The 71,258-nt window shown below is 37.6% G+C and overlaps 6 protein-coding genes across 10 annotated transcripts in view; 2 read left to right on the top strand and 4 right to left on the bottom strand.

Annotated features, from left to right (window-relative positions):
- Nucleotides 1-11,722, top strand: part of gpr173 (G protein-coupled receptor 173) — a 19,777-nt gene extending 8,055 nt beyond the window's left edge. The window contains exon 2 of the mRNA XM_007231898.4: nt 4,543-11,722. Coding sequence (XP_007231960.2) covers nt 4,787-5,950 — 1,164 coding nt within the window. The 5' untranslated portion in view covers nt 4,543-4,786 and the 3' untranslated portion in view covers nt 5,951-11,722. The remainder of the gene's footprint in view (nt 1-4,542) is intronic.
- Nucleotides 11,723-24,597: 12,875 nt separating this feature from the next.
- On the bottom strand, nt 24,598-30,195 carry suv39h1a (SUV39H1 histone lysine methyltransferase a). The gene is made up of 6 exons (XM_007231897.4): nt 30,006-30,195; nt 28,251-28,396; nt 27,398-28,057; nt 26,394-26,540; nt 25,348-25,477; nt 24,598-25,200 (listed from the first exon to the last, which is right to left on the bottom strand). Exons 1-6 carry the CDS (start codon nt 30,022-30,024, stop codon nt 25,067-25,069), a joined length of 1,236 nt encoding a protein of 411 aa, XP_007231959.1. The 5' UTR covers nt 30,025-30,195; the 3' UTR covers nt 24,598-25,066.
- Nucleotides 30,196-31,362: 1,167 nt separating this feature from the next.
- Nucleotides 31,363-37,408, bottom strand: si:dkey-16n15.6 (organic solute transporter subunit alpha). The gene is made up of 7 exons (XM_015600900.3): nt 37,155-37,408; nt 35,177-35,328; nt 34,477-34,550; nt 34,218-34,373; nt 33,480-33,591; nt 32,959-33,211; nt 31,363-32,263 (listed from the first exon to the last, which is right to left on the bottom strand). The coding sequence occupies exons 1-7, from the start codon at nt 37,222-37,224 to the stop codon at nt 31,833-31,835; spliced, it is 1,248 nt and encodes a 415-aa protein (XP_015456386.3). The 5' UTR covers nt 37,225-37,408; the 3' UTR covers nt 31,363-31,832.
- A 2,591-nt stretch (nt 37,409-39,999) lies between these two features.
- On the top strand, nt 40,000-41,708 carry LOC103039418 (uncharacterized). Its single transcript, XM_007231894.4, has 2 exons — nt 40,000-40,363; nt 41,274-41,708. Exons 1-2 carry the CDS (start codon nt 40,227-40,229, stop codon nt 41,599-41,601), a joined length of 465 nt encoding a protein of 154 aa, XP_007231956.2. The 5' UTR covers nt 40,000-40,226; the 3' UTR covers nt 41,602-41,708.
- Nucleotides 41,709-42,244: 536 nt separating this feature from the next.
- On the bottom strand, nt 42,245-46,761 carry mapre1a (microtubule-associated protein, RP/EB family, member 1a). Of its 2 annotated transcripts, none has more exons than XM_007231895.4 (8): nt 46,586-46,761; nt 45,647-45,769; nt 45,212-45,357; nt 44,891-45,089; nt 44,308-44,346; nt 44,109-44,179; nt 42,618-42,767; nt 42,245-42,534 (listed from the first exon to the last, which is right to left on the bottom strand). In XM_007231895.4, the coding sequence occupies exons 2-8, from the start codon at nt 45,765-45,767 to the stop codon at nt 42,490-42,492; spliced, it is 771 nt and encodes a 256-aa protein (XP_007231957.2). In that variant the 5' UTR covers nt 45,768-45,769; nt 46,586-46,761; the 3' UTR covers nt 42,245-42,489. The 2 variants fall into 2 exon arrangements, with proteins under 2 accessions (XP_007231957.2, XP_007231958.2); XM_007231896.4 differs by having other exon boundaries at nt 46,652-46,756.
- Nucleotides 46,762-47,562: 801 nt separating this feature from the next.
- On the bottom strand, nt 47,563-69,215 carry dnmt3ba (DNA (cytosine-5-)-methyltransferase 3 beta, duplicate a). Of its 4 annotated transcripts, XM_015600936.3 has the most exons (26): nt 69,134-69,215; nt 67,497-67,614; nt 67,199-67,344; nt 66,803-67,007; nt 64,863-66,607; nt 64,121-64,280; nt 62,287-62,355; nt 61,579-61,649; nt 61,226-61,351; nt 60,713-60,784; nt 59,391-59,540; nt 59,194-59,301; nt 58,539-58,674; nt 57,990-58,118; nt 57,767-57,811; nt 57,581-57,660; nt 56,450-56,562; nt 55,501-55,684; nt 54,124-54,208; nt 53,853-53,998; nt 53,539-53,629; nt 52,051-52,199; nt 51,832-51,917; nt 51,531-51,600; nt 51,322-51,440; nt 47,563-50,207 (listed from the first exon to the last, which is right to left on the bottom strand). In XM_015600936.3, the coding sequence occupies exons 2-26, from the start codon at nt 67,609-67,611 to the stop codon at nt 50,063-50,065; spliced, it is 4,545 nt and encodes a 1,514-aa protein (XP_015456422.3). In that variant the 5' UTR covers nt 67,612-67,614; nt 69,134-69,215; the 3' UTR covers nt 47,563-50,062. The 4 variants fall into 4 exon arrangements, with proteins under 4 accessions (XP_015456422.3, XP_015456424.3, XP_015456423.3 ...); XM_015600938.3 differs by lacking the exon at nt 61,226-61,351; XM_015600937.3 differs by lacking the exon at nt 62,287-62,355.
- Between the last annotated feature and the right edge of the window lie 2,043 nt (nt 69,216-71,258).

Here is a 71,258-nt window from a genome sequence, read left to right as displayed (position 1 = left end):
GTATTAACTTTCTATCCTTGAAGGTAATTTAGGGATTTCTTTTGTTATCAATGTGTATTTAGTAAATGTTGACGCCTTTTTAAAATTCATCAGCTTCATGCAATTGTTTATTTTCTTTAGTCCAAGGTGTTTTTTTTATTTAAAAAAAAGACAGAACAGTTCTTAAAATTGTTTAGCTAAAAAATTTAATAAACAAGTTAGCTAACAGATTTAACATCAGACTGAACTAAGCATAACAAATTAAATTCAGAAGCCTATAGTTTATTACTTGCTATTACTTGTAGGAATGGGGAAGTGTAAATCTAATGAAAACGGGTTGGAAAAACCCAGTTTTAGCACTGTCCTTTATTTCAATTTACAAACACTCTTCTTTTTTGTGTGCAAAACTGGCAATTTATGTTGGTTTAAACTACTGATTTGTTAGAACATATAGAACTCATAGGCTTACTGTAGATTATATAACATAATACTATTTTTTGCGTTTTTTGACATTTTGTTATTGTGATTGTAAAAAGTCTTAAAACATCTTAAATTTCATTTCCCCATACTTGCTGATTAGTTAGATATATGGATATGTTTGTATTTTTTTAGACTGAGTCGCTTTTTAAAAATTTCTGCCTAATTAAAACACAGTATTTTAGATAAACCCTGTCACACAGTAGCTCCATCATTCACAAACTCTACAAAAAGACCCAAATCATTAATGCTGCCTGTGTTAATGTTTGGACACCTTACAGAGAACATAGTAGCACCCATTTTGGCGAATATCACAGCTTGCAGACACTTTTTGCAGCAGCTAAAATCTTTCAGCTATTCATTCATGTAGTAGAGTTTTTTTTTACCTCACAATCCTCCTGAGAAGGCTTCTATCTGTGATATTCTGTGTACATCTTAGAGCTATGTTTTCTGTCTCTCAGTATAGTGTCATTTAAATATACAGAGGCTAGTTCTCTGTAGAGGATGTGGAGGAGTTATTTTTACTTAAAAAAAAATCAGAATTTTGAATAAAACAGGTCTTCGTCTACTTCTGAGGTATTCTTGGGTCATCTTGTTTGAAGTCTGTCCACATATATGAGGTGGCCTATGATGTTCTGGTCAGGGAATGGTGAGGGTAATTGCCAAAGCTTTCGTTTGTGTCCTCTCTGATAGTCCAAGGTGAATTTGAAGGTGACTTTGAAGTTGTGTTTATGCTTGTAGAAGCCACCCTTCTTTAAATTGAAATTCATTTTGTGGACTCATTTTTTCCCACCATCTGTGCAGAAAAGGTGCTCTTTAATTAAACACAATGCTGCACAGTAGAATGGTGCACCACTAATAATGACCAAGCTAAATATTCTTGCACCATATGGGTGTTTTGATTTGTCATTTCACCAGCATATTAGCAGTTGGCTAGTGTGGCACAGCTACCACATCATGTGGGATACTGAGTTTCAATTCCCATTCTGGGTGACTATACTGGGCTACACCAATTAAAGGCCTTGGGCAAGGACTCTGTAATAGAAATAACCTTGTAAGTGACTCTGGATAAAAGTGTCAGCTGTAAATGTAAATTTCTTTTCATCTTAACCTCCACAGTTCCCTAAAACTGCAATTTACATACTGTAGAAACCGTAAGCTAAAAATCTCTTTTCTCTCTTTTACTTGTAGATGTTCTTCTATACAATTTCATACACAAACCCATGGTTGCTAATGATGCGTTTCTTTTACCATGGAAGTCAGATGTTGGAGTTAGAAATGACATCAAATTGAGAATGTCCCAGTTAAACATTCAGATAATTTTACACTATTTTCAAAATAGTAAATCCAACCAAAATTTGTTCCATTTTTATGTCCTAGAGATGATCATTCTCAGCCCTGTTTTTATTGCTGGTGAAACATTATGTAGTATTTTCTGCATCTAAGCATTACAGAAGGTGGACATTATTGTGTGTCCAACCGATTTAATGAGACACAAATAGATAGATAATATCTATGAAAAGTGTTAATAAACTGTATAATAACACTGAATTTACTACTGTAGATTTTCAGTGCAGCCATATTGGATTCCAAACTCATGGATGGTTGACTTTCCTGAGCTCAGAGTAGAAAATCCAGTGTTAAAGTTTAGTTTTTTTTTTTTTTCCCCAGCTTTTGTTGTTTTCCAGTACCTCCAAAAGGATGAAACAGGATCAATGAATGATCAAAGTAATGGTTGATGTTCAAGTTTAGAGCAGCTGACTTCTAAAGATTGTATGCATTTCCAATAGGGCTACACAGCACATTGTTTTAGCATCATCACTACAAATTGTTCATGTCCAGTGGTCACATTGGGGGGCATGTATAGCCATGTAAGGCACATTGAATAAAATGCTACAACCTTTAACAGCTTGATACAAAATAAAAATCATCAATCAGATACAAAGAAAGCATTATTAATATAAAGACATGTTGAAACTGACAAATCTTTAGACAGTTCTGGAGAAATCTGGAACTGTCCAGCTAAGCTGCATCTTCAGTAACGTCTCGGACTTCACTATGTGTACAAAGGACAATAAGTGGCAAACAAGGCGTTTTGTGAAGCAGAACTTTTAATAATATGCACACAACCGTGGTAATCACAGGTAATAAACATAACTTACTTTTCAGAAGCTTGTTTGCCACTTATTGTCCTTTGTACACAGCTGGTACAGTATCTTTTAAGGTCCCCCGGGAAAATTCCGTTGTGTTGTGACTCACTTCCGTTGTGTTGTGGTTGTATTTGCAGCGTTTTTTTATTTGCAGCGCGTTTTTCTATTTGCTGCGCCTGTGTTGTAATTTTGATGGATGTGTTTTGTGCTTTTGCAGCGCTTTTCAATTTGCACTGCGTTGGGCTTTCTCGGCCACCGTACAGTTCAGATAGAAGGTGGAGAAACCATGGAGAACAGTTGCAGTCTACCCAATGCATTTTAAAGGAGTTGTTGCTGTCTAGTCTGAGGTTTTGACCAAGTTCAGCTCAGGTTGATGACCTGAACAGGCTCATCTTGGCATTTACTTTATTCTGAACTCAGAAGCAAAAATTCTGTATTCTGCACAGGGCATCTGGTTCAGTTCCACCACCAAGTATGGCCAGTTCTTTAGAAAAAAAAAGTGTGTTCCTAGGAGTTGTCAATGGTCAGAATCCTAAAGTGGATAGTTTTAGGAATTTAATGCTGTTTGTAAGAAGGTTCAGAAGCAAGATTGGTCCAGTTAGTTTTGGATTTACTCTGCAGTTAAGTGAGCATATTTGAAGATTTGAAGTTTGCAACATTTTGTCTTCATCATCTGCTTAGGTTGCATCTCCATATACTTGACATCAGCTGCATTTCAAAGTGTAGGATGCATTTTTCGGCCGCTACGTCATAGAAGGCTATTCCAAAATGAAGGATCCTTCGTATACAGCCAAGAAATGCAGCAGAAATCAGTTACCCACAATGATAAAATGGTTTTCCTACCAAAATAATGGGAAACAAGAACTCAGAACTCATATTATTTATATGTTATTATTTCTGTGAAGAAATTAAAAAAGCAAATAAATAATGCATCATCATGTGGCTTTGTGCATGATATCAACACAAAACTTGCTTATACTGTTCCAAGTGTGTGTCCACTAGGCTTCTAGGGAGGTTTCTTCATAGTACAGTCCTGAACCAATACATAGGAATACAGCTCTTGATTGGTGTTTAGAAGAAGGATGTGCATCTATCATTGGCGAATTGTCAACCTGCTTTTCCAGGTGTTGAGCCAAATTCTGCCTCACTATCAGAATCTGACTCCATTCTAGTGTATACATGCCGTGCAGCAGAATAAACATAGATTCTCTTTTGATTCTTTGTTTTTTTTTCGTTTATAAGGGTTAATCTACAGTTACAGTAGATACAGATATCACCAGCTTAGTTCCTTTCAGAAGCCAAAACAATGTTAAGTTGATCAGGACCAAGACCACCTGTTTTGGTTGGACCAAATCATGGTACCTAGGTCTGCAGCATCTTTCATATCTGCCATTTTGGTTCAAACCAAGCAGAAAAGTCAAAGTCAAAGGTTTGGACTAAACTAATTAGGTGTGAAATGCTTAATATGCAGGCCACAAATAATTATGTGCCAACCAGAACTGTGAGTACAGTAGGCAATGGAATTTAGACGTGAGGGAAGTAAACATGTTCATTCTTTCCAAAGTGATTAGAAATAATGGATGTGGTGAAGCGTCAAACTATGTTTTGGAGGCCAAGGATATTCCCCTGACAGCTACTTCTGTTCCAACAATACTTTCACTGCATTTTTTTTACTGTAAAACATATCAGGATATCAACAAAACTCATCTCACTAATTTATAATACATTAACATCACAATTTTGTATGCTATTATATTTGGTTCAGGTTGTTTGGTTGCCAACATTTCACACCTTTTTTGTAGATAGGTTTGGGAAACGTTACTTTAACTACAAGGACATAATTCTTCAGAAAATCCATTACCTTTAACGTCAAATCTTTCTCGTGGCAACCCTTATGTAGTGAGAACAATAACGTCTATTTCGTTTTGTTTTTTAGGTGTGAGAGTAGGAGGGAAGAGGAGGCCGTTTTGAAAGGTAGCTCCAAAGAAAACTGTGCAAAATGGGGCAATGCAGAACCAGCCACTCCTGTTCCATGTGAGACAACAACAAGAGGCAACCACGAAGACGGAAGACAGCTCAGCCGGAGGAGGCGGAGGAGGTGGAGGGGGAGGAGGTGACAGAAAAGGAGGTGTTTGTTCCAAAGGAGAGGAAGAAGCTCCACAGTCGGAGCAGAAAGAGGGATGGCCAACGGAAACGAGAGCAGCGACGTGCCCAGTAACCCCCTGGCAGCAGTCGTGGCTAGCACAGGTGGCATGGTGGGCGGAGGGCCTTCGTCGGCCGTGTCCACCTACGTTAAACTCGTCCTTTTAGGGCTGATCATATGCATCAGCCTAGTGGGCAACCTAGTGGTCTCTCTTTTAGTGTTAAGGGACAGGACCCTACACAAGGCGCCGTACTATTTCCTGTTGGATCTCTGCCTGGCCGACACCATTCGATCGGCGGTCTGCTTCCCGTTCGTACTAGTGTCCATCAAGAACGGCTCGGCCTGGACCTACAGCGTGCTCAGCTGCAAGGTGGTGGCTTTCATGGCCGTGCTCTTCTGCTTCCACGCAGCCTTCATGCTGTTCTGCATTAGCGTCACACGGTACATGGCCATCGCACACCACCGGTTCTACTCGAAGCGCATGACCTTCTGGACCTGCGTCGCCGTGGTGTGCATGGTCTGGACACTGTCAGTCGCAATGGCTTTCCCACCCGTCTTTGATGTAGGTACCTACAAGTTCATCCGCGAAGAAGACCAGTGCATTTTCGAGCATCGCTACTTCAAGGCCAACGACACGCTGGGCTTCATGCTAATGCTGGCTGTGCTGATCCTGGCCACTCACGTGGTCTATATGAAGCTCTTGCTCTTCGAGTACAAACACCGCAAGATGAAGCCTGTCCAGATGGTTCCAGCCATCAGCCAAAACTGGACCTTTCACGGGCCCGGAGCCACCGGTCAGGCGGCCGCCAACTGGATCGCGGGATTCGGACGGGGCCCTATGCCACCTACCCTGTTGGGCATCAGGCAGAACTTGCACAACCAGAACCGACGGCTGCTGGGCATGGAGGAGTTCAAGGCCGAGAAGCAGCTTGGCAGGATGTTTTATGTGATCACCCTGTTTTTTCTGGTGCTGTGGTCACCGTACATTGTGGCCTGTTACTGGCGGGTCTTTGTGAAAGCGTGCACCATCCCACACCGGTACCTCTCCACTACGGTGTGGATGAGCTTTGCCCAGGCAGGGGTGAATCCCATTATCTGCTTTTTCCTTAACAAAGACCTGAAGAAGGGTCTGCTGGCCCACCTGCCTCCCTGTTGTAGAACTAAACCTCAACTACCCCGTGAGCCTTATTGTGTCATGTAAAGACAAACACTGATTCATTTTCTTTTTTCTTTACGATTCTTTGTCTTGGTGTGGGTGACAAACAGACAGTTAGAAGAGGTAAAAAAAAAAAAGGTATAATAGGATGGAGGCACGAGGGACATTTTCTGTTACTGTGGCCTTTGATTCAGTGCACGATGCTTTAATAGGGTGGGCATCATGGAAAAACAAACAAACAAACAAACAAACAAAAAAAACAAAGCATCTGCTAAAGCGTCACCTAAATGCTAAGTCTTTTCTTTTTTTGAGAGTTTTACAGGGATTTTAAAGGATTCGGGGCAAAAACGTGAGACACTAATTCATATATAAACAGTTTTGAGTACTATTAATCACAAGCATGAGGGTGCTATCGTTTAAAAAAAGAAGAAAAAAAAACAGCTGTTTTCACACCAAAACAAGACAAAAAAACATTAGGCGAGCAAATTGAGGCAAGGATTGAATCACAAAAGGCCAACTCTGATTGATTCTATTTTTAAAGAAAAGAAAAACACCACTCTTCTATTGACATCACCTGTTAACTGTTAAACCCTTTAAAAAAAAGCCTAGGATCGATTACTAGCAAATGTGAACTTTGTGCATGCATATGATCTAACGTTTAAAGATAAAACGTGTAACAAACAAACAGCCTACGCATAAAGCTAATTAATGAGAGATTAAAAATTGGTATGTTTATTCACCATTATCTTTGGAGTGGACAGTTAAACTAATTAATTAAATCCTAACAATAACTCTGATTATTTTAGTAATACAGATTATTAAAAAAACAGTACAAATTGTTTTATTTATTTGTTATTTGTTGTAAACTCCATGCACCAAAGACACCATTGATCTCAAGGAAGCTGTAGTCGAAGCTACGAGGTTCTGTCACTGCAGATTCACGGCGTAATTACATTCGCAGGCGCTCTCATGTTTAACAACTTTAATTGCGTTTTTGCTGAGGAAATAGCGCACTATTTATTTGGTTTATTTACTTGTCTCTACTGTATTTGTGTATAATTTCTACCGGAGAGTGTAAAACTATTTCTATTAACATTACAGTGCAGAAAATGACTAATGCCCTCCAAGTTTATTTGACTGAACTGAATCGTCAGGAACGTGAGCAGAGTCTTGATATAAAAAAAACAGAAGAGTAACTGATGAGGTAGCATGACACAAAAATCTTACGTCAATGTTGTATATGAGGAGTCTACAAAATTTGCATTACAGATGTAATTTTAATTGCTATTGACTGAAACTGATCTGGCCGGAGTGTTTAGAGGATGAATCAGTCCCTGTGCCATATCTTTTCAGGTGATCTTACTCTTTATGTCACAAAGAACACCTTAAAATACTTGAATTAATGTGAAATTATTGCACATTATTGCAATTAGAGTGCATAGTATTGCTGACCTGATATTACAAGATGCTACAGTATTTACAGTGTGATATGTAACTACCAGAGAAGGAGTATTGTTGCATTATTTGCGAGGTCATCAGAACTTTTTGAGAAAAGTGCAAAATTTGAAAAGTTGGCCTGGATAATAGAGTATTAAAATAATAATAAAAAAATATATATATAAAAAGATTGAATGGGAGGTTCAAGAATGATTTAAGAATGATTAATTTGATGAATTCAATATGCTTTAATATAATCATTTAAAAAAACAAACAGAAACATAAACAGAATGAAGTTGCAGAATAAAGAATAATGTGGTGGTTTAACATCAAATTACTTTATTATTATTACTACTATCATTTCAACAACATTACACAAATCCGTATTCTCATAGGTATTAGTTGAACTAAGTTGAGGATTTGGGGATGGGACAGGCAGGGACTGAAATGATTAATTTGCCTGATAGTATTTTGCACACAACTTCAGAAATTGCTGATAAGTGAAGTATATTCTTGAGATAATATGTGAACTCACTTGAACTGGAATGCTGAGCGATGTAGGCAGGGACACAGAGATTGTAATATCAAAACGAATGTTACAGAGAGCAGAAAATTGTGATCTTTCTCGCGAGGTACTCTTCAGATTGTTCGAGGTGATCTGCTCCATTTTTTGTTATTTATTTGGCAAAGAGAAAGAGAATAACAGGAAAATGAACCAACAGCTTCACCAACAATTAAAAAACAACAACAACCATCTACAAAAAGTAGATGAAGGAATAATTATTTCTGTTATCTGCATTTACTGCCTTACTCTATTATCAAGGTTTGATAATTGATACTGATGTAAGGAAGATTTGACAGCTGTATGCCTCTACAGACACTGAGAAAAATATATATAATAACGAATGCTGGGGAAAATTACACTGTGTCGCTGACTATTGGAGGACATTCTTCACTCCCCTTCACAACCATACAAACTGAGGTCGCATCAGAAGGGTGACACACATAGCTGGAAAAAAAATATTGCCAAATTGTGACACTGGAGTGTACAATTTTGCACAGTCCAATGGAAAGACTTGAATGCAAAAACTTGATATCCTGTGGAATTAAAAGGAACTTCCTTAATTCTTGTGGATTTCTTTAAGACATTTTTTTGGTTTTTGATTTGGTTTTCGTTTTTTCCTCTTCTTCTTCGTATCTTTTGGGGGTCAGGGGAACGGAAGTGGATGAAGGTGGGCAGTGTTGTGTATTCATACGTGGAAAAGGATTGGAAAAAAGAAGAACCAGCGCTCGATTCGGTGTTTGGGAGGGCGGGCTTCGCGGGTGGGTGAAAGGGGAGTGATTTTTGTAATGAGCAAAATGCCTGGTAGAACATTTTTAGTTGCTTCAGGCAACCTATCTTTTGTAAAATAACTGTGACCTCTGTACGATTTCCTGTGTATTATATGGACTATGGACTAACTACAAACGGGGGGAGGGGGAGGGACTCTTGGTCATCATCTTTTTACTGCGCATGTGTGAGTGAGTGTTTATGCGGAGTATGAATGTGGGAGAGAACCAGGGGGACTGTGGAGAAAGCCACGTATGAAACAGCTGGAGAAGAAGGACAGACTGATGAAAAACGTAACTCCTGCAGATGATCTTTTGCTTTCCCTTTTCTAAAAACTAAAGGAAATTCAAACATGTTTGTCCTGACATATTTGAATGCTGATTCACGTTCCACACGAAAACTGTGTAAAATCCGTGTAGCCTATCAAAAACCCTGATTTTAACCATTTCTTCATAATGAGTAAAACTCCTGCACCAAAATAGGCTAAAAAATTTCACTCAGGCTCACACTAATATTAACATAACTAGCTTTCTAATTCACCAGCTAATTCAACTGTCAGCCTATATGAGTATGTGCCAATACCATGATTATGTAGTATACCCAACCAATCAGACCAATTAGATCAACCCAAATAAAAATGTTGCATTTATTTTTGTAAATAAATTACATAATATCAGTCACATCTTAAGTTATGTTCATTAAAACACCTGAATTGTTTAAAAGGACTGAAAGAAATAACAATATCTTTGGTCAGTCCCCCTAGCTGTACCACTCTTCCCAATGGGGATTCTGTGGGCCACAGTTTGGAAACCACTAGCACTAGATTCAGGGACAAAACATTATTTATACATTAAATAGCCTACAAAACATCAAATATACTCAAATTTTAGACCAACAATGTAGTTACACAAATCTGTCTCTGTTAGGAATTCTAATCAAAATCTGAACTAGGTGTGAGTTCAAACATTGCAAAACGGTTTAAATGAAATCAGCATTAGAGTCAATTAAAGCAGGATCATGTCGTACTTGTTATTTTTACTCGAGGGTTCCCCCCTACAGTTGCTAAGGAGGGTAATTCACTTTTGCCTCTTACAGACAGCTAAAAAATCTTCTTTTGTTAATAGACTGACTGAGATGCAGAATTTTAAAGAAGTAAAAAAAGGCTGTGGACTGAGGTTTTAGAAGAATAGTACACACATATGATTCAGGAGCATTACACAGTACTGGTGAAGGGTCATATACAGGTTCACCAATGCTAAATTGTGCAGTCACAGTATTCCAGGCCGCGGGTAGCAATGGTAAAGAAGCCAATCTTTCTATTACAAGTCAATGGAGCATCAGAGTCATTCTGAATTTTGTTATTCCAAGGTAACAGTACTACAAAATGTTGCTTTAAATCCAAAATATTTCATCAACAACTTTCATTGAATGTAATACTACAAAAATAGCTGAGATGGGCAAAAAAATTGAAAGTAACTGCACTACCCCTAAACTAACAGAATATACCAGCTTATTGACATGTATCTTCTACTCTCCATGTGACATATCTGACGTAATTACAGCATTAAAACCAGTTACTGTCTCAGTGGGGATCTGGACTCTGCTTTAAAGCATCAAGTACATGATAATGGTAGCAGCTTCAAGGCTGCAAGCTGTGCTATTCTCATAACTGCTATCTCCTATTGTCTGCCAATTTCATTGTCACACTGATTACTGGAAATAAATTAAAGAATAATTGAAATGCAAATGAATAGAGAGAAATATAATTCACAAACCTTGATACGCAGGCTTTGCTTTAGCTTTGAAACAGGGTTAAGACTAATACAGCATTTAGGGTCAGATTTCTGAATATAGATTAAGCTTGCTCTTGGACTAAATTACCATAATGATGATTCACTAATGAGACTTTCTTTCATTCTGGCACCAGGATTAACCTGCGCCCAGAAGACGAGGAGGGTTTACTCATTCAGCTCAGAGTAATCTGGATTTTTATGTGGGAGTGGGATATTTTAGCACGATGTAGAGAACACTGAATGATAAAAATGATCAAACAATATTCCCTCACTGGCTAACATGCCAGGAAACTCAACACACAGATAGCATGCAGATTTGGGCCACTTCTGGCAAAAGATAAGGCACTGCTGGCCTACTGCGTATGAGCCAAAAGCAGCCCATATGCACCAAAGCATGTTTGGTTCAGATCTGGCCCAGATATTGCAGTTCTGCTACCAGAAATATGCATGTGAGCCAAAAGTGGCCCACATACTGAACACACACATTAGTCCCATATGTACCAAAGCATATCTGGTCTAATTCTAACACAGATATGACAGCCTCTGGAAAACTGCATGTGGGCCAAAACTGGCCCACATATTGGAAACACACATTTGGCCACATGTATCAGTGCATATCTGGTCTAATTCTAGCACAGATATGGCAGTGCTGCCTTCGGAAAACTGGATTTTAGCAAAAAGTGTGCCACAACAAAATTGCTATCTGGGCGAGATAAACCTCAATAACCTAATCCATAAATAATTTTTCCTTCAGGTGCAGCATTTTCATTTAAACATCTCCATATCTTTATCAATTAAGTGCCTGTTTTGGTCAGTTTATTTACAACATGCCTTTTAATAGTTCTTTTGACTTTTCTGACTCCTGATTTCTTATTAATAGTGCCTAATATATGTCTATTTTGAGTTGAATTCATTGGCATATATTCTAATTAAAAATCCAAAAAATGGGATGTTCATGAGTTGAGTCAGTTGATATACTGACTGAGTGAATAAAGTATCTATCTATCTATCCATCTATGTAAGGACAAACAAAATAAGTACATTCAAAGTACCATAGACAAAGAGCAATATACTCAATGGTCATATTTTATTGTATAAAATAAAATTATTTGATTCACTCTGGAGTTACCTTTTTAATCAGTCTGTTCTATGGAAAAAAAAAGATCAAAATGAGAATGTCAAGTTGGCTTTCAGATTGAAATATCTTGTTCTGTAAATTAAAGGGTTTTTTTCCCCCAACACAACAATAAAAGTTTACTTTTGTTGCGTTTTTGACTGTTAATGTGGTGTAACCTCTATTCCAAAGGGAAAAGTACTCTTGTCCAGCTCAAGAAGAGTGTAGTAGTATTTTTCATGACATAAAACAATGAAAGTTTCACATGTGAAACTAAGGATCGAACAATGTCAAATGACCGCACAACTTTGCAAAGTAATTTTCGCATCCATCTGGAACTCACCATCAAGCGTTATTTAAACTCTGATAATTCGCATCACCTTGCCATGAACAGGCTGTCCAGTGTTCAGCCTTTCTCACAAGATAACACCTCACAACATTCCTAGGTTGTCTCCTTTATCGGTCAGTTTACATAATGCTGTCCCATGACTTTTGGCATGTCACAGTAAACAGGGGATATGAACTTCCATTAAACCCCTATCCGGACAGGATTAGTCTCTCAGGGGGAGGTCTGTGAAAAATATTTCACACTTCTACTCAATGATAAAACTCTTAAAAAAAAACAGGAGGACCATTGAGTTTTTTTTTTTTTGCTTTCTCGGTCATGTGACATCACGTCCAGTAGCTCCTCTATTTCCACTCGCTGTTGTGTTTACATGGATCTCAGTGGAAACGCGCGCCCAAAGTGTAATTACGGTGCCGAGCAGTGGACAAATAGCTATTTTATTGAACTTGAGCTGATGAAACTCAGAGATGTGTGTCTGGACAGGACTAAAATTACCAGAGGACCACAAAAGTTCAGCGAAAAAACAGTAGATAATTCAGCCTGTAAATTTCTCAGAGAACGTCTGAGAAAAACACGTACATGTTCGTTCTGGACAGAAATAAAATCACATAGGACACCCCATTAAAGGGAAAATTACCGTATTTTTCGGACTATAAGGCGCACTTAAAAACTTTTAATTTTCACAAAAATTGACAGTGTGTCTTATAATACGGTGCGCCTTTTGTATGGATTTTACTCGTCAGGTTGTAAGGAGCAGTAAACACACACTCCGTGCAGCGTTATAGAGAGTTTCAGTGCTATACAGAGTCCAGAGCCGTGCAGCTCCGAGGCTGAGCAGCAATAGCATTAGCTAGATGCTAACCGCTAAGCTAGCTAGCTTATTCACTGAGATCATTATTATCTAAATTTTACTCGTCAGGTTGTAAGGAGCAGTAAACACACACTCCGTGCAGCGTTATACAGAGTTTCAGTGCTATACAGAGTCCAGAGCCGTGCAGCTCCCAGGCTGGAGCAGCAAATAGCATTAGCTAGCTTATTCACTGTTCAGAGATCAGTATTATCTAAATTTTACCCGTCAGGTGTAAGGAGCAGTAAACACACACTCCGTGCAGAGCCGTGCCGCTCCGAGGCTGGAGCAGCAATACCGCTTAGCTAGCTAGCTTTTTCACTGTTCAGAGATCAGTATTTTCTAAATTTAGTACTTTTAATACTGCTGGAGCAGTATTATTAGAGTTAGATGCTAATCGCTAAGCGTTCACCGTTCAGAGATGAGTTATCGGCCTGTAAGTCTGTGCTGCTTTGCCTGGCTAGCATTAGCTAGATGCTAAGCGCTAACTCTCTCAGAGGTGAGTTTTATCAGCCTGTAATCTGCTTGTTTACCGTGTTAAAACAAGCTACGGGGGACGAATCGCTAGCTAATATCTCACTGTCTTACCAGAACACGCAGGATTACTCAGTGTAACGCTGTCGTTTAAGTTTGGGTTAACTTTACTAGTTTAGGTGACTAGCTAGCGTGCTAGCGGATAGCTATGCTAACGCTGGTGCAGCAAGCCTTAGTGGACATCTGGAAATCTAAGCTTACTGTAAATAAACTGAAGCACGTTACTCACCCAAATAAACAGTTTTCAGGAGAGGAATCTGTGTAGATTAATATCCAGCACTCGTTTGACTTTGAAATAGCTAGATTTATATATACTGAGACGCTCCACCGGCAAGCGACCACCCCCGGTGGGGGAAGGGAAACATGGCGCCACCCCTGTTCACTTTGATATAGGCACCCTTTCTAGTGTCACTTAACGCGCCTTATAATGCGATGCGCCCTATGTATGGAAAAATAGCAGAAAATAGGCGTTCTTTGATAGTGCGTCTTATAATACGGTGCGCCTTATAGTCCGAAAAATACGGTACCCTAGGAACCCCTGAGAAAGTAATCCTGTCCAGATCGGGCTTAAGAGGCATTATTAAGTTGGCTTGGAAAAGCAACCACCTGGAAAACGTTAGCAACTGCCTAGCAACCACTTAGCAACACCTTAGCAACCACCTGGAAAATGTTAGCAACTGCCTAGCAACCACTTAGTAACCACCTGGAATACATTAGCAACTTCCTAGCAACCACTTAGCAACCACTTTAGAAATTATAGCAACTGCCTAGCAACCAGTTATCAACACATTAGCAACCACCTGGAAAACATTAGAAACTGCCTAGCAACAGCTTAGCAACCACTTTAGAAATGAAAGCAACTGCCTAGCAACTACTTAGCCACCACTTAGCAACCACCTGGAAAACGTTAGCAACGGCCTAGCAACCACTTAAGAAATGATAGCAACTGCCTAGCAACCACTTAGCAACACCTTAGCAACCACTAGGAAAATGTTAGCAACTGCCTAGCAACCACTTAGCAACCACTTTAGAAATGATAGCAACTGCCTAGCAACTGCTTAGCAACACCTTAGCAACCACTAGGAAAACGTTAGCAACTGCCTAGCAACCACTTTAGAAATTATAGCAACTGCCTAGCAACCACTTAACAACATCTTAGCAACCACCTGGAAAATGTTAGCAACTGCCTAGCAACCACTTAGCAACCATGTGGAATATATGTTAGCAACTGCCTAGCAACCGCTTAGAAACCACTGTAGAAAAGATAGCAACTGCCTAGCAACCAGTTAGCTACACTTTAGCCACCACTTGGAAAACATTAGCAACTGCTTAGCAACCACCTAGCAACCACTTAGCAACCATGAGGAATACGTTAGCAACTGCCTAGCAACCGCTTAGCAACACCTTAGCAACCACCTGGAAAACGTTAGCAACTGCCTAGCAAACGCTTAGCAACCACTTTAGAAATGATAGCAACTGCCTAGCAACCACTTAGCAACCACTTTAGTAATGATAGCAACTGCCTAGCAACCACTTAGCAACACCTTAGCAACCACTAGGAAAACGTTAGCAACTGCCTAGCAACCACTTAGCAACACCTTAGCAACAACTAGGAAAATGTTAGCAACTGCCTTGCAACCACTTAGCAACCACTTTAGTAATGATAGCAACTGCCTAGCAACCACTTAGCAACACCTTAGCAACCACTAGGGAAACGTTAGAAACTGCCTAGCAACCACTTTAGAAATTATAGCAACTGCCTAGCAACCACTTAACAACATCTTAGCAACCACCTGGAAAATGTTAGAAACTGCCTAGCAACCACTTAGCAACCGTGTGGTATAATTTAGCAACTGCCTAGCAACTGCTTAGCAACCACTTTAGAAACGATAGCAACGGCCTAGCAACCACTTAGCAACCACTTTAGAAATGATAGCAACTGCCTAGCAACCACTTAGCAACACCTTAGCAACCACTAGGAAAACGTTAGCAACTGCCTAGCAACCACCTTAGAAATGATAGCAACTGCCTAGCAATCACTTAACAACATCTTAGCAACCACCTGGAAAATGTTAGCAACTGCCTAGCAACCACTTTAGAAATGATAGCAACTGCCTAGCAACCACTTAGCAACACTTTAGCAACCACCTGGAAAACGTTAGCTACTGCCTAGCAACCACTTAGTAACCACCTGGAATACATTAGCAACTTCCTAGCAACCACTTAGCAACCATGTGGAATATGTTAGCAACTGCCTAGCAACCGCTTAGCAACCACTTTAGAAATGATAGCAACTGCCTAGCAACCAGTTAGCTACACTTTAGCCACCACTTGGAAAACGTTAGCAACTGCTTAGCAACCACCTAGCAACCACTAAGCAACCATGTGGAATACGTTAGCAACTGCCTAGCAACCGCTTAGCAACACCTTAGCAACCACCTGGAAAACGTTAGCAACTGCCTAGCAAACGCTTAGCAACCACTTTAGAAATGATCACAACTGCCTAGCAACCACTTAGCAACCATTTTAACTTTACAACGTTATTAGCGTACTTTTCCAAGCCAACTTAAAGTTCGTTCACAAACTTTGCCTTTTCTAGTTCTACTTATTATTATTATTCTATTCGCAAAATTTAATCACTATCTCCTCCTAGGGCTTTTAACGTAGAAACCTGAAACCACTAGGAAAACGATAGCAACGGCCTAGCAACCACTTAGCAACCACTTTAGAAATTATAGCAACTGCCTAGCAACCACTTAGCAACACCTTAGCAACCACTAGGAAAACGATAGCAACTGCCTAGCAACCACTTAGCAACCACTTTAGTAATGATAGCAACTGCCTAGCAACCACTTAGCAACCACTAGGAAAACGTTAGAAACTGCCTAGCAACCACTTTAGAAATTATAGCAACTGCCTAGCAACCACTTAACAACATCTTAGCAACCACCTGGAAAATGTTAGCAACTGCCTAGCAACCACTTAGCAACCATGTGGAATATGTTAGCAACTGCCTAGCAACTGCTTAGCAACCACTTTAGAAATAATAGCAACGGCCTAGCAAACACTTAGCAACCACTTTAGAAACGATAGCAACTGCCTAGCAACCACTTAGCAACACCTTAGCAACCACCAGGAAAACGTTAGCAACTGCCTAGCAACCAGTTAGCAACACCTTAGCAACCACCAGGAAAACGTTAGAAACTGCCTAGCAACAGCGTAGCAACCACTTTAGAAACGATAGCAACTGCCTAGCAACCACTTAGCCACCACTTAGCAACCACTAGGAAAACGATAGCAACAGCCTAGCAACCACTTAGCAACCACTTTAGAAATGATAGCAATTGCCTAGCAACCACTTAGCAACCACTTAGCAACCACTTTAGAAATTATAGCAACTGCCTAGCAACCACTTAGCAACACCTTAGCAACCACTAGGAAAACGATAGCAACTGCCTAGCAACCACTTAGCAACCACTTTAGTAATGATAGCAACTGCCTAGCAACCACTTAGCAACCACTAGGAAAACGTTAGAAACTGCCTAGCAACCACTTTAGAAATTATAGCAACTGCCTAGCAACCACTTAACAACATCTTAGCAACCACCTGGAAAATGTTAGCAACTGCCTAGCAACCACTTAGCAACCATGTGGAATATGTTAGCAACTGCCTAGCAACTGCTTAGCAACCACTTTAGAAATAATAGCAACGGCCTAGCAAACACTTAGCAACCACTTTAGAAACGATAGCAACTGCCTAGCAACCACTTAGCAACACCTTAGCAACCACCAGGAAAACGTTAGCAACTGCCTAGCAACCAGTTAGCAACACCTTAGCAACCACCAGGAAAACGTTAGAAACTGCCTAGCAACAGCGTAGCAACCACTTTAGAAACGATAGCAACTGCCTAGCAACCACTTAGCCACCACTTAGCAACCACTAGGAAAACGATAGCAACAGCCTAGCAACCACTTAGCAACCACTTTAGAAATGATAGCAATTGCCTAGCAACCACTTAGCAACACCTTAGCAACCACTAGGAAAACGTTAGCAACTGCCTAGCAACCACTTAGCAACCACATTAGTAATGATAGCAACTGCCTAGCAACCACTTAGCAACACCTTAGCAACCACTAGGAAAATGTTAGAAACTGCCTAGCAACCACTTTAGAAATTATAGCAACTGCCTAGCAACCACTTAGCAACACCTTAGCAACCACTAGGAAAACGATAGCAACTGCCTAGCAACCACTTAGCAACCACTTTAGTAATGATAGCAACTGCCTAGCAACCACTTAGCAACCACTAGGAAAACGTTAGAAACTGCCTAGCAACCACTTTAGAAATTATAGCAACTGCCTAGCAACCACTTAACAACATCTTAGCAACCACCTGGAAAATGTTAGCAACTGCCTAGCAACCACTTAGCAACCATGTGGAATATGTTAGCGACTGCCTAGCAACTGCTTAGCAACCACTTTAGAAATAATAGCAACGGCCTAGCAAACACTTAGCAACCACTTTAGAAACGATAGCAACTGCCTAGCAACCACTTAGCAACACCTTAGCAACCACCAGGAAAACGTTAGCAACTGCCTAGCAACCAGTTAGCAACACCTTAGCAACCACCAGGAAAACGTTAGAAACTGCCTAGCAACAGCGTAGCAACCACTTTAGAAACGATAGCAACTGCCTAGCAACCACTTAGCCACCACTTAGCAACCACTAGGAAAACGATAGCAACAGCCTAGCAACCACTTAGCAACCACTTTAGAAATGATAGCAATTGCCTAGCAACCACTTAGCAACACCTTAGCAACCACTAGGAAAACGTTAGCAACTGCCTAGCAACCACTTAGCAACCACATTAGTAATGATAGCAACTGCCTAGCAACCACTTAGCAACACCTTAGCAACCACTAGGAAAACGTTAGAAACTGCCTAGCAACCACTTTAGAAATTATAGCAACTGCCTAGCAACCACTTAACAACATCTTAGCAACCACCTGGAAAATGTTAGCAACTGCCTAGCAACCACTTAGCAACCATATGGAATATGTTAGCAACTGCCTAGCAACTGCTTAGCAACCACTTTAGAAACAATAGCAACGGCCTAGCAAACACTTAGCAACCACTTTAGAAACGATAGCAACTGCCTAGCAACCACTTAGCAACACCTTAGCAACCACCAGGAAAACGTTAGCAACTGCCTAGCAACCACTTAGCAACCACTTTAGTAATGATAGCAACTGCCTAGCAACCACTTAGCAACCACTAGGAAAACGTTAGCAACTGCTTAGCAACCACTTTAGAAATGATAGCAACTGCCTAGCAACCAGTTAGCTACACTTTAGCCACCACTTGGAAAACGTTAGCAACTGCTTAGCAACCATGTGGAATACGTTAGCAATTGCCTAGCAACCGCTTAGCAACACCTTAGCAACCACCTGGAAAACATTAACAACTGCCTAGCAACCGCTTAGTAACCACTTTAGAAATGATCACAACTGCCTAGCAACCGCTTAGCAACACCTTAGCAACCACCTGGAAAACGTTAGCAACTGCCTAGCAACCAGTTAGCAACACCTTAGCAACCACCAGAAAAACGTTAGACACTGCCTAGCAACAGCTTAGCAACCACTTTAGAAACGACAGCAACTGCCTAGCAACCACTTAGCCACCACTTAGCAACCACTAGGAAAACAATAGCAACGGCCTAGCAACCACTTAGCAACCACTTTAGAAACGATAGCAACTGCCTAGCAACCACTTAGCAACACCTTAGCAACCACTAGGAAAATGTTAGCAACTGCCTAGCAACCTCTTAGCAACCACTTTAGTAATGATAGCAACTGCCTAGCAACCACTTAGCAACACCTTAGCAACCACTAGGAAAATGTTAGCAACTGCCTAGCAACCACTTTAGAAATTATAGCAACTGCCTAGCAACCACTTAACAACATCTTAGCAACCACCTGGAAAATGTTATCAACTGCCTAGCAACCATTTAGCAACCATGTGGAATATGTTAGCAACTGCCTAGCAACTGCTTAGCAACCACTTTAGAAACAATAGCAACGGCCTAGCAACCACTTAGCAACCACTTTAGAAACGATAGCAACTGCCTAGCAACCACTTAGCAACACCTTAGCAACCACTAGGAAAACGTTAGCAACTGCATAGCAACCACTTAGCAACCACTTTAGTTAGATAGCAACTGCCTAGCAACCACTTAGCAACACCTTAGCAACCACTAGGAAAACGTTAGCAACTGCCTAGCAACCACTTTAGAAATTTTCCAAGCCAACTTAAAGTTCGTTCACAAACTTTGCCTTTTCTAGTTCAATAATTGCTTTCTCATGTGGGATTTGTTTAATTTAGCTGTGAACAATTTGTGGTTTCAAAATACATTGTTTTTGTAACACTGCGTAACTAACCCCACTATTTAAAAGCTGTCATTTTGCCTGATTAGCCTTCACTGCAGTTTGTTTGCATACTTTAGACTAGGGCTGTATTATTTATAGCCAGTTGAGATGAATTTTAAAATATGTGCAGATAATGTTGCTAAAAGAATACATTTTTGACCTTTAACTTTGCTTTGACTAAGGATTGTTGTCTTGCTGCATAACCCACTTCTGTTTAAGCTTAAACTCACAGACAGACATACGTACTGACCTGTCTGTGAACCCATGTAAAAGCCATGTTAACCTCTATTGGACAGTAGTGACATGTTAACTTAGATTAAAGGCAAGGGGTTAAGGCTGATAAATCATAAACAACAACACAAACTGCAGGACTGTAGATCACTGGAGCATGTTGTCAAAAGCAAGTGACACTATAATTCCTCACCAGAGCATCCAGACACATAACAGATCATCCAAACAATCACCCTGTTCTTATCCTTTCTTGTGAGGAAACATGCCACCTAAGACAGACGCCTGGAGTTAACTCCTTCAGATTAAGAGCAGCAGACTGTTGGCCTTAATCTGCAGTAAACTGCCTGCAGCTTCTGTCTATAAAGGTGAGTCTGCAGAGCCGTGTCAGCTGTGTAACAGAACCCTGCAATGATTCTGTCACCAGAGGTCAGAAACTTGCTCTGAAAGCAAAGAGGCCTTGTGTAGGTTAGATTTATAATGTCCTCTGTCACCTTTACCTATTTGAATAGAATTTTCCAATTTTACACCATTTGGAAGGCCAATTATAAAATCTCTGTTCATAGGAGCTCTTCCTACCGTTAGTAATGACCCAACACTAGAGGGTAAGGTCTAGCACATGCCTCCTCCAACACACATGAAGCCAGCAACCAAATATTATCAAACTGAAAATAATAAAAAAAATGGTCAGGTTTATTTTTATTTTTATTACATCTTGCGATTTTGGGATGAACACGTCAAAAAAGATGCTACGATGTAAGTAAATCCAAATTCAAGTTGTATTACCCGCATGCAGAAGGTATGATCATATGATATGACGAGGTGCAGGCAGAGCGAGGTAGAGGTCCACAGTAAATGCACACAACACTACTTCTTAACATGGAAAGACAAAAAATAGTGCAGCCAAATCAAGTGTGGAACTTAAACTAATTTAGATTTTTTTTATGTTTCATATTGATATCGGGATATCCTATTGCATGATCCAGGATTTAAACAGGCGAACCTTATGCTGCCTTCAAGTCGTGTCGGTAATATTGTATTTACAAGATAAGAGCACATGAACACCACCACAAACTCGTATTTACTTGCATTTTTTGAAAAGCCCCGAGTTTCCTAGTTGGGGGCATGTCAGTAACAAAAGATGAATAAATGAATGCAGACAGTTCATATTGTAAACTGCTTACACTACTGCAGTTGCCATAACACTTAAACACTTGCAGGTTGTTATTAGCTAACTAATAAAATCACTAGAAATTTGTGAAAAATATTGAAATATTCACTTCATTCTCTTGGAGTAGAGTAAAATAACCCTCCTGTTTTTTTTTTTATGTTAATAGTCCAAAAGTATAAACAAAAGGATTTTCATAATGGCGTCCATTTCCACCTGACCAAAAAAAACTTGAAGGCATGTCAAGTCGTAATTATGACCTTCAACCTCATAAGTGAGAATTTCTAAGGAGGACTTGAAGGCAGCATTAGTCTGCTGGCCTACTCCACTTTTACCCTTTTAGAGACATGTATTTATCTTCTTAGGTAAATGAAAAGCATTAAACCAAAATTGCAAACATACATTCCTGACTGTTAAGCATGGGGGTGTTAGTATCATTATGGTGCGTTTTGCTCCCTTAGATTTAGAATAGTTTGTCAGTATTGATGTATGAATGAATTTTGGATTCTACCAAAGAAGGCCTGGTAGTGGGTGCCAAATGTATGGGATAATCCATTTCAAAAGTTTTGGTGGCATTCAACAAATCCTTGATTCACAGTGTATCCCGGGAATACATCATGGAAGGCATTACCAGCCGCAGTGGACTGTGACTGTGCCAGACAAGTGACACAGTCTTCAAAGTCCTCATTTATATAACTTATTCTTTCTCTGGGCTAAGATTGAAATATAATATAATGTTGTTGGAAATCACTGAAACAATGTCTTAGTATGTGAGACCAAGTTCAAAACTATGTAGTGCTAATTTTTTTCTCTTTTCTTTAAATAGTGCAAACCATCGAATAAAAATGCAGTACTTCTAAACAATGGGGTATACATCTTGAGATAATTTGATAAACTGAGAAAAAAAAATCACACATCATTTTGAGATCAAAAGAAAAGAACATTTAACTAAAGCCCTATTTGGACAGGATTTGTTTCTCAGAGGGACATCTGTGAAAAATATTTCACACTTCTACTCAGAGATAAAACTCTTGCATCTGGACTGCGGTTGTAAAAACAGGAGGACTAGTGAGTTTTTTTGGCTTTCTCCGTCACATGATATCACGTTCAGAAGCTCCTCCATTTCCACTCGCTGTTGTGTTTTACGTGGATGTCTGTGGAAACGCGCACTACAAGTGTAATTACGGTGCGTAGCAGTGGACAAATAGCTATTTTTTGTAAACGTGAGGTGACTAAACTTATAGATGTGCATCCGGACGGGACTAAAATTACTGGAGGACCACGGAGTTCAATGAAAAACAGTGGGTAATTTAGTCTGTAATTTTCTCAAAGGACGTCTGAGAAAAACACATACATGTTTGTTTCAAACGGGAATAAAATCCCAGAGGACCCGCAATAAAAGAGAAAATTACCCCAGGACCCCCTGAGAAACTAATCCCGTCCATATAGGGCTTTAAGAAACTTATAGGCAGCCAATAGGCTACTGATCAAACTAGCACACTACGTATCTACACAATGATGATAATAATAATAATAAACATCCATCTGCTAACATTACATTTTTTGCTTAGCCAAAACAGGAAGAACAGAGCTAAAAGCACACCATGGATGTGCATGCGAGAGAAAGGAAGTGAGGGAAGGACAAGTATTGCATGGGGACAGACGACAGAGGAAGGTACAGGAAGATCAGTGGAAAGAGAGATGAAAGGGGAGAAGGGATAGACTGTAACTGAGAGACAATGATGGATAGAAGTTGAAAGCATCTGACCTCCTGTAGGGAAACTAAAGCTGAACAGAGCTGACGGACCTAAGCTGAGAATTCAGGGTCCGTGGGGAGCACAGCCAGCGCTTTCTCCGAAAGAAGCTGTCACTGGTGCTGAACCACAGCTCACAACTAGAACCGCCATAACAATTATACACTCTGTGGAGCAATAATACAACCAAATAAGAGCCTATACTTCAAACATTAATCATATAACACTGATTACCAAGTCAAAAGGTAAAGGTTAAACACTATAATTGCCTTAACTATACACTAAGCCATAGCCCTATTAAAAATATATATATATATATATATATATATATATATATATATATATATATATATATATATATATATTTCAACAAACATGCATATATGCTATCAAAGATCAGCCTCAAATAGGCTCATATGTTAATTCACTGAACTCTGCCATGTGAACAGGATTTTTTTTATTGTGTGCAAAATAAGAATACAACAGCACCACTTGGTGGCTACCACAGACACTGCAAAGGATAGAGACAACAGATTGAGATATTTGAAGGTGTTAAGGTGCAGTGTAGTCATGTATGATGACTAATCATGCTGTGGGGCGATTTGGCTGCCAGTAGAACTGGTAAGTGGATGAACTGGAGAATTAGGAGAAAGAAAAATACTAGAAAATGTATCATCATAACCTTAAATCATCAGCTAAACGGTTTAAACTTTTAGCTTGTTTAGCATCATACAATTATCGTACGTTCAAGCGAGGTCCGATAGTGGGTCTCAGATGGATAAGAAGTTTCATATTTGTGTTGAAACATTGTGTGAGCATTGAACATTTCATTTTTAACAATAAAAATATGTGCTTCACTACCTATTTTTGACGAGTTTAATACTTTTACTATATTTACATATCATATGTATTTATGTGCTGCATCGTCACTTGTTACCATCAGCGATCAAGCTTAAGAATGCACTGCTCACATTCTGCCTTTCGCTCTGCAAACTTTTGATGGCTTTCTGTAATATACTATATAAACTATATAACACAATACTGTATCATATTTTTAACACTAAAAAAGAATTTAATTTTCCCAAAAATCATCAATGCACCTTATAAGCCGGTGCACCTTATGTATGAATTCTACCAGTAGGGGTTGTAGCAGTAAAGCCACTCTGCTGAAGAACAGCTTTATACAGGAGTTTCAGTTTAGAACTGTGATTGTGATTAAAAAAAAAGAAAGAAAAAGTCTACATTAAGTTTTGATCTTAACCTTGGGTCTTTCACAAAAAACAAAACAAATTTAACTCAATCTTACCAAGAAGAGCGCTCAAATATCCCACCAGGATTCTGATTTAGAAGCTTGTTGACTTCCCAAAATTTCTGGTAAAGGTGCTACTTGCTAAAGTGTATGTATATATGTATGACAAAATGCGTTGTGTTGGCACTATGTAAACATATTATGTGTTACCTCACAGGACAGGTTGATAACTACCACACTCAACTGTATAGATTGTGATCAAGGTCTGATAGTGGGTACCAGCATGATGGGATTTCCATTTCCAAATCTGTGAAGCAATTAAACTTCCTCGGTACACAGTGTCAAGTGTCAGTGTAACTACAACTGTCTGTGTAAACAGATGCACATATATTTTGCAGTTTTTAAAAGTTAAAGGACACGATACTACGTCATGTACCATGTAAGTAAATGACTTTGATCCTGAACATTCTGCTAACTTAATATGATAATTTATTTGCTTTTATTTGATATCTGTCAAATCATTTATTTATAAAAAACACATGATCATCTGTTGAGTTTTGTAGATGACTATTAAGTTAACAAATGTAACAATACTGTTTAAGTGGTGAAACAAAAGCATTTAACAAAATGCCACACTGGGATAAAATAAAGAGCACAAAGTCACTGACCTTTGGTGTGCAGCATATCTAAGAGTGCACAAATTCAAAATGTAACATAAAACTAGCATAAAAACTACAACTAAAACTTCAGTAAGAATAAAGAACACTGGGCTCAGAGAACACAGTTAGCATAAAACTATTCTTGGGAAACTATTGACTGAAAAGTGCATGATGCAACAATACTAAAAAACTGATGTGACCACAACAAACAATGAGGCATTTCTCAAAGAGAAAAAATAAAAATAAAATTCACTCAGAGAGTCACAGAATGCAGAACTAAAACAGATATTTTCGGCAGTTCTCCGCTCCACACTTGCACTCCATGCGCATGCGTTTGATAGGAGTGTCCTGAATTCCTGCCAGGCTGAAGTTAGCATCCATTTTTGTGCTCTCTGCATCCAGCTCATCAACTGCTCCAAAAGAGAAGCCCCAAAATATTAGTGAGGTTATTAATTAATAAACATGTACAAAAATAGAACGAAAAAATATTATTTTTATTGCTTTAAATTTTATTTTATTTAATACAATCTTACTTAATTAATTTAATACAATCTTACTTGTCATTTTGTAGTCAAAAGTGAGCTCCTCCCCTGCTTTGATGGCTCGTGTTGCGAAAAATGCGATTCTGGGAAGGCGCTCATCTGAGTGTTCGATGAAAACGTTGTAAACCTGCAAGTTTGGATCGCACTGCACAAATGTTATTAGAATATTCCTCCATTTGTGGCTAAGCTTAGTACCATTCTCTAGCTAATGTTTAACAGGTAAAATACAGCTCTGGGGAAAAAAGACCACTTAAAAATGATGAGTTCCTTTAATTTTACCAAATAAAAAACCTCTGGAATATAATCAAGAGGAAGATGGATGATCACAAGCCATCAAACCAAACTGAACTGCTTGATTTTTTGCACCAGGAGTGACATAAAATTATCCAAAAGCAGTAAGACTGGTGGAGGAGAACATGCCATGGAAACCAGGGTTGTTCCACCAAATATTGATTTCTGAACTCTTAAAACTTTATGAATATGAACTTGTTTTCTTTGCATTATTTGAGGTCTGAAAGCTCTGCATCTTTTTTGTTATTTCAGCCATTTCTCATTTTCTGCAAATAAATGCTCTAAATGACTATATTTGTATTTGGAATTTGGGAGAAATGTTGTCTGTAGTTTATAGAATAAAACAAAAATGTTCATTTTACTCATATATTATTACATATATCTATAAATAGCTAAATCAGAGAAACTGATTCAGAAACTGAAGTGGTCTCCTGTGTATATCCCACAGTTCAGTAGAGTGTTCTTGCACTTGCAGCTTGCATGAGACATAGCAAATGTAATGGGACACAACACTAGTTCTTGTTTCACAGCATTGGTCAGGTCACTGTATTCTGCACTCATCAATATTTCTGATTATAGGTTTGATAAATAATAAAAATAGCAATGTTTTGTTTCTTATAGCTTTTTTGTGAGCATTACTTAGGATATTTAGAACCCAAAAGGTAATTGCAGGAACCTACTCTAAATTAGTGGAGACACAGAACTGGGGAATAAAAATTATTTGTACTAAAAGCTAATGTAACTTAAAATTTAAATAATTTCAAACTTACACTGTGGTTGACGAAGTGGGAGATGTTTCCACAACGTGCAGCATCCACTGTATAAACATCATCCACATAATCCAGATCGAATAGGTAAGTGACTCCCTGCTTATCGTATTTCTCTCCTCTCCTCTCCGCCTCCTCAGAGGTGATAATCTGTGATGGCACATAGTAAACAGAAAGCAAACAGAACAGCAGTTACTGCCATGTTTTTGAAAGCCTTGTAATGAGCATCAAAATTATTTAACCCTTTTAAACCTGAATTATCTCAAGTTTCTGATAGGTTAAGCAGTAGTATATATAAATTTTTTTCCCTCTTGGGAAAAGTACCTTTAGTTAGAGTGTCTTTTTAAATGCAGCTGTATGTTATCAAACTTATACACTGCGATATATCGGTTTTATTGCTCTTTTATAACTGCATTGTTCATTGTTATCTTCATGTTTTTTTTTTTAGGTAGACAATTTCAAGATCTGTCCAGGGACAACGGATGAAAAATAGCCTTTATGCTAATACTGGTGCATTTACAGTAATGTTAATTAATGGACACTGTCCCTGTTAAAAAAATATTAAGTAATAATAAATAATAATAAATAAATGATGGGAAAAAAAGGTAACAATGCTGCTGTCTGTCTGTAATGTATAAAATCTATATAGCAAATAAATCAAATTAACTAAAATATTTAATAGTTTTTAAAATTTCCATTGCATTGGGAGCCTTTGTGTAGTATTTAATGTTTCATTTTGACCTTTTTATTTCATAAACCATCCCTAAACAATAAAAAACATAATTAAAAAGTGTTCTAAATCACATTAAATTAGTAAAAAAATGCTGTTACTTTGCCTCAATGGCTCTAGAACTGTTACTGTTAATATTTTTCCAGTGCAGTACATAAAAATATTACATCCCACAGATTTAAATATACAGTGAAAGAGGTCTGCATAAGTACAGCCTGCAGTTCTTCAATGATTTATTAAAGGAAAATATTTTTTATATTAAATTTAAATTACCCACCTCTCCCAGGTACTCCATGACAAAGGAGTTCTTGTTTATCCTTTCAAGAGTGCGCACCCCCCAGCCTCTTCCGTTGGCCGTTTTAAAGATGCACAGGTCATACTGAATGCCCCTCTGCACCACCCTGTTACCACAGTCTGGCCCACAGGAGCATCTAGAGTTACACTCATAGATGGGCAGACCTGGCCTGACTTTGACTTGCCTGCTGTCATTATATGCGATTCGGTGGTCGGCAGCTCCTGCGCAGCATCCTTTTATGGAGTCTTTTATACAGTTTGTGCACTTGCAGCCCACCGCTGCCTGCCTGGCCTTCACCCCTTTCTCGATCTTATAGTCACTGATGTACATAAAGTCTGTGGGAGGTCCGTCCATGTCCACCTCATTCAGAACGAAGATTCGACCTTTGTGCTTGCAGGTCCGGTTAAGCTGCTCCTCCCAGCGGAGAAGTTTTAGGCGCTGCTTGGCTTTCTGGAGGAGGAAGGAAGCAGAAGGTGCATCCAGTGATGTGGCGTTTAGCGGCCTATTGGCCAGAAGCAGCGCTAAACGCAAGTCTCGTCGAAACTGTCGGAGCATTCTCGGGCATCTGAGGTTTTTGTGAGGTTCCCATGTGTTCTCAGCCTCCGAGTAACCTTTCCACTTCACCAGGAAAAACTCCTGATCCTATTGAGGGGCATAGTGTAAAAAAAAAAAAACACCATATGTTTTTGTATATGATTTTATTATATTTATAACAGTGTGTCAAAAGTACACAACGTAATATTATACTGCATTATAATATTCTCTTATCCATAATATACATCATTATCCACACATGATAAATCCACAGTCCTTAACCCCTTTTAGTTTCTCTCACCTTGAATTTTCTGTAGTTACATAAGTACTCCACCTCATAGTCATTTAAGTTGTCTCTGGTCACATTCAGCTGCTGGCACACTAATCTCTGTCTGCGACACAGAGCCCGTAGGTCATCTCCAGTGTGCTTACAAGGAACTCTGCAATCTTCAGAGACAAAAGCAAGTTCGTATGGAAACAGAATTCGGGATGTATACGTCTTGTTACTACTGATTTGATCATATGTATATATAAAACAAAGAGTATTAATCTAATTTAAACACAGACAAAATGCATAAGCAGATGCTGATTCTTCTATTCTGCTATTTATATGCTTGTTGATGTCCGGTACAGTAATTCTTTAATTCTTTTCATTTTTGCTGCACGTCATCCAATTTAACAGGCTTTTTAAACCATGTTATCTGCTGGTGTTTGTCCACTGTGTTTTATTATCAAGTCCAAAGTCAGAGCAGTGAGGAAATTTTAAAGCACTCCATGCTTTCCTTTGCTAACAACTTTTTATGGGAATGCAGATTTCATTTTCCAGCAGGACTTGGCACACTGCCCACTCTGCTAAAAGTACCAATTGGTCTTACATAATATTCTAATTTTCTGAAATTGTTTGGGTTTTCATTGTCTGCAAGTCATGATCTTCGACAATAAAAGAAATAAATGCTTAAAATTGATCACTCTGTGTTTAATACATCTATGTAATATATAAGTTTCACATGTTTTTTTTAACTGAATCACTGAAATAAAATATCTTTTTGAGATGCACTAGTATATGTGTGGTTTGCTGGTATTGCTCATCCTGTACAAGCATGTGTATGGTAAGTTACATGGCTTGTAGGAGGTATTAGGAAGTTTTAGTTTGGTAATTGGTGGTACATGGTCTAAACAGTTTGAGAACCACTGAGTTAGAGCAAATTAGCAGTATTCTCTTTGGTTGCACTATTAAAAATGTATGCTAACGTTATATACAGTGTTAACATACATTTTTATACCACTGTATAGTTAGCTTAATCTACCCAACAACGCCCCTACTGCCATACTTATGAATGCTTTGTGAATACCAGACTGGAACCAAGAGAGCCTGGTCTTGTCTTTCTTAAAATAAGCCAAACTTGTTGTTTTGACGCGCAGCAATAAACAAATGCTGGTTAGCTTGCCGGGGTGTTCTGTCGAGTTATGCTACCCATCGATACGTGCTTTCTAAAAGCATTGCGCATGCGCTGACCTAAACTTTGATTATTTCTCCAGTTTTTTTGTGCAATTTTGTACATTAAACAACCTGGACTCACTGTCATGGCAAAAAAGTGTAAATGTAACTTAATAATAAGTTCAATATATTTTTTTTAATTTAGAAGAATACAAAACCAGTTTGTGATGATCTCTAATTGCCATAACTTTGCCATGATACAGTGATTTATGCTACCCAAATATACTAGCTGCATCTACTAGAACTTCTACTGGGAACATGCTCTAATATGGTGCTTCTTTTGTAACGTTTACAGTTAATATATAACTACACTATGGTAGCACGGTTTGACAAACTAGCACGACTCAACACAACACCCCGGCTAGTAGTTAGCTCCCGTTAGCTGCAACTAAATGTGGATAAACACACTCTGCTTAACACGTCCTAACTGTATTTAACTGTCCAAAATAAGAATTTACTAAAACAAAATACGTTTTAAAGCAACCATTGTATCCGACAGAGCTCGTACAGATTTGTTGTAAAAACAGCTTCAAAAAGCTCTCTGGACAGAAATCCTACCTTTTAAATATCGCGCCATGTCTTCCTCTGCAGGCTGAAGGAGCCAGCATGAGCACGCAGCAGTCAGGGTTGCCAGGTCCACTAAAAATATCCAGCCCAAAGTCAGTCGAAAACCCGCCCTTCAGAAGCCTAAACTACCCCAAAATATATGTCTGTCACACGTTTGAACAAATGGCAAAACAACTGTGAGTGTACAACTTAGTATTTTGTTTATAAGGAATTTGTTATCAATATTGCTATTTATTTTAAAGTCATTAATAATAATATTGTAATATTAGTGTTTTATTAGTTATTTTAGAACAGTTTTTTTAAATCCCAGTCACGAACATTTAATAGTTACATAATTAGCAAAAAGAAAAACTGAATTCTCTTCTTTCCTTTTTAACATTTTTTATTAATCGCCTTGTTTTCTTTCTCTCTCTCTCTCTCTCTCTCTCTCTCTTTTAACCCGCACCCGGACTTTCAAACAAGCCCAATGTGGCGGGAAAACCGCGAACCTGGCAACTCTGGCAGCAGTACTGAGGGATGGAGTGGTGATTGGAGGGACAGAGACACGCGAAACTGATTGGTCGGTGCACCGCCCGGGGGGGAGAAACTACTTCCTGATTGGTCATCTTTAATATTAATTTATATTTTTAATGATCAGATTTTAATAATTTTACATTGATATTCATTTCTAAATATTATCAATAATAATTCATTAATAGTGTGTTTTTGTGCTGAACTTTTGGATTTAAACACTTAAGCTCTTAAGCTTTATTTCAGAAACTTTATGAAAAAAAACACTATATAAATCCCAGAATCCACGCGGTGCCACTTTGTATTTGCTTTTTATTATGCCTAATTCAAAATAAAATGTGAATTTTATCTCACTGAACTTTCACTGACTCCTTTTTACTTTTTTAGTAATTTTGCTATAATAAAAGGTTTCTTATAACTAAAGGCTAAACTATAAACATTGCACAGTTGTTTAGTCATATTATTGAGTTTTTTTTAGCCTGCATTTTAGTGATAGCATAATTGCAAAAAGAAATCCATAAAGCTAACTAGACATGCTTTACAGTTTGTGGTAGTTAAAATGTTAACTGTTTTCTAAATTTTAAATGTGACAGATATTAGTTCTGTTTCCCATAATATTTGGCATGCCTTTGTATGAACTGATCAGAAAAAGGTAATATTTTATTGCTTCATATTTATCCATTGAACAAACACTTTCCTTTTTTGCTAATGTAGCTCAGGTTATAATAATAAATCAATTGTTTTGTAATGTGCATATTATTATTGTGCATATTCAACTTAAGTTTTGTAAGCTGATTTATTTGTATATTTTACTGCCACCCATAAACAGTAGGTGAAATCAAATACTTTATAAATTTATTATGAACTGGTGAGAGAAACACTGATATTTGAATTAAACTGGAGTGATAAATGCAAAAAGAGTTAAAAGAAATACTCTCAGTTTAGTGGGCTTATCTTAATGCAGAATTTCCTGATGTTTGTTAAGTGTTATGTGCAGAAAATAAATAATAAATGTAAAGCAATATTTAAACACAGCTTTTTCTACTTACATATATGATACAAAAATGACACATCGCATGGAGTAGCTTTGCATACAGAAAAAGATGGCAAAGATATTGTGTCATATGCAAATGTTTTGACATCTCTGGGAAAATTGCAAGTTTTATATTCTTGGAAAGAATTTAAATATTGATCATACACATCATGCAATCTGACACTTCTACACTTGCAACTATTTTTGCAACCATTTCTTTGATTATTTTGTATTTTGTTGGGTTAAATGATACTGGTCATATCTGAGCTGCTCAGCTATACAACAGTCACATCGGTATTTTCCACGTAGTTTATCTCAGCCGTGACAGTGATGGTTGGAGGAGCCTCCATACCTTTATGCTCCTCAGTTACTGTAGCATTGACTTTCTCTGGGGCTGACAGTACTGGAGGTCTGGACTGGAAGGGGAAGGAGAAGCGGTCCAGCGGCGCATGCTCTACCCGGCACAGGCTGTCCTCGCTGTCACTGCTGTAGCCCAGGTTAGAGCACCACGGTTCCTCTGACTGGGAGCTGAGCTGCACAGCAAGGGGTAACTCGTCCTCTGTTTGGACAGACTTGTCAGTGTTACTCACGACCCCCTCCTCAAGTCCGTAAGCCTCCTCCGGAGTGGGCTCTACTTTGCGGAATATGTTGCGAGCGAAGAGGCCGATGCAGAACATCTCCACGATCACAGAGTAATGGTAGATTACTGCAAAACACAGGGAAGGAAAAGGACAGAAAGTGATGTAAATCAGGAAGGAAAAACAGGAAAAACACAAAACTAGGATATGGATAAAAATAGGATATGTATTTGATTTGTGAGCATACGAAATGAATGTAAGCAGTCAGATCACATTTCATGCATCTTTTTTAGCCTGTATGCATGCATGCACTTTGTGTCGTCATCATCATCCAGCACCAGAATAGTTTTTGTTGTTTCAGGTGACGTGTATAAATGTTTTTTCAAGAGATTTTTGCACATAACAGACAGGCACAGATCAGTTTCAGTTCCATTCATGAATGTCTAATAATAAAATAATATCATTTAAAGTAAATAATCTAATGTATAGTAGTTACTGAATAAGTAATAAAAATCAATCTACAAGAAACTATACTTATACTCACTTAATAATTAATAAATAAAATATTGCATATGATTTTTCCACTGATGTTAAGCTTTTTCCAAATATAACTTTTTATGCAAATTAATCAACTTTGTATTAAAATGTGCAGAAGCATCTTTTCTTGTTTTGTGGGAGGGGTGCATATTCTACTTAGATTTAATCAAGGTGTGCAAATCTTTGCAAGTGAAACAAAGCATTCAAGTCCCTCTCCCAACCAAAGAAAAGAAAAGAAAATTACTTTAATCTTTGAAAATTAATTGAAGTTTAGATAAGCCCTCACTCTGAGAGCGGAACAGATCGGAGAAGGGAGGAGTACACGGCACAACATTTAGCGCTCCCATAGTTTCCAGGATTCCACTCTGAAGTCCACACAAGACCAGGACCACGATGATACAAACAAACTTAGCTCGAAGCCCGTAGCCGTGCAGAGCCCTCTTAGTTGCCTTGTAGAACAGCAGGTAGCCGTAGAAGGACAGAAAGGTGGAAACACCAATGATGGCATTCACATACACGTTGGGATTGACTGAATCCACCTGAGGGAAATGTGGAAAAGGTTGATTAACTGGATAGAGTATTGTTTGTAGTGTAGCGGTAAGAGGTAACTTGGGCCTAATAACTAAGACATTTTCTTTTTAATTAAAAATATAGTCTACGACTAGACTTAATCCCTGTCCAGGAAACTGCCCCCTTAAATGCAAACCATTACCTTTTAATCGCCTGCTTGAGTCCATCAAACTCATCAAACTTAATAATGTAGTTCAGTACATCTGAAAATAAGATACGATGAAACATTTCACTTACATCACCATAATCATACTGTTCATCTGTCCAGAGGACAAGAGTGATGAAGAACAGCAGAGACCTGACCACAGAGAGCTGCAGAACAGCCGCCATCATCCAACCCAGACTCGTGCTGTAACACAACAGAGGCAAGATACAGTACATGCCTATGGGTTACATTATAACATGCTTATGGCTGTCACAATATACACCCCCGTATACTTAATAAAATATTTTATTCACTAGTACCCACTATCTAGAATCCATTATCTTTGCAGCCAGATAATGAACCAATTCCATTTCCATTTCCTTGGCCCTACCTATTTTATAAAGGCACACTCCAAACTGAGGGCTGGCAATATGGCGGCAGAAGTGACCAAAAAATACAATAACCACTACATTACCATAGTTTACTATGTAGTTTCAATGTTTCATTGCAGTTTTCTTCAGAACAAGCATAAAATATCACTTCTTAATGATGCCTCAGACAGAAGAGGCTGCATAATTAAAGAAGAATGAAAAATAAAAAAAAAGAAATAAAAAATAAAATGTAATTTATTAAAAGCTAATTTTAGAGCTCTACTTCCATCATATCAGCCTGGCAGGATCACCCACAGGTTCTGAAATGTTTGTCCAAATTCTTAAGGGGAGGATATCACAACTTGAAGTGACTAAGTAAGTCGTAGGCAAGAAAGGTTGGCGATGACATTTAGCAGTCAAACATTGGTGTGTGTAATTATCTAATCCTGATTAGCTCACCTGTTGATGTTGATGAGGGGCAGACAGCAGCAGCAGCAGCAGGGGAACGGGTTCGGAGATACCTGTTCACCTGCCAGAGCCTCCAGCATCCGGACTTTTCCTCCAAAGAAGTTTTTGATAAGGCCCATGAATTTTAGCAGAGTGATGGAGTGATATCTATAAATCAGTTCAATACAATTAAGTTCTTAAACTGTTCATCCATGTTTTTGCTGAAACTATTAAGGACTATAAAGGACAGCAGAATTACAGAGTCACTCACAGAGAAGCTATGAAATTGCACAGTGAGGAGGAGCGAGGCACATACAGCGCAATGATGGACGTCATTCCAAAAGCCTATATAAAATAAAAAGGTCAAAAAAACATAATTATATTCTTTGTACAGATACATCCAGAAATCGATATGTCCAGCATTTCTTTTTACAAAAGGTTATTCATTTAATTTATTATCAAATTGTCATGTGTTTACCAAAGCATATGTCACACTAAAAGCATTACGGCACACAGTGGACATGATATTGGGTGATTATGATCGTGACCGGTGGTGTCTGGCTAAATCTGTCCGTATCATTAGACTCTGGCAGAAATTAAATTCTATGGAAAATGGCAAAAATCTTAGCACACATGTTTATCATTCAAACAAGGGAATTGAACCACACATTGTCTCCCACATGGTGTAGTAGCTGACTAGCATGTAGTGGTGTTACATGCTGCACCACACCAACCACTATTGGTGCCACTATGTGGCATGTCATTGTTTTTCACTGCTCTAAAGCATCACATTTTACTTTCAAAGATGGCTGCAATCATTTTAAGACTTTTACCTTAAAATGAACTGAATTACCCACTTAGAATAAATGTCTATACCTCTTTGGCTACACAGTCTAGAAAGGCTCCAAAGCAAATTACAATACATTATCATCTGCTGATTCATTTTGATCCATCAGCGCTCAGTCGTTTACCGGGTACATGCCCAGAATCCACAGGTAGAGCCATCTGCGTTTGGACGAGGGCACATGACGGAGGAAGAAGCCAACCTCCTCCAGGAACAGAGCCAGCAGCAGCGCAGCCAACACCGCTGGGATGAGGAACAGCCACAGCTCATTTTTAATCACTGAATGTAGAGGAAACACAGCATTAATGACAGTTATTTGCAGAGCAATGAAATAATTGTTTTGTGGTTTGGATAGAATTGGCCAGTTTTATGAGTGAGATGAGCTAGCACTAAAGTGTAGTCTGCCAGCTAAAGTTGGCCTGTGAGAATGTTTGATTTGGCATGGCCAGAAAGTTACTCAAACCTCATCTCTTGGATGGTTATGGCTCTGTGATTAGAGTGGTGGGTTATTAATCAGCGGGTGGTGGGTTCAATACCCATGACCACAAAACTGTGTTGCACAGCCACTATTTTAAGCTCTTGAGCAAAAGCTCTTAACCCTTTCTTCTTCAGGGCTGCTGTAGCATGGCTGACCTTGTGCTTTGACTCAGAGATTTAAAAACTTGATTGAAAAACTTCCTACCTTTAACCATTTATTCATGCCCTCAAATAAAAAAACAATGGGGCATTTCTGCGTTTTAAAGTACCCCTAACACAAAGTACACTAGCAAATATCCCAGAAGCTATAATTTTGTTGTGGTGATATGCTCTGAGTCATTTACACTGATGTGCCAAAAGTCATGGAACCGGAACTAATTCTGTATCCCATGACTTCTGCCGTGGAACCCCAGACGTCCCAAGTCTCCCGGAAGTTGCGGGAATCTACCGCATATCAATAACGGCTCCCTGATGCCGGCAAGTCAGATAAAATCTCCAGGAATCTAGAAATAGTGTCCCAAGAGTGAACACAAACACACACACCCAGGCGACACAGACTTTTTTCCCCGATCAAATGTGTAAAAGAGAGGGAGAGGGAGAGAAATGTGCATATTCATGAAGCGAATGCAAAACAGAAAGGGGTTCTGATTGGCCTTTTCGCAACAAAGAGTCTGTGAGTCAGCCAATCAGTTTTAAGTGTGGGCGTGCAGTATTTTCCCCCCAACTGGAGAAGGAGAATTATGGCAGAAGCAGGGAAAGCAGAGGCAGAGCCTTCCAAAAAGAGGAAACATAAAACTAATTTCTACTCTTAAGTATATTGATGTCTGGCAAAAGTAAAAAACAATGAAAGTCTTGCCCGCTGTACATTTTGTAATAGTGATTTCAGCATTGCCCACGGGGGAATAAATGATTGCGAAAGGCATGTTGAGGTGAGTTAATGTGGCTTGTCAGTTTACCCTTACAGTTTGAGCCAGACACAGCCGGTCACGATCATTACCATGGGTGTGGTAGTGGGGGGAAAAGTGGACCTAAGTACCTAGGGCCCAAGTAGAGAGAGGGGCCCATGAAAATCCTGATTTGTTCCAGTTCTTTGTGTACTGGCATGGATAGGGGCCCACTGACATTGAGAGTGTACAGGGCCAAGAATTTGCTGCTACGCCCCTGATCGTTACCACACACTTTGTTGTACACTGTGGGTAGTAATTAGCTTTTTGTGACATATTCCCGGTACACACGTAACACTGTGGAATGAGGACTATGAGCACCCACTACTAGATCCCACTCCAACTCTGATAATTAATGTTTCCTTGCAATAAGCATGCTGGCCAGTGTTCAACCTCACACTGTTCAAGATAACACCCCACAACACATCCTCTGAGGTAACACTTAATGGTCAGTTTACGTACATACTGCTATCCCATGACTTTTGGCATGTCAGTGTATTTTTTATGCTCAATTTACAAGCTTTGCTTGCAAGAGAAAGTGTTTTCTATTAGTTTAATTTATTACGTATTTTTTATTAACACATTTAAAAAATAAAAGCCTCATGCATATATGATATAGTAAGACATCATACTAAAAATAAGAGAAGGCTGAAGTGCCCAACTAATGTTTCCAGTATGGCTTACCTTTGAAGAATTCTGACGAGAGTGGGATTTCAGCCCCAATCCGGCTGCAGTTATCAGCTTTCCTCAGCATCGCTCTTCTGAAATCTCACAACCTTCAGAAAACCATTAGAGCAATAGAGGGTTTTGGAACCCTGACATAAACCTAAGCCATTCAATGGTCTTTCATTGATCTCAATAAGTTTAGCTGGTAATGTGGTGTCTGATTGTCTGTGTGATGTCTTCCTGGTCTCGTAAATTAATGATTGACAAACACAGGTATAATCACAGGTAAAGGGCCAAGTCCATCCTTTTTTCATGTTTATGGTTCATATCCTTTAGCTTATACTAATCAGTAGGCAAATATCAAGGGAGTAACCATGGATAAATCATGGATAAATTGTGTAATGATTTGATCAATAGCAAATAGCACTGTATACCACACTCTTGAAAATGTGCAGCAGACTACAGGACCAGATTGGGAACGCTGGGATAGCAGATTACACTGACTGTAATATTAGTCTCTAATGATTTATTCAAATTTTAAATCACATGTCAAACTAGATCAAAAGCCTATACCTATAAAAAAAACACAGCCTGGTTAGCTCAAGCTGGGTTGACCATCCAGGATCTTTACCAGTATACCAACATACCAGGGTGTCTTTAATTTGAGTTTGAAATGGTTTACCTCGTCTAGCAGTATGGGTATCCTGACCAAGTTAATCCACCAGTATTACGGTACTGAGCTTGTTGACTTGACCACTTGATTGGCTTGATGATCAGAGACCAGATTAGCCCATGCAAAACCAGCTACGAGCAGAAAAGATGGACTTGAGCTGAATACAGTCTTCAGCAAAAGTGTATCTTTTACAGTTTTCAGATTACTTTGGTATTTAATGGTTCTTTTTGTCTGGTTATTTCTGTCTATGTCAAACCTGGATTTGTGTTCATCTGCTTTTACACACGCAAGGTAAGAAGTTTCTGATATTTTGATGCATTATGCATGCGCTATTTACAAACGGATATGTAGTGAATGTTGCATATGTAGGTAAATTAAATTCTAACCAACTTTAAACACACTGCAACTGTTTAAATTGCCTACATATTATTACTTATTTGGTTTTTAACCCTCTCATGCATGAATTATAATAAACTCAGTCAGGAGTTTTTTTCTAAGTGTTTTTATACATCCTTAGGGATGTAAAACAAGGTTTGAAAAAAAATATATATTCTATCTTTATTCGATAAAGAAATATTTATCTGTCCACTCAAGTGTACTTCATGCATTTTTTGTTGTAAAAAAAACACAAATGTAATTCAGTTATACAGTTGTAATATGGTATTCTGTTGGAATAGTGGAACTGAGGAGGATATTGTGACACAAGAAAATGTCTCTGAACCGTAGAACCTTATAGAATCTTGATTGTGACTGGTATTATCATACTGTATTCTTGTCAAGTCTCTGAACTGTTAAGTGAGCATATTCTCTTATAGTATTTTATAGCATGTATCATATTTCCTGTCATATCATGCTTGTTGCTAATTTCTGAGACTATTTTCTATGATGGTTGCCAAAGCATACAGGGCACAAAGCTACAAGACACTGCATGCAGATGTACTTGGTTCTTCGTGTGCTGGCATTTTATACTTTCTTGAGCTGGGGCCAGTGGTTTCCAGGGGCATACTGGATATTGGGGTGCCCTTTGTTTCAACAGCCTCATCTCCTTCATCTCCGTTCCTCAGCCTCAACTCCCTCAGTAACATTTCCAGACTCACCTTCACTATCACTGCTTGACCCTACTTCTCTGCTTGCAACTGTCTGTACTGGCAGACATTCCTCAATTAAAGAAGTTGATTTACAGCCAAAACATTAAACAATATGAATTATTTTAAAAACAACACTGGAAGTAATTGACATTGCATAAAAGTTGAAAAATAGCTAATGATGCATGATGTACAATTAAGTGGACAGATGATTAATCTACAATTCCCTCCAATATAAAATCAAAATTTCGAAAATCTTTACATAATATGTCACCTTAGATGTTACTTGATGTAATTATATATATTTTTTACCTGCGGTGATATAATTTTATAAAAGGTAGAAACAAAAATAGCCAAGGTGTTTGGTGGTTTTCCCTGTCTGCCGGCCATCTTGATTTCATTGACTTCTTTTTCCCATTACAATGACCAACCAATGGGATTTTTTTGTATAGGATGATGCAATAGCTTCCACTACAGTGGACTATATGCAGCAGTGCCCAACAGCTGTACACTGTAGTGACCTCTATGCATGAAAGGGTTAATATAGATTTTTTTTTTTATATTAATTGTCATTTAATTAAATATTATTTTTTTACTGGTATTTTTGCTCTTCCGTTCAGTTTCAGGTATGTTCTATTTCAATAATCTATTTCAAAAGCTATTGTTTTTTTGTTTATGTGCTGAAAGTTTTTAGTGGTAACCCTAACATTTTAATTTTGGTTTTACAGTTGTTTTGTTTTGTTTTTATTTCCTTTTTTATATATAATCTTAAAATATTAAGAAGCAAATAAAAACAGTTCCTACTGCTTAGAGACGTAAATTCAAAGACACAAAATAAAAATATTTTTTTTTTCATCATGGCATACAGTTTTTTTTTTGCCTCTTCCATACAATTTTGAGCTTCCCAAATGTCAGCTATTGTTAATTAAAGTTTTAATTCACTTTTTTAAAATCAACACTAAATCTACTAATAGATTAATAGAATAAAACAAGAATTAAAAAATAAATTAAAATAAAATGTAAATTAAATTAAAAATGAAAATAATATAACTTATTTAAATAAAATTTAACATATACCTACAAATAGTAAAATCGGGGCTTTTATTTTGAAAGTCTGGGTCAGGTCCTGTTCGGAAGGCATGACGGATACTGAACTTTAATCAATAAACAGCTTCGCTTTGGCTGAATATTTAGAGGCGAGAATGATAATTTCTCCTTCAGTTAAACAATATTTACACACAGGAATTATTTACAGGTGAATATAGATATTAACCCGCTTATCTAAAACCCAGTACAGGCTGTAGTTACTGGTTTTAGCTCTGGTTCGCTGTAATGGATCCTGTGTTACCGGACTCTCAGTACAGCAGATTTGCTTCTTATGATTTTGAAAGCGATGCTCGTTTTCAGGAAGGTCTGAAGAAACTATCTAACCAGGGTTTACTGGAGCTGAAGATCTTCTATTATAACAGGTAACTAAACAACACCGAGACTTTGGAGCCACATCTGCTGGTGGTTAATTCATGTTATGGAAGGGTTATCGCAGACCTGGGCGATACTGTAAAAAAAATATAAATCTCGATATGCTTCTAATATACAGCTCTGGAAAAATTAAGAGACCACTTCAGTTTCTGAATTCGTTTCTCTGATTTTTGCTATTTATAGGCATGTGTTTGTGTAAAATCAACGTTGTTGTTTTATTCTATAAACTATGGACAACATTTCTCACAAATTCCTAATAAAAATATTGTCATTTAGAGCATTTATTTGCAGAAAATGAGAAATGGCTTAAATAACAAAAAATATGCAGATCTTTCAGACCTGAAATAATGCAAAGAAAATAAGTTCATATTATAAGTTTTAAGAAGTCAGAAATCAATATTTGGTGGAATAACCCTGATTCAATCACAGTTTAAATGCATCTTAGCAAGTTTTCCTCCACCAGTCTTACACACTGCTTTTGGATAACTATATGCCGCTCCTGGTGCAAAACTTCAAGCAGTTCAGTTTGGTTTGATGGCTTGTGATCATCCATCTTCCTCTTGTATTATATTCCAGAGGTTTTCAATTTGGTTAAATCAAAGAAACTGACCCAGTGCTTTAACAACTAAGCCACCACTGCCTTTATGTAGAAAGATTGGTGTCAGAAGTGGTGCATTTAGTGTGGTGTTTAAACCCTGGCCACTACATTGCAGTGTTATTCTCAGTCAGTAGATCCCACTGTTTTGATTGAATAAAAAGTAAACCTTTTCAGATGGATTTTTAAATAGTAATAAGTATTTTATAGAATGTTTTTTTTTTCTTATTGCTTACCTTTAAGCTTGTTTATAAATAATTAGCTAATGAAACTAACCAATCTGTTGCGTTTCTGATTTGTCGTAGGTTTATTGAACCAGTAGATTTAACTGGTTTCCAGGAGTGGCGGGACAGACATCAGGATTCACAAACTCAGACATCTGAAGACATTTCAGTTACTACAGACACAAACTGTGTTAAAGACAATTCAAGCCAAAGGGAAACTAAGGAGGACACATTGTTGGAAAAGGAGACCAAGTCAGAACATGGTGATTCCCTCAGTTTTGCAGAAGTGTTCCGCATGATTCAGGCTGGAGAGGAGATCCCTGGACTTGAGAAGTTGGACATTAAATCCTGTAATCAAAAACCTTCAGTTTCCCAGATACCAAGAAAGTTAAAACCCTGGGAGAAGTAATGTTTTGCACAGAACCATAAAATGGTGAACAAACTGTGAAGGCACAGTGCCAAACCCAGAAGGTTATGGATGTAAATATATGAAGCAATAAAAGACATACATTTTTACACCTGTGTTAAATCTCAGTGTAGCACTTAACCACACATGCAATGGCACATGATGACAATAACATTGCTAAATGAGTATCCACATTGCATATGCAGTTTTTATTGTTATTTACTGATATAATTTTGCACATTAGGTGAACTGAATACTGAATCGTGTTAAAGCATGATGTCCCCTTATGGTTGTCCACCAGAGGGAGCTGGCAGAACAGTGTTTTATAGCAAAGACTACAGATAGTAAAGTATGTGGACTGAATATTAAAAGGCTATAATTTACATATACAACAGAATGTAAGTTGCATGGTTGGAAAATGAAAATGTTGTCCTCTAATCAGCTTTTCTCAATCACCAAAAAGCAAAAAGATATGCACACAAAACATACTCCCCACATATTAATACATGTATATAAAAATACCAGGGCAGTTATATGGTAACATATGCTCGACACTTTAAAACTGGACTTTATATTTCTGTTTTAACACATACAGTATAATGCTCCCAGTGAAAAAACAAAACCAAGAAGATACTCATTTATAAAGTGCATCAATTAAACACCTTTAATAGGTGAATATACAGAATAATACAAAGATAAATAAACAATGTGCTACTCCAAAGACATTTCAAGACACACAGATAGAACCTCTTTAAATATAAAACATTCAAAGGTCAATTGTGCAAAAGCAGCGTGCCAAAGGTTGCTCACAAAGCAATCAAAAAATAGTGTGCATGTGCAACCACACACTCACACACACTTCCAAGAGTTAGGGCTCAGGCCATGTGAATGTTAGAACTCTTCCGGTTCACCCGGGTCACCTTCAGCTTCTGCTGGCTGAATGAAAAAGAAAAATAATCAATATAAAATGTTCAATAAAAAGATAAATATTTGACAGTGGTCTGAAGTCTTATACTCACGTCTGCATACAGGATACTTAATATTGTTTGCAGCGTAGGGTCTACATTCTCCCCTTTCTCCAAGCAGAGGCGCTCAATGTTCATCAGTTTGCCATAATAAAAGTCTCTCTCCTGCTCCAAAACTGTGACCGTGCTTTTCAGATCATTAATCTAGTGATCAGGGAAAATATGAACAAATTATATTATTATACATACTTTAAAGGACAGTTTACTATATACAATTATTGTATTATTAGTATTTAGTATGTACACCTGAGGAGATGGCTTGGGAAAACCCACCCCTGTACAGTTGTAAGGTGTTATCTTGTGAGTGAGCTTGCATATTGGTCAGTGTGCTCATGGCAAAGTGACGTTAGTCATCAGAGTTTGAGTGAGGCCTGATAGTGGGTGTCAGATGAAAGGGCCATTCCATTTCCAACGAAGGTTTGGGAAGTTACTATTGAATATATTAATCCACAGTGTCTTGTGTGTACTGGGAATATAATTTACAAGGCATCACCACCTATATGGCTGTTTTGCACCAATTTGGAATAGGCTGTGTTGAATGTTTGAGCATTTTCACCCAAAAACAGGTTCTAGAGAACTTGAAAAGTTATGATAGATGATAGAAGTATCTTCAGGGCAAATTGTGATGACACCTGTGGGCGTGTCTAGTTGTACAAAAGCGAGGAGCAATCAGAGAACCTCTGAATACCAACTTAAGAAGTTTTTAGTTGTTTTGGGCCATCAGAGGGTTGGGTTTACATGGAGCACTTGAGCAAAATCACATTTAATAATTTTTAAAAATTATTAAAAATATTTAAATATTTACAAGTTTTCTCAACACAGACATAATTTATAAAGCTTTTAAACTTTAGTTATAAGCTTTTTAAATGTGCTCTAGGTTTAACTCCAGCTCAACAACAAGTCAGATCACAGTAACAATAATGCTAGCAAATCCATTGTCCAAAAATCTTTTGTTGCAGAAAAAGTGAAATACACAGGTACGTTCTCTTTGCTTATTTTTTTTATATATATATATATATATATATATATATATATATATATATTTTTTTTTATCAAAATACTTTTATTCTACTTTTCAAAATAAAAAAAACATCTTGTCCAAGTGGGCACTTAATATTCATAATTAGAGATTTAAGCCATTTAGCTTCGTTCACCCCAATTTATTCAGGAAGATAGAGTTGCTGATCGGTTTGCTGATACAACAGAAGAAATAGGAAATGACAATCTGTCAAAATCTCAGTTTCTCTAATACTGGTTCATCATGGGCTGGGTTTCTTCTACATTCAATGCAGGAGACCCACAAGAATATCTTGCAGGTCAATGCAGCATTCTTTAGCTTTGATGGGACATGGCAAAAGTCACATGATACCAAACTAGTTCCTATTAAATGACATCTGGCCTTTCAGTGTACATTATAGTATAAAAAAAACTTTGCATTGAAACATAAAGAAGAACAAATTCAATTATTATTAGATTAATCATTACCATTTGAGTGAGTTCTTCTTTATCTGCAGATGGTGCGGTCTTAGGAGCGAGTATGGTAGATCTTTGTGGAGCTGAACAACAGCAAAATACAATAGTTAGAGAAAGGAATAGTAAGAGAAGATAGTAAGAGAAAGGAACATATAGCAATCACGTTCAAGAAGAAACTATGTTAAATATTTTGAAACATTCTAAATCTTACCAACTGGAGCGGTTGGCTTGACTGAAGTGATGCGTGCCTCTGCAATTAAGATAATAAGCAGCAAGAAATAAAAAAAAAAATACATTTCTGGTGGTCTGGGCTGTTTACACAATAAGAAAAGAAATGCTAAAGAACTAAACTCAGCACCCTGTGGGACTGGGCCTTCTGCTCGACTACTCTTCGCTTATGGAATGCTCTCCCTGACCATCTGAGGGCAGCACAGTCAAGTGAGAGCTTTAGAAAAGGACTTGACCTTCTTATGGAGTGTACAGATGTTTAATAGTAGTTCTCTGGTTTTATAGTAATGCTTCTGCAGTGTACCAAAGGGAAATTTGTTTTAACTGTAAAGTGCAATACAAATAAAATGTATAATTATCAATATTATTAGCTGGACTGATACCTAAAGGAAACTCCAGCAGTCTAAACTCTCCAATGGTCGATTTTAATAATAGTTTACAGATTGTATTGGGTCTTAGTTTTATACACTCGATATATATAAGGTTCCAGATAACATAAAATATATATATATATAAAAGTTGTAGCACTGGTATATTATATCCAGCTTGGTGTTATTTCTCCTCACCTGAGCTGCTGACTTTTCTTGGTTTATTTGCCACAGCTGTAGCCGGAGGCTGGGAGGTAGCGGTCTCCTGTCCCTGCCGCGCTGCTTCCGGATCATAGTCCTTCCCATCATAGTTAGCATCAAAGAACTTCTTAAACCACTGAACAAACTCAAAGTTATCCTGGAATTTTCCCTTCACAAGCTTATCCACAGGGATAATCTGTAAACAGCAGAGGCAGAACAGGTTGAACAAATTAAATAAATGATTTTTGGGAGAATATTTTAAGTAAAGGAGAAGTATTTGGTCCAGTTTGCCTCAATGACACTAGGTGTTATACTCACTTTGTTCACTCCAAGCTTCTTAAAGCTGGCTTGAAGGATTTTAAAATTGAAGATAAACTCGTGCTCCAGCTTGGCCTGGAATTTTACTTTCTTCAAAGGCACACAGGATGGGAATAACATATCCATAAACTGACAGTATGCAGCACCTAAGAAGACCATAACAGCAGTCACCAAAATCAGGGACAGGCCCAAACCATTGTGATCACTTTACTAGGTACACTAAAAAGGCTTTTGTGAAAATATTAGTTGTATGGGGTGTCGGTCTTTATTTTACATGGACTTACAAAGAAATCGAGGGTGCAAAACAAGTTTATAGGTCTCTAACATTTTAATCTAAATTTATGATTTAGCTGTGTCCCCCCATTATCACTTATTTAGAAAAAACATGGATGTTCACCCTTTTCAAGCAGGACCTTGAGTAAAAAAAGCACTGACCTGAACACAGCTGTTCAATCTTAGCATGGTTCATACGCAGCGAGCTGTTGATCCATGTCAGCAAATCATGACGACTAAGGCTTTCACTGGTTACTGAGGTAGAATAGACGTTCACAGCCATGTCTAGATAAACAAAACATTTACATTTTGTCTCTTGTTTATTCAAAACAGACAGTATGCATATGTCATCAAAGCGTAAATGTGGCTGCTTAAAAAATCTAAAGTATAACATAACATATTCTGGTTTGTTTAACACTTCTTGTTTACACAAAAATTTCACATGTTTCTGTATAGCTTTAATGTCTTCTTTATCATAAATAAGAGGGTCTAAATTGGAGGTGTCCAAACTTTTAGCTGGTTCAGAGGGTCTAAATTGGAGGTGTCAAAACCTTTAGCTGGTTCAGATGGTCTGAATTGGAGGTGTTCAAACTTTTAGCTGGTTCAGAGGGTCTAAAAGGGAAAAACTGCTTAACCAGACATACTCTGATCAATTGATCAGACCAGCAACACATGCCTTATGCTGGTCAAAATCCAGTCAAACAGCTTAAAAAGCTTGAGCTGTCATGCTGTTTTAACATTTTTGTAACTAGAGTTTTTTTTTTTTTTTGTCCAGGTCTGGGGGTAGCCAACCCTTGATCTGCTGGCTGGGCTGACTTAACTTCCATTACATATCTGCAAACTGAATAAGGACATGAATAAGACTTCTGGTTAGGAAACACACTCACACATATGCCTACTTGAAGTTCACCAAATAACCTAAAATAAGCAGAGTCTGTGAATAACTCCACTTACATAGCCTCTGTCCTAAAGACAGGTAAATGGCGTTAACTAGCTATACCTACCTACACCTGCGGAGCCAGGCTAACTGCCTCATTCAAACAAACTAGAGCTTTAAACTAAAAATACTCATCATATTCTCATTTATTTAATATAACGCACCTGAACAGACCCCGCCACAGTAATAATCCTGACTATAAACGCGGTGAGGTCTGTAACCGGACTCACTCTCCCGGTAGTTTGGTCCTCAGTAGTTTTGTATCTGCCGCCTCCGCCGCTGCAGCTGCAGCACCATTCACTACAGTTGGCCCTTTACCGCGGTCACCTGACCTCCACCACCCGACAAAATAAAAGTCCTCTGTTGCAGTACAGGCCTGGGTTACATTTCACATGGAGTCCGTTTCTATGGAAACCCATTCCCGCCAACTAAAATAAAAACAATCCAGTGCATATTTATTTCTCATTATAACGTAAATTGCTATCTTACTATTTTGAGATACTACCTCTTTATTTTAAGATACTAAGTTATTCATTTTAAAATCCTAAGTCGTTTTTTTAGATACCCTAGCGGTTATTTAACGACGTTTAATGACTTCTAAACATAATAAGAAAGTATCGCCGAATGACTTACTATCTCAAAATAATCCAATAGTATCTCCAAATAAGGAATTAGTATGTCAAAATAATGATTTAGTATCTACAATAATGGGATACTATCTAAAAAAACAAACAAACAGTATCTTAAAATAATCAATAAGTATCTAAAAAAATCAAATAGTATCTCAGAATTATGACTTATCTCAAAATAATAAGATATTATCTTAGTATGACTTAATATCTCAAAATAATCAAATAGTATCTCCAAATAATGATTTAGTATCTCAAAATAATGAGATGTTATCTCAGAATGACTTAGCATCTCAAAATAATTAAATAGTATCTCCAAATAATGAGAAGATTTACCTAATAATGAGAATAGGCTTCTAAATAGAACCATTTTCTTAAATAGAAAATATAATTTAAATGGCAAAATTTATGCATTTACATTTTCATGTGGATGGGAGACTACAAAACACAAAAAAAACATATAAAATGTTTTATAAATGTGATGTGAGATAAGACACAAAAAAGCAAGAGAATTGAGAATTAATTAAACTAGTGTTTATTTGTTATCAAGTACTTTTCCATTTTCAGGTTTGATTACGCTCATGTGAACACCAAATTGATACATAAAAACAATCCTGAGCCCCATTTTCTAATTGTTGATTAAAAAATAATCTTCCCAATAATCTTTGTGGTATACACCAGAAAATCACCCTTGGCTTGTGAAATGCTCATTTTTAGATCAAAAGATTTTAAGTACAAAAGCCTAAAGCTACTGTTAACATAACTGATGTTCAGTACAAGAACATAGCACCAAATAAAGTCCTGAAAGACTCTTCCACACACAAACAAAATAAAAGAAATAAATGTATTAATCTAACACAGTTTCAGCTATACAACTGTAAAGACCTGCTGCGGCTGGAGTCACGCTCCAGAGATTCTCATGATGTGGTAATAACATTATGATATATAAAAATGGACAGGTACACAACTAAATCAATGTTTTTACAGGGTTTGGATGTGCAATGTATAATGCAATGTTATTTAGTATCGCTAAAAATGCGAACAACACCAACAATGCTATCCTTGGACATTAAAAGTGGTAAAGTCAGTTGTAAAAGACCAGTAAATGCTAGTAAAATCTGTTGTGGTACACAACTAGCTGTTTTTTCTTATAAATCGTGTTAAAATGATCAAAATGTTTAACTGAAGTTCTTCAACTCGAGTGACATCAATCCCAGCTCTGAAATCTGGCTTTCGAGGTAAAAGTAACACAGCATAACTTACATAAGTGACTTTTCATACATGGTACTTGATGTAAAAAAAAAGAGTTCTCTCCAGAACTCTACAACTTTAGCAGACATCCTTACAGTCACTGCACATAAAATCCAAAAACATTTAATATGAAAATGGCAATTTATGGCAATAATATAAAATAAAACCCAGTTGTATAGTGGTAACAGTGTTGTTTGATTCAGACTCAATACTTAAAAAACAATAGAGTAAAATATATCAAAACAACACTCAATTAACAGTTTAACAGTGCTAGACAGATAATTATGGAGATTCTGTATACTGCATAAATACTAGTTATAGAGCTTCCTCATAAGAGCACCATGCATTTTTCCAGACATTGTTTTAAATGGAGAAATGCGTTTTTTGTTAGCACCTTTGTTAAGCACCTGGAATACAACAAACATGTATATCTAATGGTTACATTGAATGTAATCACTGTTAACAGTCTGCTCAGCCAATTCTACTCTTAAATCTTTCTATTCTAAAGCTTTCCTTCAGAATTACCTGGAGTAGTTTGATTAAAAGATCTACTGTCCTTTGTCTTGTAGGCACTTTCTTTAAAATCTTTACAGTGGGTCTCTCTCTGACGTCTACATCTTCTGAAAGATTTCAGTAAAAACAGTACATTTTTTCCTGATGCAATATATAGCATCAGATACTGTCAGTTACTGTGTACTGTACTGTGAGTTTTGAAACATGAATCATAAGGATTCAGCATTAAAAACAACAATTTACCATAAAAAATATATTACAGACTTAGTATTGTAAAAATAGACAATGAGGATGGTGGGTGTAAAAGTACTGTGTGCTAGGGCACATGGGCAAACATGATTATATTACAATTTTTAAAAGATGATTAGGTATATACACACTCAAGTCACAATATTATGACCACATCCTTGTCCATCTGTTTCTCTGCATACTTTTTTAAATCCTTTTTCTTGCCTCCTTTCACAGCAGTGCTGCTTGAGTTTTTAAACACCCCAGTGTCACTGCTGGAATGAGAATAGTCTAACAAGAAATATCCAGCCATTAGTGTCATATAGGCAGCTTCCTGCTTCCAGCTTTCCTTTAAAAACTCAAGCAACACTGGTGTAATTATAGTATTGAAAAAAGTTTATAAGAGCTGATAAGGTGGACAGGGAGTGTATATACAAGGAGGTGGTCATAATGCAAACCGCTTGTATAACTTTTATAGGTAAAAAAATAAAAACTGCTGAACTAAATTACCTTAAAATCCTGACAAGTCAAAAATGTCTTTGTAGCCAAATTTCATTCCTTAAATTATAAATAACTAAACAGTATTTCTACAGACGATGAATCACAGAATGTCACTGAGGTAGTGGATGGGTGTTCTACCTGGCTCTTTTCAGCGTAAAAAATAAACAATAATATTAAATCCTAGTCATAAAAGTATATAAAATAGATATACAGTAAATAAGATGTAAAAATAAAACCAAGAAAGTGTCTGTGCATTCTGAAGGGCTTGATCACACAGGACAACTGACCAAGCCACGTTAAAACACTAAAAACTTCGTAACAATAAAAAAAAAACAGCTTTAAAATTCTGTGAGATCAAAGTCTGCAGAAACACAAAAAAAACATCTAACAGGTAATTCATTTGATAGAAAAGTGGACTGTAGAGATTGTAGGTAGAACATTCGAAATTCTACATCTGCTCAACTCTTCTCCTACTGAACGTCAGTTTTGGTCCTACCACTGAATGATACACGAGGTTGACTAGGACTCGCATTCAAAATAATCCTTGAGAGGAGCGAACAGGTGCCGAATAACAGGAACGCTCCAAGAACGTCCCAGGACCTTCTGCCTCTGTCCTCGGCCCATGTTGTTCACATCTGTGTAGTGCTTCGGGAAACCAAATATGCTGCAAAAGAGATAAAAGACTATTAAAGAGGAACAGCCAGAAATGTACAGAAGCAACAGGTAGAATATTGAAGGAATCATGTGCATAATGTTTAAAATATTGCTGATTCCAAAAGTTGAAAGACAAAAATTAACATTACAGAAGCCCTGCACAATGATGCATTACCAAGTTTCACCAGATCTGTACACAGCCAATTACCAAACCCACTCATTAGGACTCCCCCTATCACTAGTCATGCCCCAACACCAGGAGAGTGAAGACTAGCACATGCCTCCTCCGATACATGTGAAGTCTGACTCCGCCCCTTTTTGAACTGCAGCTGATGCAGCATTGGCGAGTAACATCACAGCGCATTCGGAGGAAAGCGCAGCAACTCGGCCCCGCTACATCAGCTCACAGATGCCTTGTCACCTTTTGGAGTGATGTGGGGAGAGATCATCTACCCACCCAGAGAGATTAAAGCCAGTTGTGCTCTCTCAGGGCTCCAGTAGCTGATGGCTTCATTTGAAGCCACACTGGATTTAACTTAACATAAATTCCAGGCTGGAACTCATTGAGTTGTTGGTACTTCTGACAGAAAGATCATTAACAATAAAAACAACGTCCGTCCCAGCTCTGTAAAGTTACGTATTATATACTAAAATATTTCCATTTTGCAAATTTCCAAAATCTATCAATCAATTTTCTTCTCTGTCACCTGTGTAATATGAAATGTAAACGTGCCACAAGACTTTATATACAAATGTACATATTGTCAGTTTGAACCACTACTATGGTTTGTTTTGTATTATTATTTTTGTTGTTTTGTAGTTTGGTAGTGTTAAGTGGATAGGCTAATGAATAAGTGTGAATAGACTTAAAATGTCATGCAGTCCTCTCACTGTTTGACTTAGCGAAGACATCACTTTTTTGTTTTTTTCTACATATTGTGTTTAAAATTAATTTTATAGTTAATGTCATGACTAATTTAAAATTAAATTAGCAAAACATGATCAAAAATACTTCACAACATAATTTGCAGTTGTGCATGTTCCTAAGCATGTTCTTAAATGTTTGTACAGTTAAACTATTGTACTAACAGACTCTGTATCTCTCTTTTTCTGCTCATGCTCACCTCTCCAACTCTGTACACCAAAGGTAATCTTCCTTCCCATTCATGGAGACCGGCAGGGGCCCCATCTTCCCCTGCTTGATGGAGTTGGATTTAGTCGTGATGGTTCGAACCTTATTAAACTGCAGAAAGATTGGAATAAAATGTTAGCATGGTGCTAATCAGGGGAAAAGAACATGTTTAGTGTGAACATAATTCTCTATAGGTCTGACCTTAGCAGTTCTTCCAATTTCCAGGCAGTCTTGCAGATCCAGTTTATCAGTAAGTGAGGAAGCCAGTGGTCTGTTGAGATATGAATGATATCATTTCAATATGATCTTAATGTGTTTAAATGTGAATAAATAATATATTGACAAAATCGTAAAACATAATAAATCCTATTTAATTATTAGTTTACTTTATATTTTTTGTAATAATCAATTAATGACATATTTACACTATTATAGCAGTTTACTTTGTACAAACAGTTGGTAAGTCATGTATTTAGTAATAAATGTGATTGTAATTTTTAACCTGTTCATTCCAGGTAGATTGCCCCAGAAGTAGCGAGCTCTGTGAGCAGGGCTCACTTTCACAGCATCGATCAGGATCGGATTACACTATAAAAACACAAAAAGTGGAAAAACATTAGATTTAGTCTGCCAATCATAACTAAGAAAACCACTTTCCAAAAACAATTCCCCTACAAAGACAAAATTAAGATAACTTTCATGCATAATAATAAGCTCAAACCTCTAAGAAGCGACAGATGTCAGCTTTATCGTGGGCACTCATGGCTACCACATTCTCAAAAAGCCAGAAGAACGGACGGTCATCATCCTCTTTTGGCCTCATCATGGTCAGCATGCGGTAGTACTCAAAAAACAGTCGACCTGTTCCCTCTGAAAGAGATATATCAATATTAAAAGTCTTTAAGGGCTGATTTTAGACACATGGAAGCAAAGTCATCATTATTGTTTCACCATTAGTCATCTCATTTAGTCTACACTAATGCTGCGTTCCATTTGAACTGGAAGGTCAAAATTTCCTAGTTTCTAAAACAATTTTTCGACTTTTACAGTTCAATGTAAATTTTGAGTGGTTTTTTTTATTTAGTTTTAGTCTTTTTTTCCCTTTTTTTGGTCCGCCACCCGCCTGTCTTCAGAGGACTATGTAAGACTTTATTTTTATTGGTTATTCATTGGTTATTCAAGAAAGATAAAGGGAAGGAAAAAACAAAATCAAACAAAAATAGGTAAGGATAGAAAAGAAGATTAAATGTTGGTAGAGCGTGATTTAGTAATTAATGGGAAAGAAGGAAAAAAATAATAAAATAAATTAATGGAAAAAAGATAAATTCCTACAAAATACAGAGTGTTGCTTTAATATGTATTTAGTTTAAGTCTTTTGACCAAAATGTACAATAGTTTTAGTCACAATTAAGTTTTTTGGTTCTTATTAGTTTCAGTCTAGTTTTATTTGGCGAAAATGAACATTTTAGTCAAATAAAAAGTATGTATTGCGTATTTTTATTGTAATAATATTTTAGATTTGTGTTGTTATTTTGAGATTATTTACTGCTAATGTTTATTAAAATCATAGCCTTGGTGCATTTAAATTCTGTTAACATTAAAATGTTTTAAAGAAAGTGACCTGTGAAGATGGTGGGACAAATAAAGCCAAGTTTATGAAATATATACTAACTGGCTTTTATTTGGCAAAAGTGGAATACATTTCGTCGTAGTTTCCATTTTAATAATTAAGTTTTAATTAGTTCTCTTCATAGTTTTCTTTAAGGAAACGAACACTGCTACAGTCAGGAGAGCCTCACCAACCATCGAGTTAATAATCCAAGATGGCTGCCCCCACATTAACAGTGATAAAAACAGTGGTATTACACAGTTTATTAGTACTTCTATTATCTATTAGTGTCTTGTTAAATCAGTAGTACACATTGTACAGTCTGTGGACATGTTTCTATGGGGTTTGGGTACACAAAATACTGCTTACTTAATTATCAGCTGATATCGCTAAAAATGCTAAACTGGGGTAATGCTAATAATGATGACATCTTAATGTTTAACTGGAACATAGGAAACTCGGGTGTGACGTAATTACCAGCTCCGACATCCAACATCCGAGGTAAAAGGAATACAGCATTAGGCTGTGTAATCTAGGTATGGGAAACCACCTATTTACTGTATATCTCAAACTTTAGTTGTTAAGATAGAACTTTCTTACCAAAGAGGCCTTTCCTGGCTGGATTCACCATGGACAGGTCATTACAGGGACTGCCACCAATGAGGAGATCAAATGGTCCCCATTCAGCAAGCTACGTCAGACAAGAGACAGACAAACATTAGAAACGTGACGAAAAATCTCACTTTCAACATCTGTGGTGTTTTATGTTCTATTGTGAATTAAATATGCGTCTATTATAATTGTAAAGCATTGAATTCTGTTTTTATTTACATTTTACTTACATTTTACACAGCATCTCAATTTACCTTTTGTAAGTAACTCAAATGGAGTCATATACTACATAATACACTTACATGTTTTCTAGTGATGGTGCGAACATCATTAACATATTCAAGCTTTCCCTCATGCTTGATCATCCCCACTGCAATCGAGTCCTCACAGATCTCTGAAGCAATGTACCGCTCTATCTTGAAGCCGAGGTCTTTTAGAACGAGGTAGCCTAATGAAAAAAAAAAGAACAGATTATTTGATTACAGTCTTCAGATATCAATAACCAGACTTTTTATTTTAATGTGAGTAGTACAGATTCTTATATTTATAATTGTAACAAAAACATTAACAGACCTGTGGCAATTCCATCAAAGAGGGAGAGAACCTTGATTGGGCGGCGCTTATGGGCTGGAATTGATGGGTAGACTCTGTGCGGCTCCTAGATCACAAACAAAACAGCAGTTATTTTAATGCCTCAAAAAAAGTTAAACACACACTAAAGTGGGCATTTGGAAAAAAAAACATCTTATTTACACAAGTTACCCCAAATGCAGAGGACCAATCAATCAATCTATCTATTGTGGGGAATCTACAAAAGACTTGATTATGTGGTTTATGATATTGTGTGACATCTATAAAAATAAAATGTTTGAATACACCTCAGGCTTTACAATGAATGCCTGATATTATTACATGCTTGTGTGCAGGTGTACAGCACACTTTTGTCCATATCTATACAGAATACCACATAAGCAAGACTATCTGAATTTACTTAATAGCTTGATGAGGCTCGAGAAAGGGGTGTAAGAAAATGGTAATGCCCGTAAGTATCACAATATATTTTGCAGGATTGTATCAATTATCAATAACCGTGTTGATTTTTAATAGATAATAACAGTTTACATGCAGAACGTTGGGGCATACAGTGTTTACAGACAGCAGTGTTGTTCTCTGTTTTAAAATCTCTTCATTGTGATTGAATTACATTGCATAAAAAAGCACCATGTTCTGCCTAAATCACTACATTTGCTGTTGGGAGATCTTTTTTTTTTATCACCTTAAGGCAGGGGTGTCCAAACTACGGCCTGCGGGCCATTTGCGGCCCGTTTCCTTTTTTGAAGCGGCCCGCGAGGTATTTTAGAAATAGAATGAAAGTTGGCCCGCTGTTAAGCAGGTTTTTATAATGTGAGATTCAAAGTTTGAATGCTAGGTGTCAGAAACGGGCCAAAGAGTCTAAAAGCGGAGAGGCTGCGCATTTCTAGCGCAGAAAAATGGGCCAAAGAGTCTAAAAGCGGAGAGGCTGCGCATTTCTAGCGCAGAAAAACGGGCCAAAGAGTCTAAAAGTTGCCGTAATTAAGAAGTTTAATATTAAGATACATCATGAAATAAAACATCAATTTGAAAAATCTTAGTTTACACAACACTGTCAAAGATAAAGATAGTAAGTCAGGTAAAATGGTGTGTAAATGAAACAATCAGGAAAAAAGTATTATTTAAAGTGGTATATTTAATTATTTGTTTTATAACAGAGTGTGGCCCGTGACTTCAAATATATTTCTCCTTCTGGCCCCCAACAAAAAATGTTTGGACACCCCTGCCTTAAGGAAACACAGTAAGAAAATATAATACTATTAAAAAACAAAAGACAGTAAACTGTAAACTTTCTTAAGTTTTAGGCAAGTTTGTTTATAAAAGGTAGATAATGAAACTGTTTGTAATAAGGCCACTCACAAATTCGAAGGCACTGTTATTGGCGAAGAACTCCTGCACGCGAACGCTCCAGTCTGGTCGCAGTTTGAGTATGCCATATTTCTTGGGGGGCAGACAGATGTAGCAGCTCCATGGATCTACATCTTTCAGCTTATCAAACGTTTCTGGCCCAACCAGCACATTTAAACAGTCCTTACAGAAACACCTGGGAGAGAGGAAAATTTAATTCACTTACAGTTTCAGTATTCATGCAGTCTGGTTTGATGTCTGAACTGTTCTTATTTAGCTTGCAATTGGAGATGCTAGGCTAACAGTGCTAACAAACACTGGACTGGAAACTAGACAGTCAACAATCTCATCTTCATTTTTTTTACATTAGGGAAACTCTTAATGTGTTTTAATGCATTTAAATCCATTCATAATCAGATTACTGCAGTTATCAGAATATTATTAATATTATGTATTCATGTGAACTGAGAAGGAATTAAGCCTAAAAATCTGATTGATAAATCTGATAAAGAGAGATGGATTTTATCTCAGTAATTATATTTCTCAGTGCATGTAAACTCTTAACTGAGGTATTCTGGGATATTTCAGTCTGTGTATGCATGACAACAGACAGTGGTAGCAGAAATAAGTAAGCAATGTTTTAACACAGCACCCAAAAAATAGCATTCAACACAGGAGCAACACTGAACTGAAGGATTTAATAGCCAATGTATCATTTTTATATGTTTATTGGCTGGTTACAAACCAAAAATCCGATTATTTCCTGACTCATATAAACTCAAGAGTTTTCCCATTATCTGATTACCCAAGGTTATGTAAACACAATGACCAGATTAACGGAATAACTCTGCAGTAATTCTGCAATGATCGGTTAATGAAGTTCATATAAACACACTCTACACACATTTAAAGCAGATATTTAAAGAATATCTGCAAAAAAGAGAGTACAGATAATTCTAACCTGCAGCAGCTGGCATTGCCACAAAGAATGACCTCCAGCCCGGCGCAGCACACAGTGCAGTACGACTGGTATCCATCTTCATCATACCTGAACAGGGTCTCAGTAAAGTTCTCCTACACAAAACAACACACACACACACTTTTAAAACATATATACTATAACTTATTTAGGTTTATTGACATTTAAAAGTAATCTGTAAATGCATTATTATTAGGGGTGTCACGATTCTCTAAATCCTCGATTCGATTTTATTTCAGATTTTAGGGTCACGATTCAATTCGATTTTCTTTTTTTTACAGCAGAGAGGCCTATGCCAGTTTTAGATTAGTCTTTGGTCAGTCATTGGTTTGATTCATCAAATTTACAATATCTTATTTCAAAAGGTGGGCTTGATAAAAGTGTAAAAATGATACAAGTGATCTGTAATAAACCGCATTAGGCACTAATGGTCAAATTTAAATAATTTAATTAAGATATATATGTAATGCCATCTAGTGGCTTTTTTGGTAGCAGCAGTGTGCACTATTAAAACAGCAATGTGCAACATAACAAAATAAATAATAAAAAAATACAGGAACAGTCGTGTACAAAATAATAGAACAATTAGAGCCTTAACAAACTGAACTCCATCCTACTATAACAGTTAAACATGAAAAATAAGACTCGGCCCCTGAGAATGACAATTTATTTTCTTTAATAAAGATATATTATTAACTTTATCTGAGAGAAAGATGCTCCTTAAGGTACCAAAACTATTAACATATTTGAGGCTAGACAAAACAACTGTTATTGTTATATTTTCAAGTTTTTCTTTAAGGAGATGAGAATGTCCACATTCTCTGGAGAAAGGGTTGCTCTAGAGAAAGGTCGGCTACAGCGTGCTGCGCCATTTGCGTAGCACGTGTGCGTGCTTGAGTAGCTTAGAGGGAGGGCTCGTCGATCCTCTTTTTGACTTCGAGGCTCGAGACCATGACATAATTTCAATCAATTTAGATTAAATATCGAAATCGTGACACCACTAATTATTATGCTATTATATCATCAGTTGCATATACTGGACTTAAAATAATAATAATATCATAATATCACAATTATTTTTGAGATACTATATTTTTTGTCCCAATAGTTTACCTTGCATTTTAAACAAAGGCTCCCTTCGAACAGCGGATGGAAAATGGCAATGTTGGCAGTTCCACATGACAGACAGAAATCTGCAGAAAGTGCACAAAGGATATAAAATTAGAAACAAATATATGATACAAGCTGCAAAAAGACTCAAATACTGAAATACTGTTCACTCCACAATCACTCACTCACCTTCAATCTTTCTCCCTTTAGCTGTGACTTCATGAGCCATTTGTTCTAAATTGAGAAATAAAAATTACAATGATGAAATGCCATTCAGTTGTAAAGATATAGGGATTAGATGGATTTACAAACATGTTACCATTACTACCATACTGAAGGGCACTGAAATACTGCTAAGCAATAAACAAAATTTGGTATGTTAGAATGTTGCATTTAATGGTTTTGCACATACCTCTGGTGTAGTCCTGTACAGTGGTGGAGGGTCTGTTCTTGTAAACATACTTCCTCTTGGCTGGAGGCTGATAATCCGACACAGACGAGTCTGAAGACTCCTGCAATGCTTTTTGGTTGGCCGATGAATCTGTAGAGCAAAGAACAGATTCAGTTAACTAAAATATTTAGTTAATTACTTTTTATTTTATTTACTTTAAGCAGTGTAGGTATACACAGTACATTACATTGTGCCTTATTCATTAAAGTGCTTAATAGGGCTTCACAAAATATAATTTACGCATCTTCTGTGCACATCGCAGCACAGGCAATTCATATTCTTTTTGTTCTTTTTTGCAGTATGATACAAAAAACGAAAAAATCACACTGTTCTCATATTCCATTACGTATCTTCGGGATGCAGATAAAGCTCAATATGATTTATTTTACTTCATTATTAAAAGTCTATTAAAATAAAGCCTGTTTTGAAACTTTTGCTGTATTTATGCTTTACATTGCCATGAAAAATAATAGTATTTTGAATTTCATACTGTCCCATCTCTAGTCTTACCATAGGAACTAGGTGGTGTGAATCCCTCAGGGCCGGTCGGCTGAAAGCCCTCAAAAGCCCAGCTCAGCATAGCCTTCGCCTCCTCCTCTTTGTTCCCAGTGGCGCTAAACGTCTTTGAGCAACGCTCACTGGCCAACTATACACACAAAAAATATCAGCATGGTTTATTTTACACTGCAGCTGGAAATATCACTCAAAACTCAACAACAAAAACATGTAACTTGCATGACTGTCCGTTTAACCTAAAAAAAAACTCTAAAAAACTCATCCTTTTAAGCGTTCTGTCTTGTTTTTTTCTCATTGTAAAAACTTGAACCAAACCATGATATCCAAACCACGGGGTGGAATAAACCATGGACAACTTTTGGACAACTTTTTTAAATAAATAAAACTAAAACATGTTATATGTAGAGGTGTATTTCTTAAAATAAGGAACTTAAATGAATATAAAGAGATAAGAATCTAATTGATTTCTTCTAAAAAGAAGAAATGGTTGATATATAATTATTCAATGGAATGGCTCAATTGGCAAATAGATTTTTAAGATGTTTCTAGATACAGACATGCATTGTGGGCATTTTTGGTAGATTTTATATATGCATATTGATATCATCAGAATTATATAATATTTGGTGCACTTTATATTCTACTCTACCTCAAGAACTTGGTAAATGGCATCTTTGTAGGCAGGCAGGCTGGCATAGGAATTGTTGCAAAAGCACTTTGCAATGGCAGCAAAAGGCAAAAGTCTCTCTGTGTAAATCTGCAGAGAACAAAAAGATCTGAGTTAATTACACAATCAGTACAGATAAGAAAAAGAAAACTTCTCCAAAAAAATGCCTGGATTCTCACCTCAGAGTACATCCCATCTCCAAACCACTCCACACGTCTCATCAATGGGGGAGAGTTCTTGGACTTCCAGGCCACAACCAGCCCAGGCCACCAGGAGAAGCCCTTCACCTTCCCCCACACCAGCTCACCCACACCAAAACCCTTCCCATCCTATTAAAAATAAACAGTGGTTTAGGACATGGTGTAGAAACCCAAAAACTAAATCGTATTTTTCAAACTTAATAATTTGCAGCAGATTTTAAGGCACACTATCAATGATAGTCTATTTTTTGGTCTATTTTGATGAATAAGGTGTACCAGATTATAAGGTGCATTAAGTGACACTTGTAAGGATGCCTACATTGTAGTAAGCAAGGGTGTCCCATATTTCCCTTCTAATGGGAAACAAAACTGTAATTCTTAAAGAAAAACTTTCAAACGAGCGCCGGATGTTAATCTACACAGATTTCTCTCCTAAAAACTGTTTATTTGGGATAGTAAAGATCCTCTGTTTATTTACAGTAAGCTTGGATTTCCAATATTTTGTCTAAGAGCAAGTTTTCAGTGAAGTTTCTCCAGCACTAAGGCTGAGTGCAGCAGCATTAGCATTAACCGCTAACCGCAGTGCTAGAGGGAAATAACTGCCAAACGACAGCAGTAGACTAAGGAACCCTTAGATTTTCAGTAACCCAGGGCGCTATCAGCTAGTGGTTCCTCTCACGTAGCTTGTTTTAACACAGCAAACATGCAGCAAACTCCAGTCCAATATACTTGTCTCTCAACAGCGAAAGAGCTAACAATGCGGTTAGCTGCTAATACTAATGCTGCTGCACCCAGTCTTAGGGCTGGAGAAACTTCACTGAAAATTCACCCTTTAGCTGAGTTTTACTGCTCCTTAATACCTGACTGGTAGAATTCATACATAAGGTGCAATGTCTATTTGTTGAAATGTTTTAAATGCGACTTCTAGTACAAACAATAAGGTACACTGACATGCCAAAAGTCACAGAAGAGCAGCATGTGAATTGATTATTAGGTGTTAAATCAGCAACTCATCAGGCAAAAATTACATTGATATTCACTGCAGGAGGCACCACACTCATATCCCACTGGCCAGAGCAGTATTCTTTTAGTTCATTGGACATGGGCAAAAGTCATGGGATCCAACATAACAGTTCCTGTCCTGTGACATTTGGTATGTCAGTGTAAATTCCACATTTACACATCTTATTTACCAAAACCCTTCATGAAGGCATTAGGGAAGATACTTCTTACATAGCTGGCTTATCAGTTTTCAACTGGCAATTGGAAAATTAAGAACAATTATCCTAGTATTTTCTTACCTGGTACATCTGTCCTCTCTTTCCAGATCTGGGACTGGAAACCTGGAGACCTGAGACTGCATCGTTTTTCCCCTACAAGCAAAGGCATTTGACTTATGTAATAAACATAAAACAATGTAAAATTTATATAGATCACAAATAGACAAGACAAAACATATAGAACTACAAAACAAAATGCACACACAAAAACATACGAGAAGACATACACACATGATGAAGCAGCATGTTATCCCCCAATTGCTCTTTAAAGGCACAAAGAGCAGATCCTTGGCCATAATATTTCAGACCTTAAAATCTGTATATTTGCTAATCAGAAAGCTACAAACAACAAAGCAGTGCATGAGCAGAAAGCGAAAGGCAGGAACGATGGATAAGAAACTAAAGGAAGCAAAAGAGGCAGTCGTAGTGCTTAAGCAGGAAGGGCGAACACAAGACAGCAAACACAGAGGCAGAATTGCAGCCAGCCAACTGGACAGTAGCAAGACAGCATGGTCGACCTGGTCAGGTACGTACCACCTCTTCCTTCTTATCCATATTCTGTGGTTGCTCCCAGGTGCCCGAGCCAGCCTGAAAGACAGTACGTGCCTGTGGCTTCTGACGCAAACTGCTTTCCCAACCGAATATCCCCCTACCAGAGTCCTGAGGGGCAATACACAAACACACACACCCTCGCTCAGCCTACACACCCCCCATATAACCGCTCCACTGCACTGTGGCAGCAAGAGTGCCCAAGAAAAAAAATGCTGGCAAGAAAGAGAGATAGGGGTGTTAAAAGCTATTCATGGAAATTAGTGTGGATATCTTCATTCAGGAGATCATTTTGGTATTTAAATTAAAATACCAAAAATAGAGAAAAACGTATTTACCTCTGGTTTGGAAGAACTAGACCAAGCTATATCATCTTCAACAAAGACCATTTTTCCATCTTTGCCCATCTCTGCAGGAAAAGCAGTGAGATTAGATCAATAATACATCAATCAAAGTTCATTCTGTCTATAATAAACCAATGGGGAACCTAACTGATCTAATGTATCTAATGGGTAAGGGGGTGATGATTTTCAGGTTCACAATGCATGGGTTTCTTTTCATCTGAGGGGATGAGCCATCTTTCATCATCATAGTGACTGAAAGAAGGGGTGAGAGGGGTGAGGGATTAGGAGGCTAGGATACTTTGCCATGCGGAGGACAAATAGGATTTAACCCTTTAAAGCTTGAAGACTTTAAAATTGAAGTGCTTATTTGACTTCCAACATATATTTTATATTGTTCATGTTTGGTACATCCAGGTCTTTAAAATGTTCTAATAAATAGAATTGCATGTAAAATGTATTTTTAAGGTACATGATGTACATGAATTATCAGCTAGAGATTATTTCATTTTTTTGTAATTAATCATTATTTGTGTCATTTAATATATATTATTTTTAAATGAGTAATTTAATAATCAGACAGATGTCTCATCTAGTCCAATATGCATCAAATACATTACACTTGGCTTTAAAGGGTTAAATGCATTTTCTGGTAGTTACTTGCTGTCCCATAACTTAAACTGGACTTAAGTGTGCTGCTCACACCTCTCCTAGTGGTTATCTTCTGCAGTCGCACCGTGCACGGCTTCACTGAGTCTGAGAGGTCAACCATCTCTGGAAAACAGCATATTGTTTCTATCAATCCAGCTGGTTTCTTTGAGCATTGTCTTGTCTTTATCAAAGGCTTTGGCAAGTAACTACACAGAGATGCAGCTGAGCTGTTTTAGTAAAGAAAGGTTACATCTCTACACCTCCTTGTTTTTGCACCCATTAACCATTTTTCAGCTACACTGACCATATAGGAGCACTTGTAGTTCTATAATTACAGATTTTAGTCCTGTATCTGTTTCTCTGCATACTTCATGTTCTTTAATACTCAGGACTGCACAGGATAAACAACCACAGAGCAGGTATTCCTTGCACTGCAGTGTCATTGATTGGCATGGTGGTGGTGTATGAGGTGTTAGTGTGTGTTGTGTTAATATGAGTGGGTCAGACACAGCAGTGCTGCCGGAGTTTTTAAACACCTCAGTGTCACTGCATCCTGTGGGCACTGATGTAGGACTATAGGATGGCCAACATAAACTGTGCAGCAACAGATAAAGAGCTTCCCTCTCTGACTTTACTTCTCTGACTATCTACAAGATGGAGCAGCTAGAGTTAGGGAGTGTGTAATAGAGTGGAGGACAGTGAGTGTTTATACACAGTGTTTAAAAACTCCAGCAGCACTGCTGTGTCTGTTTCACTTATTCCAGCATAACACACACTAGCACCTCATACCCCACCACCATGCTAATCAGTGTCACTGCACTTTATGGTGGTTTATCCTCTGGGGTCCTGAACATGGAAGAACAGGGTGAAAGGAGGGTGACAAAGTATGTAGTTTACATTGTAGAACTACAACTACTAAAGTGTTTATATATACTTATATACTCAGTGGAGCATATTAGTTTATAATGGATGTATAGACAAGGAGGTGGTCATAATGATATACTTGATCAGTGTATGAATACATTTAGTGATTAGGTGATTACTACGAAACTAATGAACATGTTACAATGTTATTATTAGTTACAATAATAAAAAACACATATGAAGCTCATACAGTTTCTTAGGGTATTTTCATGCATTGTTGTTTGCTCTGGTCTGAATCGAATAACAAGTTTGTAAATCTGAAGCATCTCCCTTTTGGTTTGATTTGTTTTTACCCAAAGCGTGTTTCTCTGCTTATTGGTCTGGCCTCTCTGGGGCGGAGCAAGACAGTAAATACAGGAAGATGGACTAGCACATATTTTTTTGTGTAACTGAACATGGAGCAACAATAGAGATTGCATTTTTGGATTAAATTGCATCATGTTCTCACCACAAAGACACAGAGTCCGGTTTAACCGGACCAAAAAGTGCAGCTGTGAACGAGCCCTTAGGACAACAGTCTGCTCACTAAACTGCAGCATGAAACCATAAATAACCAAATTAAATGTCCAGAATACAATGTAACAAACACACTAACTTTGAAGATTCTGGTCCGGATTTTTAGGTGTGAAAATGCCTTTAGATATCTTCACTTCACATCTTATGACATCACTTATAAATCTTCCAGTTCTACTATAATTTGGTATCCTACTGTAATGTGGCAGAGCATCCTTTAATATTTAGCAATATATTAAACCACAACCAACCGGTATATTGGGTGACAGTACACCAAAACATGTGGTCTGTGTAAAACACTGTATGACAGTGTCTGCAAAATTCAAGCGTGCAAATAATGGCATTAAAATACATGTTAAAAATATCTCAAAGGTCTGTCAGAGTAAGTCTACAATAAAAAATGACTTTTTTATGTTTTTTTTAAGTAAACCAATTTACTGCATGGACTTACTTGATGTCTTCCTCCTCCTGCCGTTTATGGCAGGTGATGTCATAGTGCTGGCGAGTTCTGAAGATGAATCATCGTTGGTTGATTCCACGATTTTGGGGTTATCAGAGTCGCTGTCAGCCAAGCTCTCATCTAATCGGCTGGTATCTCCATTCTCTACTGCCTATATGTTAAAGGACGGGAAACATTGCATTTACACAAACACATTTTGTACAAATATGATTTTTTTTTTTTATGAATTTTATCCCATTTTTCATCCCAATTTGGAAGGCCATTTACCCCACCCACTCACTAGGCTCCCCCACACTAATATTGCCCCCAATACTAAAAAGTTAAAGACTAGCACATGCCTCCTCTGCTTTTTCAACTGTCGCAGATGCAGCATCACTGGGTGGCCAGGGCTATTAGAGGAAAACGCTGAGTCGAAAGCTCTGATACATCAGCTATCAGACTGCTATGCTGACCATTATCCCACTGTGGGGTGTTGAGGAGAGTGAGTGTGGCATTTACCCACCCAAAGAGAGCATGGCCAATTGTGCTCTCTCTGACTCTGGCTGCTGATGGCAAGCAGAATGATCCAGGAATCAAACCAGCATTCCTTGGATCATAGCAGCAGTGCCTTAGTCAGTTGGACCATTGGGAGCAGGAACACACATTTAAACATTTTCACAATTAAAATAGATCTAGTAAGTCTAGCTTATCAGCAATTACTTTTCCTCAAATTTCAAATTACACTTCATCACACCTGAGCAAAGACTTTCTCCGCTTCAAGAGGTGGACAGGGCAAAGCCAAAAGGCTAAGGATGAGTCTCTTGAAGGCAGAGTCTTGCCCAATGGTCTTCAGGACACAGCTCCAGTGTTGCTCTAAGGAACGGTTAGGTACATCAGCTGGGGTGCCTTCACTGTGTCCATTCGTTTCTTTCACTTCACTATCTCCTTCTTCAATCAGCTGGTATTCCAGGAACTCATCCCTGAGTTGTGCAGAAGCCTCTGCTGTAGCAGCAAGGCCGAACTGGGCACCGAGGTCTGTGACAGCCTTGCCTGTGACCTTTAGCCTGCCATCTGGGCTAAGAAGTTGAGACATACTCCTCAGGATGCCATCACTCAAGGGAAGTCCCTCAGCTACGCAAGCTGTAAGCGCTTTATAGAATTCCAAACATTCATCCTGAAAGGCCTTAAGAGAGTCCGCCAGTTCTGCTTCTTTTTCAGAGAGAAAGTCCTCCACTGCCGCCCCACCAAAGTTGACCTCAGTGCTAGGAAGGTATAACTTGGTGTTTTCGAGAACAGCCGGATCTCGTTCCTTCAAAAAACGTACAACAGCCTGAGGATGAAGAAAACTGGAGGCATAAGAGCGCAGCAGACCACTAGCTTCCCGTAGGATTTGTACAAGGTCTGCACGAGCTGAACCCTCACGGCGTTCCAGGCGATCGTTAAAGGCATTAAGTGGTCCAAGGCCATGGTCCAGGAACATGAATGTGAGCCTGAGTTTTGGGTTTTGAAGTTGAGAGCAGATGTGTTTGGCTTTGTCGTCATTCTCGCTGCAAGAACTGAAATATGTGATCAAGTCCGTCCACATTTCGAGCACCCTGTGGACGAGACCGCAGAAAGACTTGCAGTTGCTGGAGAGGGGTGGGGCTGAGCTGTTGAAGCTGCTGAAACCCGCAAAAAGTTCCTTGAGATTGTTGTTTTTTGTAGAACAAGTGGAGTAGTGCTCATGAATGTTGTTAACCAGTTCTTGAACCTCTTTGGAGAGGGCCGTTACACCAGTGTGGCAGGCTGAGTTGGCCAAGTCATAAAGACCACCCAGCGCCACCACTTTGGGACAGAGTTCCTTTAGCTTTGCGCCAACCTTCGCAGATATCTCATCCTGGTCATCAACGTAAAAAGCTGCCATGTTGCTGGTAGGTACCTCAAATCTTTCCAGGGTACCTACCAAAGATGTGATCATGTCATCAACAGAGTCTACAAACTTAAAAACATCTAGGATTCGTATGCGATGCTTTGCAGCCTTTTCATCAAAGAAACCTAAAAGTACAACACAGGCAAGATTCTCTTCCTCACTCTCCTCGCCTAACGCTACTTTTCCGTAAAAGTAGACACAGTACGGATTCTGCTTGGCAGCAGCAGAAATGTCTTTTGGGTACTGTAATCCAAGAACATGTCTGGCAGTTTGCTGGGAGACCTTGTTAGCGCCCGTTGGTAGACAGTGGGTTTGAATGAAGCGCAGCATGAGTTCACTACAGCTGAAAGCCTTATCTGACAGTTCCTTTTTTTCAGCAATCCTGTGCTTCCTGGACTGCTGGTGACATTTCAAGTCAAGTGATCCTGAGTGAAGCACATAAATGTTCATATCACAGAGTGTGCAGTGTGCATAGGTGTCCCCCTGAGTGCTGGGCTTGACCCATTTGAAGGTTTCTTGCCACTTGGGGTCATAAGTATAGCTCTTTTTGTCCTGCTCCAGATCCGTGTCAGAGTCTTCTTTTCCTTTTCCTGAGAGAAAAAACACACAATTAATTAATAACACATGACTTTCTTTAAAAGAATTCTAGTTTCTTACCAATTACTTTAATAAAGTTAAATAAGTTATGTTCACATTGAATTAAATTCAAATTGAGCATGACCATGTTTACCAATCCAAATGTGGAATAAATAAAATAATATAATCTATAATAAACACAGTCTTACCAGGGGTATTGATGCTTCTCCTGTCTTTTGAGCTCTTGGGAGTATTAAAAGTTGGTTTAGCAGGTGCAATCGTTTGACCCCTGCGTGCCTCTGCTGGGTTATAAACCTGGCCACTCAGGTTAGCTTGAAAAAATTTCTTAAACCACTTTAGAAGGGTAAAATTAGCTCTGAATTTCCCCTTGATGAGCTCTTCCACGTCAATAGTCTGTAAGAAGAAGCCGTTCATTAGAAACACAGTGAAACCTGACATAATCTCAGAAGAAATGAAAAATACAATGTCATGCCACTTATATAATTATAATAAGTTATGTATTGCTGTCACATGACTTGTCAGGCATGGCAGCGTACCTCATCAACTAGCAAAGAGAAACAATTTACGGTAAAAAAAAGTCTCACTTTTGTGACGTCCATTTTCTTGAAGCCTGCTTGCAGAATAGTGTAGTTCTGGCGAAAATCTGCCTCGTTTTGGGACTGGAAATTTACTTCGCTCATGTTGATGGATCCTGGGAAGAGCCAGTCCATCAACTGGCAAAAGCATGCACCTGCAGAGAAACATGAAACATCAAGCTTGTTTACAAATCATTGTATATTGTATATATTGTATTGTATAACGTATCTAAATATATAGATTAAGTGTACTATTAAGCAAACATTAAGCACTGATTGACTAGTAAGAGGGATGAGTTTTCCATACCTGAACATATCTGGTCCACCTGCGTGAACTCAGTTTCCAGTATGTCATTGAGCCAGATAAGAACCTCATACCGGTTCCACTTGTCATCTGGGCCCAGATCGACATTTGTTGCCATTTTCTGCAAAAAGCAAATTCAACACAGTTAGCCTTGTCAAATGATGATTAGTAGCTTAACACTGAAAAAAAAAAAAAAAAAAAATATATATATATATATATATATATATATATATATATATATATATATATATATATATATATATATATATATTTATAACCAGACAGTAACAGATAACAGTCTGTGTAACTACACACATATAATACATACAGCACCTTAGGATTAACAGTGAATTGCACTGCACGCTTTTTGCATGTACTTTTCTGGAACATTCTCCCATTTTGGGAGAATACAGTCTTATCTTATTATAAAACATAGAGTTTGATAGCTTATCACCACTAACCAAATTAGAATGATGTACTGAGTAACGATTTTTTTGCCCCAGAAATGTATGATTGTGAGGTGCAGAAATTAAGAATTAGAAAAAAAAACTAAAATGAAAAAAATATATATATATATATATATATATATATATATATATATTTTTTTTTTTTTTTTTTTTTTTTACACCACTCTTTATATTTTGAATTTAGAAACAAACAATTAAACTAAACTGGAAAATTTTACCCTGATCGTGATTCCGTCTAAAAATTCGCAAGGTGTTTCTATGCTTTGCATCAAAAATATAAACGTTTGCTAAAAAACTGAACGAAGCACGTGAAACTACAAATTTGGAGGAAAAAAAGAAAAAAGCGCTTCCTTCTTTTCCTCCGTCAGTTCCGAGCGTCGTGGAGCTTTCTCCTCCCCTCTCCATTTTTCCCGCGAACAATCCACGTTTTGATATGAAAGTTTCACTTAACAAACACACCCAGATTAGCCTTTCTTCTATTTTTTACCGCAGCCTGCAGATCAGACCGGCGACTGTGAAAATAACGCTACTTTATAACTGACCACCCTGAGCCACCGGACAAACAGCAAAACAACCCAACACACACACACCGGCTCTCTGCAAATACATGCCACCTCAAACCCGGTTAAAGTACTGCAACGTGCATTTGTCAACTAGTGCCCTGAAGTTATACTAAAAGAGCCTTTTCTCACTTTGTTTTTTAATTTAATTTATAACAGATTAATGCAGACAGAGCTTTAGCGACCACCTATAAGTGCGCTTTGTTTCGGTCTGTTGTTAAACCACTAAGCTCGAGCTATTACTCCCACTGCCATCTTTACAGCCCTCTCAGAAACGTGTTATTAACACACTTCAATAAAGAAAAATACACATTGCAGTTTAAAACGCATTGTTTTGACTTAGCCTGGACTTTTCTGTTTACACTGTGTCAGAACCGGCGGATGTCTTTGTGTCAAAAGTGTCTTCTTTCGTGCTCTTTGTGTCTTTCGTGGTGGTCGCAAAAACACAGCCCTGATTCGAGCTCTGACCACAGTAAACGCTTACAGATCCACAGAAACCATAGAATAAAATGCTACATGCATGCTCTCTCAGTATCATAAACATAAATAACACAATATCGGTTGCACAAAGTAAAAAAAAGCAAGTATCCATTTAAACCCGAATCAGACTTACCTTCTTTATCTTGTTCCTGCAGGCCACTGCTCTCTCTTTCTAGTCTATGGAGCAACCTTCGATGCATCACTCCACCCCCACCTCCTCCACCCACCCCCTACAATTTATCCATTTTGCACAATCCGATTGGTCTTCAAACCCGAAGAGGGGTGTCCCATCCCATTTGAGGAACGGCATTGGTGGAGAAACTCAATAGGGGCGGTCCTAACGCGTGCTAACTAACCTAGACTAGAACTAGTTAGTTACCCGACCACGTTCCCGTGAGGTTTTAGTTAATGTATAAGCGTTTAGTTAATGTTTACTTTGTAGCCCAGCAGCGGGCACGTGCGAGCAAATGCACTATTGCAGCAGTATGGAAGCTCATTCCCGCCACCCAAAAAAAAAAAAATCCATCACATTTTTTTAATTATTATTAAGTAAACTGCTATCTCAATATTTGACATACTAATTCATTATTTGAGATAGTAAGTCATTATTTCGAGATACTAAATAATTATTTTAAGATAGCAAGTCATTATTTTGAAATATTATCTCAATATTTTGAGATACTAAGTCAATATTATGAGATATTCATTATTTTGAGATACTATCTCAATATTTTGAGGTAGTAGGTCATTATTGCAAGATAGTATTTTCTTATTTTGAGATACTTAATCATTATTTTAAGATAGCAAAGTCATTATTCTGAAAAATCCTCTCAAAATTTTGAGATACTAAGTCATTATTTTGAGATACTATCTCAATATCTTGAGATACTAAGTCATTATTTTGAGATACTACATCAATATTTTGAGATAGCAATTGTATTTGCTTTTGGAAAAAAAATAGTTTTTCTATCTCAAAATATTGAGATAGTATCTCAAAATAATGACTTACTATTTAAAATAATTAATTACGTTCTCAAAATAATACGATAGCAGTTTACTTTATTATAATAAAAAATGTGCTGGATTTTTATCTTTTTTTCTGGTGGCGGGAATGGGCTTCCATACAGCAACATATGAGACAGGACAATGTTTTTTTTTGTGTTGAAAGTAAGAAAAAAAGAAACTTTCACATTTAGCATTACTATTTATAAATAGTAATTAAAATGTAGTGTTATAAAAAAAACTATAATATTGTTTAATATTTAGCTTAGCTTTAATCTTAATTCATCTGTCACTAAAGTAGCGTTCTTTGCTTCACTACTGACGAGTAGTATATATTTTTTTTATTTTATATTTATGAAGTAAAATTAAGTACAAAAAAGAAAGAAAAAAAAACAAACAAAAAGAAAACAGCACCACCTTCCGTCATCATGCTCGCCATGCGCTGAATTGTGGAGTCATTGCCATAAAAATAAGACAAACTGGGATATTATTTAAGTATTTTGACTGCATTAATTGAAGCGCTTGTGTAAAAATATGCAATAATAATGACTATAGCTTCATTCAAGTCTCAAGCTCTGCTCAATAACTGCCCGCGCATTTACAACTATAGTCCATTTAAGTAACAGAAAGAGTCTCGTTCTCACTTTAATTCACGCTGATGGCTGAAGATTAAGTCCGCTTTGTTTCGGTCTGGCGTTTGACCACTTAGCTCCTACTCTACAGCCCTATTTGAACGCTTTACAACAAAAGGATGCCTTTAAATCATGTCGGAAATACCGTATTTATCAGGTTAGTGCGCATGAACGCAGCCACAAGCTCATGTTTACAAGTGGGAAACCTTTCTCGATTTATTTGACCAGTATTGATTCCCGAGTTGGAGAACAGTACTTAGAATTGGTGTTTGTTATTTATTCAGCTGCAACACAAACAATGCAGCCTATTTTATTGATGTACTCTAATCTATACCTGAAAAATAATAATACGAATAATAATATCGCTCACGTAATGCTTATTGTTTGTTTTTTGGTCTGTTTTCCTAATAAAAAACAGCATGGCCAAATTAACCAGCTTCTTATTTTCTTATATCTTGTTCTTATTTTATTATATCTTGTCTACAATCTACAATAAACCTAACCACCCTAAACAACCAGTAAGACCAAGCTTGACCATGCTGGTGGTCAACATGCCTGGGCTTGCTGGTCGTGATGGTCAACCAGCATTTACTCAACCTGGCCAGAGTAAACAACCAGTATAAG

Source organism: Astyanax mexicanus, chromosome 12 (assembly GCF_023375975.1).
Source record: "Astyanax mexicanus isolate ESR-SI-001 chromosome 12, AstMex3_surface, whole genome shotgun sequence".
In the NCBI taxonomy this organism is placed as follows: domain Eukaryota; kingdom Metazoa; phylum Chordata; class Actinopteri; order Characiformes; family Acestrorhamphidae; genus Astyanax; species Astyanax mexicanus.
The sequence above is the reverse complement of the archived record's forward strand: the minus strand, read 5'-3'. Positions and strand labels throughout refer to the sequence as shown.

Bases quoted from the DNA above. Each gene is read 5' to 3' on its own strand.
- suv39h1a (XM_007231897.4), bottom strand. The intron at 26,541-27,397 runs GTGGGTAATTTA...GTGCCATCACAG, and splicing joins TCATGGAGTACCTGGGAGAG to ATTATCACCTCTGAGGAGGC. The intron at 25,478-26,393 runs GTAAGTTTGAAA...ACATTTGTGCAG, and splicing joins CCCACTTCGTCAACCACAGT to TGCGATCCAAACTTGCAGGT.
- si:dkey-16n15.6 (XM_015600900.3), bottom strand. From the start codon at position 37,224: ATGCTGAGGAAAGCTGATAACTGCAGCCGGATTGGGGCTGAAATCCCA. The intron at 34,551-35,176 runs GTAAACGACTGA...TATTTTATATAG, and splicing joins GGATTCTGGGCATGTACCCG to GCTTTTGGAATGACGTCCAT. The intron at 34,374-34,476 runs GTGAGTGACTCT...ACTGATTTATAG, and splicing joins TGCAATTTCATAGCTTCTCT to ATATCACTCCATCACTCTGC.
- LOC103039418 (XM_007231894.4), top strand. From the start codon at position 40,227: ATGGATCCTGTGTTACCGGACTCTCAGTACAGCAGATTTGCTTCTTAT. The intron at 40,364-41,273 runs GTAACTAAACAA...GATTTGTCGTAG, and splicing joins AAGATCTTCTATTATAACAG to GTTTATTGAACCAGTAGATT.
- mapre1a (XM_007231895.4), bottom strand. From the start codon at position 45,767: ATGGCTGTGAACGTCTATTCTACCTCAGTAACCAGTGAAAGCCTTAGT. The intron at 45,090-45,211 runs GTGAGTATAACA...TGCTGTTTACAG, and splicing joins AGAAGCTTGGAGTGAACAAA to ATTATCCCTGTGGATAAGCT. The intron at 44,347-44,890 runs GTGAGGAGAAAT...TCTTAATTGCAG, and splicing joins AAGAAAAGTCAGCAGCTCAG to AGGCACGCATCACTTCAGTC.
- dnmt3ba (XM_015600936.3), bottom strand. From the start codon at position 67,611: ATGGCAACAAATGTCGATCTGGGCCCAGATGACAAGTGGAACCGGTAT. The intron at 66,608-66,802 runs GTAAGACTGTGT...TTTTTCTCTCAG, and splicing joins GAGAAGCATCAATACCCCTG to GAAAAGGAAAAGAAGACTCT. The intron at 56,563-57,580 runs GTAAACTATTGG...TGTTTTGTGTAG, and splicing joins GCCTTTGTTTAAAATGCAAG to GAGAACTTTACTGAGACCCT.